We start from the raw sequence: 71,094 nt of genomic DNA, 5'->3' as shown, positions 1-71,094 counted from the left end.
CACCACCGTTGGCCTGACCCACAGCCCAGAGTGTGTGAACACCACCAGGGCGTGAGCCCTGGGAGCATCACAGCAAGCCCTGGGAGCAGCCAGTGAACTCAAACACAAACACCACATATACCTCAGCACATCGTAAGGTGTGACCCCAATGAGAACCGCAGCCAGCAGTGTGTGTAGCACCCCGACTCGTGGCAGCACCCACAACAATAGCCAGAAGGCAAAAAGGGAAGGGAATTCTTTTTCTGGCCTGTTCCGGGGCCAGGAGATAATACAGCAACTAGGGTGCATGAAACACACAATTCTAGTTCAATTCCTAGAATGACATGGACACCTCACTCCCAGCACTCCTGGGCTAGCCTAGGCATCCCTGGCACTGCAGTGTCTGAGCAGCATTGCATCCTCGGACCCTTGCACTGAATCATTGGCCCAGCTGGCTGAGAATTATTACTGGGGCCCTGAGGCCTCCTTAGCATCACTTGGGAGCCCCTCTACAAAAAATAAGTGTTTTCAAGAGAGAGAGAGAGATCTATCCCAAGTATGATCTGGAAAAGAGACAGAGTAAGGGAACAACAAATGGTGAGAGGCATCAGAAGTGGGGATTTGGTTTACAGAATTGAACTTACATTGGTGTGGGTGGGGGAGCAGGAAGGAGGGGTCCTTGGGACCCTGGTGGAGGGAGGAGGTGCTGATAGGTGTGGTGTTGGAATGATGAATGCATGAAAAGTACAATTAACAGTATTTTAAATCCCAGCATCTCAATAAAAATGGTTTAAAAATAAAAATAACATTTTTAAAAGTGTTCTGATGAGAATGTTACAAGTTCAGCCACACTGATAGATACCACTGACCCTGGGGCCACAAATATTTGAACAGTGGAGGCTCATATAACTACACATTTTCTCATAAACAGATGACAGACTCTACTATGCTATATTCACCCAGTAGAAGCAATTTCTCTTCTTGATGATTTTCTTAGTAACTTTCATGCGCATGTGAGACCATTTATTTCTCTAACAACAGGTGGGGGCTGGGGGGTGTTGAGGAAGATCCACTTCATCATCACAAAGATGAACTGGGTTGCAAGAGGGCAAGGCAGGCGGGGGAGGGGGGCCGGGGGGAGCCTGGCCCTCGCCCCCCTGTGGAGTACAATATGCCTGGGAAGGTGTTTTCTTGCCATTTTTCTTCTCTGACTTACTTGATTGTGAGAACACATAGTTCTAATGCTTAGAACAAACAACATTATGGCAAGCCTCTGTTTTTGTTCTCAGTGAGGCTGCTCGTCAACTACAGGCTCTTGGCAGTTAAGTTGGGGTCAGAAATCAAAAGTAATACATCAGTGTACAACAGTTCATTGCAGAAAGAGGGGAGGAGGAGAAAGTCACCTCTAACCCCATATAGTTTGAGGGTCAGCCACGCTTCCATAGCTGTTGGTCCCATAGCCACTCACCCAGGCCTTCCCACAGAAATCTTCCCTTGGCCACCCATCACCACAGCCTGAACTCTCAGCACCCTCCCTCAACACACACACACACACACACACACACACACACACACACACCTGTCCAGAGTCAGGAATCTGGTGCTGATGTGGACCAACTAGGAGGCCAGGACCTCTGCCACGCTGAGCCATGGCTACCATCTAGTTGAATGTGTGTGTGTGTGGGGGGGGGGGGGGGAGGGCCGGTGGGAGAGTTGTGTCAGGATGTGTCAAAGGAAAAGGAGAGAGAACAAGAAGGAAAGCGCCTCCCATAAAGGAAGGCTGGATGTGGGGGGTTGGTTGTTGGGGGGATGGTGGTTGGAAAATAGGGGATATTGGTGGTGGGAAATGTGCACTGGTGGAGGGATGGGTGCTGGATCGTTGTATGACTGAAACCCAATTATAAACAGCTTTGTAATGGTCTATCTCAAGGACATTCAATTAAAAACAATTTTTTAAAGTAATGTGGAGTTCATGCCCAATTCAATCAGCTTAATCAATGGCTGGATAAATAATAGCACTCTTATATTAAAAAGAAAAAATGAGGGGCTGGAGCAATAGCACAGCGGGTAGGGTGTTTGCCTTGCACACTGCCGACCTGGGTTCGATTCCCAGCATCCCATATGGTCCCCTGAGCACTGCCAGGGGTAATTCCTGAGTGCAAAACCAAGAGTAACCCCTGAGCATCACCAGGTGTGACCCAAAAAGCAAAAAAAAAAAAAAAAGAAGAGATTGTGGGCTGGAGCGATAGCACAGTGAGTGGGGCGTTTGCCTTGCATGAAGCCAACCTGGGTTCGATTCCCAGGATCCCATATGGTCCCCTGAGCACTGCCAGGAGTAACTTGTGAGTGCAGAGTCAGGAGTAACCCCTGAGCATGGCCTGGTGTGACCCAAAAAGCAAAAAAAAAGAAAAAAGAAAAAGAAGAAGAAAAAAAGAGGTTGTGTCAGGTGGTGCTCTGGGGACCCTCTTGGCCAACTAGGCTGGTGGTTCAGTGCTCAGGACTGAGGAGGTGGGCCGTGCAATGTTGGGGTCACCCCAGTGGTACTTCACGGGGATACCCAGTAATGCTTGGGGATCCCATAGTGGTGCTGGGGCTTCCAGCAGGCTCTGCACACCCATAGAGCGTGTGCCCGCATCCCTGGACCATCTCCTCAGCCCTCCACAAGTGGTTTAATAGCTGCCTTGGCCTCTGCTCTACCAAGTCGACGCTGTGGCAGCTTCTGCGGCTCCTGAGTTCTGTGGCCCCAGCTCCGCTCAGGCTGTGTCGGCAGAGGTGGCACCAGTGTGGGAATACGAGTCAGGTGGCGGCCACAGGCAATGGGGCAGACACAGAGCAGCCGGCCAGGCCCTTCTCCAACTGTGCGGGAGGAGTGGGAAAGCTCCCCTGGGACTAGCACTTAAAAATGGCCTCCTTCCCCTCGGCGGTGCCCCAAAGGCGCAGGTTGGGTGCCTCTTCAAAACCAGAAATAATAACACGTAACAGCCACATGGCAAGGTCCCAACCTGCCGTCTGCATCAATCTCCCTCAGTCCAATCCAATGCCGAGAGATAATGACCTATCTTTGGCTTAATTAACATCTGAGCCCCGCTGCTGGGAGATTCCCAAACCCACATCTCTCTGTAATTGCAAACCTTTCTTTACTTGGCCACTTTGATGACAGACACAAGTGGAAGCCACGGCCCCAACCTTGCCCACAGCCTCATACTCACCAACCACCACCCTCCCAGCCCACCCCCACCTCCCGCCCCACGCACTCCGTCTCCTTCCTGTCTTTCACCCTGCCTCCTCCCTAGGAGGCTGTGACCTTCATCCCTCTGCCCCAGCACAGGAATGCACAGACTGTCCCTGTGCATTCCTGTCCCAAGCTGACATTTTCTCTCCACCACCAGGGTCCACCTTCCCTTCGCCACCCAGCTCTTCGTCCTGCAAAAGGACCCGGGGTGCCTTTCTTTCCAGTTCACTTCACCCTTAAATCCTAGTGTCCCACCTGAAAATTAAGTGCTGAATGTTGCTGCCTGATTCCTTGGGAGGTTGTAAGCAGCAGGAGAGAACGTACAGCAGATAGGTGTTGCCTTGCATGCAGCCGACCTGGGTACCATCTCCCCCACATCCCATATGTTGCCCTGAGCATCACCAGAAGTAATTTCTGAGTGCAGAGCCAGGAGTAACCCCTGAGCACCACTGGTATGGCCCAAAAAGGCAAAAAAAAAAAATAGTTAATAGTTCTATAGGTCAGGGATGTAGATCAGCTTGTAGAATACTTGGTTTGCAGGTGTGAGGCCCTGAGATCAATTGCTAACATCCACGAGAGAAAAGTAAAAGAGAGGAGGGGAAGAGAGGGGAGGGGAGGATTGGGGAGGGGGAGGGAGAAGAGGGGGGAGGGGAGTGAGCCTCAGACACACAGGTCTCCTTCAGAAGAGACTCCACTTCTGTGCAGGTTGTGCCTCTAATGCATAAAGGGCTTTCCTCTCTCCTGCACTCCCCTCTCTTTCACACTCCCCTCTCTTCCCCTACTTTCTTCCCTCCCCTCCCCTGCCCCCCTCCCCACTTCTCTCCTCCTCCTTGAGGACATATCCTTCTTGGGGCCACTCCAATTCAGACTCAGGCCTTCAGTGTTGCAGATCCTAAGGACATATTGGGTCTCCATCCTCCAAGAATTGTTGAGGGAGGTACCATATAACCTGACATGCAACCATACTACAAAGCAACAGTAACTAAAACTGTTAGATATTGTAACAAAAACAGAAATTTGGATGAATGGAGTAGACAGAAATAAACCCATATTTTTACCAATATTTAGTGTATGACAGTGGATTGAAGTCCACATAGTGAAGATGTGCAAGTCAACAAATAGTGTTGGGAAAACTGAATAGCCACACAAAAGAATGAAGCCCAAGACTCAGGCGACTCAACAGGCTGAGTCCATGCTTTACATGTGGCAGGTTTGATTCCTCGCAGACATGGTCCCCCAAGTAGCCCCAGGAGCATCAACAAATATGACCCAAACATAACCCCCTGCTGGAAAAAAAAGAAAAAAAAAAGGAAGAAAGAAGGAAATGATGCTGGTCTACTCTCCATTGACAAAATGGATGAAAGACCTTGACGTAAAACTTGAAACCATAAAGTACATAGACGATAACATCGGCAAAAGGCTCCATGACATTAGCATTAGAGGTGCTTTTGGAAACGACCTCAACCGCAAAGGAAATGAAAGTAAAGATAAACAGCTGGGACTACATGAAATTAAAAAGAACATCAGAGGAAAACACAAACAAAGGAAAGGACAGCCAGCCGAATGGAAGAAAAGATTTGTGCATCAGACAGTGGATGAAGGGTTAATATCTGAAGTATGTAAAGATCTCCTCCAGGGCTAGGGACCTGACTGAATGGTAAAGCACATGCCACATGCCTCATTGCCATGAGACCTGGGCATGATCCCAGCACATAAGTAAATAAATAACCATTAAAGAGTTCATACAACTCAACAAGAAAAAGATCTCCCCAGGCTGGAGCATTAGTACAGCAGGTAGGGCACTCACCTTGCACACAGTCAACCCAGGTTCAATTCCTGCCATCCTGTATGGTCCCCAAAGCACTGCCAGGAGTAATTCCTGAATTCAGAGCCAGGAGTAACCCCCAAGCCTTGCCAGATGTGGCGAAAGAAAGAAAGAAAGAAAGAAAGAAAGAAAGAAAGAAAGAAAGAAAGAGATAAAGAAAGAGAGAGGAAGGAAGGAAGGAAGGAAGGAAGGAAGGAAGGAAGGAAGGAAGGAAGGAAGAAAGACCTCAACTTTTTTTTAAATGGGCAAGTATGATTTCTGAGAGTAGAGCGAGGAGTAACCCCTCAGCACCACTGGGTGTGGACCCAAAACCAAAAAAAGAAGAATCGGTTAGAGATAGAACTGCAAAGAGATGAACAGATGCCCAATTGGCGCATAAACAAGATTCACCATCACTGATCATGAGGGAAATGCAAATTAAAATCACAATAAAATACTACCTCAAAAACCAACAAAAACAATAGTTTGTGAGAGGCTGTGGAGGAAAAGGAGCACTCATACATTGTGGATGGGACTGTAAATCAGTGCCACCATTTGGGAAATGCTATGGAGCTTCCTGAAGATTCTAAAGACTGGGCCAGGAAGATGCTCAAAGGGAGGTCAATGTTTGATCCACAGCAACTCATGGCACTCTGAGGAACACGAGGTGCGACCCAAAAACAAAACAAAAGAAGTTCTTTTAAGAAGCAGTGAAGGGGCTGGATGGAGTGATAGTACAGCAGGTAAGGCACTTGTCTCGCACACAGCTGACCCAAGTTGGAGCCGCAGCATCCCATATGATCCCCTGAGACTGCCAAGAATGATTCCTGAGTGCAGAGCCAGGAGTAACCCCTCTGCACCACTAGGTGTGGTCCCAAAACCAAAAAAAGGGGGACAGTTATGATAGAACTTTCGGGCTGGAGAGCTGATACAGTGGGTAGGATGCTTACCTTGCCCATAGTCAACCAGGTTCAACCCCTGGCATCCCATATGCACCCTGTGCACTGCAGGGAGTAATTCCTGAGTACAGAGCCAGGAGTAATTACTGAGCATCACCAGGTGTGGTCCCAAAGCAAAACAAACCCAAAAAGATAGAGTTTTATTTCAAATATTCCTCAAATCCCATTTTTGTGTATTTCTCCAAAGTATATGGAAATATTAACACAGTTACATCCTCCTCAGTGTTTATTGCAGCATTATTTATAGTAGCTAAAATAAGGAAGCAGCTAAGTGCCTATCAAAAGTCGACTGAAAAAAGAGGGATGCAGTCCATTTATATGATAAAATACCACTCAGCTATTAGAAACAGACAAAAGTGTGTCATTCTCCACAAAATGAAAGGAAATTGAAGGAATTCTGCCACACAAAACAATTCAAAAGAAAAAATGAAGATTGGATGACTTTACATATGTGTGCAATATCAGGATATAAAATAGACGAGCAGACAAAATTAAATAAAAGACAAATTAAGGGATATGGATCGTAGAACTAAGATTACCTGAGGAGAAAAGTGAGTGGGGAAAGCAGCTAAGATAGAAGGGCAGGAAAAAAAAATTTTTTTTAATTTATCAAAGAGAAGCTGTAGTTGACTCCTAGAAAGAACTAGAGATGGACACAGCGGGTCCACGTGGTCAGAATGTGTTTCAGATCCACCCGAAACACTGCCCAAACCACCCCCTGCTTCCACCAGGAGAACAGCAACAAACATTTCCCCCTTAACATAAAAAAAAGTGCATGCTAGGGGAAAAGGGAGCTCAGATAGAGAAGGGAGCACCAAATAAAGGGTTTTAGGGGGATCGTCCCAGGATGGGAGAAGCATGCTGAAAGTAAACTATAGGCCGAACATGATTGCCACTCAATGCCACTTTTGCAAACCATAGCACCCAAAAGGAGAGAAGGAACAAAAGGGAATGCCCTGCCATAGAGGCAGGGTGGGAGGGGGGGATGGGGAGTGGGAGGGATACTGGGACCCGTGGTGGTGGAAAATGGGCACTGCTGGAAGGATGGGTACTTGATCATTGTATAACTGGAACCCAAGCACAAAAATTTGTAAGTCTACAACTGTGCCTCATGGTGTTTCACTAATAAAAATTAAAAAATAAAAAAAAAAGAAATAAAAAAAGAAAAGAAAAGTGCTTTCCCAGGCTAGAGTGATAGTGCAGTGTTTAGGGTGCTTGCCTTGCATGCAATCAAGCAGGGGTTAGTCCCCAGCATCTCATATGGTCCCCCACGCCCTTCCAGGAGTGATCCCTGAGCACAGAGCCAGGAATAAATCCTGAGCACTGCTGGCTGTAACCCAAAATCAAAACAGAACTAAGTGCCTTCCCTTGGAATTACAGGATGCCATGAGGTAGCATTAATATTCCTATTTACAAATAAGGAAATGAGATCTCAGAGAATTGTGACATTTAGGGCAATGTAGCATGGAAAGCAATGTCACAGTATATGCCGAACAATAGGATGCAAACCCAAGAATGAGGTGTGCACCCAGGGCACTGGGTCAAAATCCTGGCTTTCCTCCCAGGTAGCAGCTCTGTCTTCTTTCTTTTCTCTCTTCTTTTTTCATTTTCTTGATAATGATATTTTTTAATTGAATCATCACGAGATAAACAGTTACAAAGTGGTTCATGATTGGGTTTCAGTCATACAGTGTTCCAACACCCAACCTTTCACCAGTACACATTTCCCAACACTAATGTGTCCAGTTTCCCTCCTACCCCCATCCTGAACCCACAGCCTATCTCTATGGCAGACACTTCTCTCCTCTCTCTCTCTCTCTCTCTCTCTCTCTCTCTCTCTCTCTCTCTCTCTCCTCTCCTCTCCTCTCCTCTCCCTCTCTTGCTTGCTCACTCGCTCTCACTCTCTCTCTCTCTCTTCCTTTTTTCATTTTAGGCACTATGGTTTGTGTAATACTGTTACTGAAAGGGTGTCATGCATATCACTTTACCTCCTTTTAGAACTGAGTTCTTGTCCAGAGTGATATTTCCAAGGAGATAATATGTATTTCAACTATTTCCAGATTTATCTCTAAACTTATCAAAGCATAATAACTGATACAGTAATGCTATATTCCATTCACACCCAGACCAGTGAATTTCCCAGATAATTCTGTCAGGAACCACACCCTTTTGAAAAATACCACCAGGAACTGAAACAGTAATTCAATGGGCTGAGCATAAGCTTGGCAGGCCCAGGACCTGGGTTCAATCCCCACCTGGCTTCCAGAACTCTGCTGAAAGCGAACCATGCACAGATGTGGGAGCAGTTCCTAAGCTCTACTGCCTTAGGCCCCAAAATAAACATAGACACAATTAAATCCCATTCTGAAGAAACCTTTTCTATTCATTATATAGTTCCTGCTTTGGTTTTTTGTTGTTCTTTTAAATGGGATTCACTTACAGATGTAACCTGGTGGTAAAAGAATCCAACCAGCACCTTATAGTATAAAAAGTTCTCCCCGGGAGAGATCATTCGTCTTGCATGTTACTATTATTCAATCTCCAGAGCGCAGAATCAGGAGTAAGTCCTGAGCACCACCGGATGTGGTCCCAAACCGAAACAGAATAAGGCGAAAGTACTTCTGTCGTGCCTGTGCTCTGGGCCAGCACTCAGTATGAGTCAGTGAGCAGAGGTGTGATGGGGTTTCTGTCTGGGGACAAAGGGGCCACAGACAGACCTGTGGCTGTGTAGCATTCACTGCAGGCCTCCACAGAACATGCCAGAACAACTTTCACCTCTCTCCAGGTCTCTGGAAGGCAGAACTCTGTTTTCCAGGCATCTGGTAGCACTGCTGCGGGAGCTGAGGTGACTAACATTTTCACTATCTATTTCAGAGAAGTCACTGGGCTTCTGGATCCTATGCTGTTCAAAACAGCGCTGACAGGGGCTGGAGCCATTGCACAGCGGATAGGGCGTTTGTCTTGCCAACCTGGCCAACCCGGGTTCAATTCCCAGCATCCTATATGGTCCCTCAGCACCGCCAGGAGTAATTCCTGATCGCAGAACCAGAAGTAACCCCTGTGCATCGCTGGGTGTAACCCAAAAAGCAAAAAAAAAAAAAAAAAAAAAAAGAAAGAAAGAAAAGAAAACAGCTCTGAGAACCAAGCACAAAGCAAACAATGAATGCCTCAGAGATGCCTGTGAATGACTACTTCCCCACTGAACCTCCAGAAGACTGAGTTCACATAGACCTGGACCTGTGATACATAAAATACAGAGAAGACGAGAAGGTGTGTTCCACCATGTCATAGAATCTGCATATCTCTTCTCTAAGCTCCTTTTCCTTTCCTACTACAGGCATCATCACGGGACTACATTTCCCAGCTGCCCTTAGAGTTACAGGTAGCCATGAATGGTGTTGTGGCCAATGGAATTAAGTCAGAGGGTGTGTGTGTGTGTGTGTGTGTGTGTGTGTGTGTGTGTGTGTTTGTGTGTGTGTGTGCATGACTTATACAGACCTCAACAAAACCTCCAAGTGATCATGTACACTCTGCCTCTTCCACGGAAGACAACTGGCCAGATACAGACAACCCAGAGAAAATTTCCAAATAATAATGTAGGGAATCAGCAAATCTTTTCCTGCAGAAGTCCAGTTAGCAAATAGTTTAGTCTTGTGGATTATACAATCTTTATTACAACTACACAACTCTGCTGCTACAGCACAAAGAATCTATAGACAACATGTAAATAAATTAGCCTGATTGTGTTCCAATTGGGTTGGAGCCATAGCACAGTGGGTAGGGTGTTGGTCTTGCACATGGCCGACCTGGCCGACCCAGGTTCAATTCCTCCGCCCCTCTCGGAGAGCCCGGCAAGCTACCAAGAGTATCTCTCCCACACGGCAAAGCCTGGCAAGCTCCCCGTTACGTATTTGATATGCCAAAAACAGTAACAACAAGTCTCACAATGGAGACATTACTGGTGCCCGCTCAAGCAAATCAATGAACAACAGGAGGACAATGACAGTGACAGTGTTTCAATTAAAATCTTATGCCTGATAACTTGTTTATAGAACTCTATAGGACAGCTTAATGTGGTGGGAATGGGAAGGGGGGGAGGAGAGAGGGAGGAATGGGACACATTGGTGGAAGGTGTGCTGTTGGAACATTGTATGCATGAAATCATAGTGCTAAAGTATTGTAAAAACAAAATGCCTAAAATTGCTTAAACAAATTAAAAACAAAACATTATTTTCCAAAACAGTCTGCAGGCCACAACTTCTGCTCTAGAAGCTGATTGAGGCACAATATGGAAAGAGCCCGGCCACCAGGAGTATTCATCCTGGATACTGCACAAGGGAAATCAATCATGTTAAGCCAGTAAGAACCTGCTCGTTAAGCAGCCAGCATTCTTTGCCCAATTTTCCTTCAACTCACCATATTCTATTCCTTCTAACTGCCAAGGCCATGCATCAGGAAATGAGCCAAATGGGGAAGATAAACCAAATGTTCTCTAACACGGCCTCTAGAAGTACAATGATAGAGAGCAGTTTTAAGTAGGAAATGTTTTAAATGCCTTTCCCATACACCCCATATCCACAAAAATACTCCGGAAGTCTTTTTCTCTAGAACTTAGGTCAGGAAAGATTTCAAGACTCAATGAGCACCTTTGAGGAAACCACTTTGATAGTTAACAGAGATGACTATCCCTCTGCAAAGGTCTCTATAACTGCCCCCTCTGTCCTTCGGATAGGGCAGGTTAGCGTGGGTTGGCTTTTTCTCTCTGTGTTCCTTAATAAACTGGTATGACCTCCTTTGTGTTGGATAGATATTACTCAACTTGGACTTCTCTACGGATTATGAAATAAGACTGGGTCGTATTTTCCCAGGTTTATCACCATCTCCCTACCATACTCTTGCCCATCTCCCTCGTTCACAACCAATAGAGTACTTGGCATACAGAAGATACTTCAAAAAATTTTCTTCAGTGACAGAACAGAGATGGATGTATGCATGGCTGGATGAATGGATTGAGGGGTGAATAGATAGATGGATAAAGGAATCAAGTACAAGTTATGGTAAAAATTACTTGGGTTACTTTACTTACTTGGGTCATTTACAGGTAAATGATACCATTTATCATTCAGATCAGAGTGAAAGATAACGAACTACCCTATGTGAGGTTATCAGGCATAAAGAGCTCTGTGCTGAGAAAACCCAAATCTCGGGCTGTCCTAGCTGGTCTCCAACAATAGAGAACATTCCTAAAGAAAACTGATCATTTCTATTAACTTGAGGGTCTTTTATAATTATAAACAATCCAGAAAGAAAATTCAGAGCATAAGAGAAACGAGGGGGGTGGGTTGAGCTTCCCTCCCCGCCCCGAGCAGAGCCCTGGCAGCTGAAGACCTCCAGAACCAGCCACAGCCATGCTTAAGACCACTCTCCTCGCGTTCGGATGAGCCTTACGCATGAAGGAACCAGCAGAGGAGCCCAGGTGTGCAGAACCTGGAGCTGAGATCTCAAGCCTGCTCGGATCGGGACTGGATCTCCTCCAGCCAGATCCCCCATCTTCCAGTAGCTAGGTGTTATACCCACCAACTGCCCCTGGCACAGTGTTATCCCATCAATGGCCAAGACCCAGGGACTATAAAATCCAGCTCCCAGAAGCACACAGCTGCGAATTGTCTAGTCCTCACTTGGAGAACCTGACAGGCTACCGAATGTATCCTGCCTGCACGGCAGAGTCTGACAAGCTCCCTGTGGCATATTCGATATGCCAAAACCCAATAACAATGATGGGTTTCATTCCTCTGACCCTGAAGGAGCCTCCAATGTGGCACTTGCTAAAATCTCAGGGCTAGGATGAATGGAGACGTTACTGGTGACTGCTCAAGGAAATTGATGAACAACAGGATGACAGTGATATAGTGATAGTGAAGAGAAAGGAAGAGGTGATATGACTTAATGTTTTTCCTCAGAAATCTGAGAGGCTCGGCATAGCTCTTTCTTCACACTGTGAGTTTTCACTGATTATTTCACAGTGATGCCAACCAGAACAGCTTGGGTTTACAGCACAGCTCAGATGCACAGATGCATCCTCGAGCACAGGTCTAGACATATCCACAGAATCTCTCTCCCTCTCTCTCTCCCTCTCCCTCTCTCTTTCCTCTCTCCCTCTCCCTCTCTCTCCCTCTCACGCTCCCTCTCCCTCCCGCTCTCTCCTCTCTCCCTCTCCCTCTCTCACTTTCCCTCTCACCCTCTCCCTCTCTCCCTCTCCCTCTCTCTCTCTCCCTGTCCCTCTTGCTCTCTCTCTCTCTCTCTCTCTCTCTCTCACACACACACACACACACACACACAGAATGCTCCATTACATCCAGACAATAGCATCCTTAGTCTTTATATATATATATGTATATATACATATATATAAATATCTGATCTATATAGAAAGTCTACAAAGAAAATTTCAGCACCTACATAAAATAGACTTAAGAGCCTTACTCCATTTCAGGAATGTCTGTTTGAGAGGGAAAAGAAATCATGATTACAAATATATGTGGGAAGGTGTATGTATATGTGTGTGTGTGTGTGTGTGTGCGCGCGCGCGCGCACGCACACATGCAGAATATGTGTGTCTGAATACAGAATACTAATCACACTAGAAATATTGATCTGGACTGATCTGGACCGTAAAAATAAAAATTTCATGCTGATAAAATTAATTCCATTATACAGAACTAATCAGCTGGAGTGATAGCACAGCAGGTAGGGCATTTGACTTGTACACACTCAACCTGGGTTCGATTCCTCCGCTTCTCTTAGAGAGCCTGGTAAGCTACCAAGAGTATCCCGTCCAAACGGCAGAGCCTGGCAAGCTACCCGTGATGTATTTGATATGCCAAGAATAGTAACAACAAGTCTCACAATGGAGACGTTACTGGTGCCCACTCGAGCAAATCGATGAACAACAGGACAGTGCTACAGTGCTGCAGTGCTATACAGAACTAATGAAAACCCAGCCAGAGAGCATAGACAGCTCCATGATCTTCAGCCCCAGCTGATGGAGGAGGACGTACTCAGAGGGGTTATCTTTCTACGTAAAATGTTCATTTTAGTGCCCACCTACTGTTTCCTCTTCTTCTTTCCTCTGTTTTCTCTCCTTACTGTTTCCTTCTTCTCTTCTACTTGTTTCCTTTTTGCCTGTTTTTCTTTCTTGGGCCCTGAAATGTGTTTCATGGAAAATGTCCTTATTCGTGGACACATTGGTTCTGCAGGGGAGCCCCGACGAATCTCACTTTCCCAGCTGAGTTTTTTCAATCAGCATAAACCAGCAGGCAACCACCACTTCCCTGTACTGTACAAGTCACTCATTCCTATAATCTTTAGATTTTGAATCTCAAAGTAACCCACGAGATCACTTGGTTAGATGCTACTATCTCCATCTCAAAGACAGAACCAGCCCCAAAGGGAAACTGACCTAGGGTCAAAGGGCAGTAGTGCAGGAAAAATCAGAGCTAGAACCTCGCTAAAATCTCAAGTCCATTTCTCTTTCCTCTGTCCCTCAAAGCTTCACCCCCGCTCACCTCAGTTTCCCCATCTTCAATTCATCATTTCCCACTGGGCATTTGCTAAGACCCAGCCAGAGGAAGAGAATGGAGGAGATGCAGCTGAAGCACAAGCCTCCTTGGACTTCATCAATAGAAACACCCCCAGAGACTCCAAGCAGCCATCTACTCTACAAGCTTCCTGCATCAGCAACGCCCATGCAAGTCAAGGCCACATGCACATTGGCATGTCCGCACATTTTGTTCCAACAAGTGATTTGTTTCGACCAGGCACAGACAGGAACACCCACTCAGAGAACCTTTATTTTTTAAGAGACAGTTCATCATTTGGAAATAGGTGGTGAGCAGGTTTTCCCTGGAAACCAGGGACACTGTGGGCAAGACAGCATGCAAAGGGAAGACAAGGAGAGGAGGCCTGGTGAGAAGGAGATATATGGGCCGTGGGCAAAAATTGTTGGTGGGCTTGTAGATTTGACAATGGAGCCCCACAACCACTTGCAAGCCCTGAACAAGAACTGAGAGTGTATTCATGCAGGACCCTACCCACTTTCTTTGAACTCTCGTGACTTGAACCAGCACTTTCTCTTCCTTTGCACAGGAGTTTAGCAGCAAGAATGGAACCTTTAGGATTATGACTTCCGGTGCTAGAAGAACACCTGTACTTCTTCTATTAGAAAAGAAACCTTTCCTAATAGAAGAAGTACAGAAGTCCTGTACCAAAAGGTTTCTTCCTGTCTATTCTAGCCTCTTCCTATCACAGTGCCTGAAATGTCATTATTTAGTCTGTGATTTTTCAGAGGCTCTTAATATTCAATTGTTCCCTTTTAAAATGTCAACTCTTTGAAAAGGTCATTAGGTAAGAGTCCAGAATATCTACTGAAGCTTGAGAAAGAGGAAGTGGGGACTTTACTAGCACCGGGAAGGGGAAGAGCCCTGAGCATCACACACATTGAATTAGTTGGGAAAAAAGGCTCCTGGCATTGCTGTTTCTGAAAAGGTAGTGTGGCAGCTGGAAAGAGAATGGGAGGAATTAAAAGCTTGGTTTCCTGACTGCTCTAAACTTCTGCTAACACCAGTAAGTCCTTTCCCTTCTTGGGCCTCAGTTTCCCCATTTGTAAAACAGAATGAGACCAGAGGAATGCTGAGACTTTCTGCTCTCAAGCTCTTGGGCTGATGCGTAGAGTGAGCTGGGGACTTCTTGAATCACTGTTGGCTAATCCATGAGCAGAGGTGAAGAAGAATTACCAAGTGGCCACTAAGAACATATTTTCCTGAAGTGTCTGGGATCGGGGAGGGTATGGAAAAGGCAGGAACCAGCTACAAAGGGAAGGTAGAAAGCCAATCCCGGTTGTCAGCTCCCCACACCCAGTGGTACTCAGAAATCATTTCCAGCGGTGCTCAGGGAACCACGGAATTATGAGGATTGAGCCTAGGGGCCCTGCACACGCAAAGCATGTGCTTTAGTGTTTGAACTATCACCCTGGCCCTCTCCACTCCTTAATTTCACATTCGCCACCCAGGGCCTGGTCCCCTTGTAAGAACAAAACGTCCGGCTACTTGGTCCCCTGTGGCCTTTGGTCAAATATTTGGGGGTCTGCCAAGTTTCTCTGCTCAGCATCAGCTTCTAAACTAACTTATCCCTAGCCCAGAAAATAATGGGCAACGAGTGTAGGACTTGGAGTCAGGAAACTGAGTTCTGACCCAACTTACTGAGTGATATTAGACAAATCATGGAATGGGCCTAACCTGCCCCTAACTTGACCCTCAGATCCAACATCCGTCCCCAGCTCAGGGCCCAGAATGGCCCTTGAGTGTTGAGGTTGTAATGGTGACAGCTTACAGGCAACCCCTCTCCGGCTTGGTCAGGTGAATGTCGCCTCCCAGTGAGACTCCTGCACAGGTCCAGACCACAGGAGATCCTAGTGATGAGCAATGTCCCCAGATGCTCAGTGTCTCATCTGTAGTCAGTGGTTTCTTCAGTTCTGTCCCACAGGGAGATGGGGAGAGGCAGAAACACACTTGATCTGACCCTCTGCTCCTTCTATTTAGGATATCCATGCGGAAGTTCTTGCTGCTGTGTGAGGGATCCCATCCAAGGTACCTTATCAAGGAGGATGGGTAAAAGCCTGGGAAGCTTTTACCTGAGGCTTTTGGATGGAACTGAGTTGCCTAGACAGGTGCTGAGGGAGTCTGGCCACATCAGCCTTGATTCAGAGCTCCTGCCGCTTTCATTTGATACAAATGGTAGGATGCTTGCTTTGCATACAGTCAACCCAGGTTCAATCCCCAGTACCCCATAGGATCCCCAAGCCCTCCAGGAGTGGTCCCTGAACACAGATCAGAAAGTTAGCCCTGAACTCACCACTAGGTATAACCCCCGCCCCCAACACAAGAAAACCAGAAATGGATTGGAATGATAGTACAGCAGGTAGGGCTGACCCGGGTTTGATTCCTGCCATCTTATATGGTCCCCTGAGCACCAACAGGAGTAATTTCTCAGCACAGAGCCAGGCATTACACCTCAGCATTGCTGGGTATGGCAAAAAAAAAAAAAAAAGTCAGAGAAAGTCCAAGGAAAATCTTAGAAACTGGATCTGCCTCTTGGAGAGGTGAGAAATTAATCGTATCCCAATCTTCATCTTTTCCAAACTTATATCCTTAAAATCTGGGTTCCTCCATCTGAGGGAAGACCTTGAGCTCTACCAGTCTGATTCTTTTTGCAAAGTGACCAATCCCTTCTTCTTGAGCATTTCTTGAGCAACTACTAATACAGGTGTCAGGATCTGTATTATCACACTTCATTTATCACAGAAGTGTGATAAATATAACATGTCAAAAGACACAAACCTGTCCTTGAAGAACTCAGTCAACCAGGAAGCAACAGGTGACAAATAAGATGTCATGTGTAAAGCTCCCCTCTCTCTCCTTTGTCCTGCTCCTCAGGGAGAGACCCTGCCACTCTGGATCTCAGGGCCGAAGCAAGAGAAGGCCCAGCCACCGAGAAACTAGTCCCCAGGAATACGGGCAGCTGACTCTTCCTCCAGCCTTGTGCATCTCTGAAATATTTATGTACCCTTTATGGTGGGGACGTTGGATTTTTGTTGGTTTATTTTGGATAGTTATTGATTTTTTTAAGTGTTGAGAAATGGCATCACAAATATTTATCATTGTGTGTAATGTGGGAGAATATTTTTAAAATGAGAGAAAGAAAACTCAACTCCCAAGTAAACATTCAACTATCATTCTAAAATAAAAAATCAGGTTTGAAGCCATAAAAGCTGAAGACTGTTGAAGAGTTCGGGCCCTGGGGCTTGGGTTCTCCTTGTGAGACTCTGGGCATTTTTTTGCTCATCCCTGTGAAGGGCAGAACCAGTGCCTGCGATGTGTGTCTGGGTGACTGGGTGCTTGACCTGGTCTTCCCTTTAATTTAGGCCTTCTCTTCTTTTACATAGTCTAAGGGCTGAGTTAAGTTTGTAGGAAGGAGAAAAAATGAAACCAGGATGAGGTGGGGAGTTGGATTACAGGAAGAGCCATCGGGAAGTGATGTGTTAACAGGAGGAAGTGGGCTGGGAGAGAGGTGGAGAGGGGGTTGGGACAAGGGGCTGTTGAAATGCCATTCGCCTTAAAAACAAGGTGCTCTGGGCTGGAGAGATAGTATAGTAGGAAAGGCCTTGTGTGAAGGCAACCCCAGTTTGATGCCCATAAACGGCCGAATGCTGTTTATGGTCCCTCCCTTTCAGGACCAGGGGTCACTGCTGAGTACAGAGCCAGAAATAGTTCCTGAGCACTGCTGGCTGTGCCTCAGCCCAAACAGAAACAATAACAAAACAAAGGAGACAAAGCTATAGCATGACAGGTAAGGTGCTTGCCTTGTATGCAGCCCACCAGGTTCTAGCCCAAGCACAAATACGGTGCCCTGAGCACCAACAGGAGTGATCCCTGAGTACAGAGTCAGGAATAAGTTTCGAGCACAGTCAGGTACGGCCAAAGAGGGGTGGGGGAGAAGGAGCTTCGCTGGTAGGGGTGACAAGGGCAGCAGAGAGGTGAATGGAGATGCCAGCTTCTTTGAATCACAAAAAATGGCAGTCAGAGGGCTGGAACGATAGGACAACAGGTAGGGTGCTTGTCTTGTATGTGGCCAACCTGAGTTCAATCCTCTGCATCCCATATGGTCACCTGAGCCCTGCCAGGAGTGATCCCTGAAAGTAGAGCCAGGAGTCAGCCCTGAGCACCGCTAGGTATGACCAAAAAAAAGGCAGTCAAGGCTGTTCAAATGGGTCACTTCCACCACTGGGAGTGGGTCTTGATGACACGGTGACCTATGAACCCAGCAGGGTCAGGAAAGACCCTGGTTAATGGCAAATCAGACCAGACATTACAGAGTACAGAGACTCCCAAGGGCCCTGCCCCAAACCCCCCACCTCCAGCCCCTTGGAGCCCAGCTAGAATCATGTGGCTCCTCGCCCCAGCGGGTCCCACCATCTCCAGCTTAGTAGCACGTCACCTCCCAGCAAATGCCCAGGACACTGCTGCATATGGCACAGAGGAAAGGTTCTATCACGAAATGACCAAATCCTGCTAGAGAACAGTGGGACAGCTGGCTCCCAATTCGGTACTGATGTTTCTGGCAATGCCTTGTGACCCTCATGTGGCTTCTACATCTCTAGCTTGGGGTGTAGCGGGGGGGGGGGGGCGCCAGTCACATCTCTCCTCTGGCCCCAGCAGAATTCTTCCAAGCATCTCCGTCCTTTGCAGGGGATTGTGATTTCGCAGTCTAACTGAGTCTCTCTAATGCGTCCGTTGACAGTGGGGACGTCCCCAGGGGTGTGCTCTTTGGGGAGGGGTGGGCATGAGCGCTGGAGTTGGTCATCTCTGAAACCAAGCAGTGAAAAGGACGAAATACTACTGTGTTTTTTATGCCCAGTACATCGCTCCTTCTCCCACAATACACACAACTAACTGTACAAACAGACATGGGATGTCGGCTGTGTGCTTCCTAGGAGCACTGATGCACCAACCCCGGCCACTGCCCCTGGCCGGCCACTGGAAGTCACTCTTCACTGCGGTGTCCCACAGCAGTAAAAGCCAGCGGAGTGGCTGGACGGTGCTGAAGCGGGGAGGCTGGGAGAGAGCCTCTCGTTGCCTTTTGAACATCATCCCCTTACACAGAGGAGAGATGAGATTCTCCCTCTGCTGGAAGGAAGGGCCTGACTGGGTGAGGAACAGCCCTCAGATGCTTCAGGGACACAGATGTCTTCTACCTGTTTGGTTTTGTTTCAGATCGCTCCATATCTTCCCCTCTGAGGGTCAAGAGCAAGTGGTTCTTAGATTTGGGGTTTGGGGAGATTGGGTGTTTTGTCTTGTTGTTTGTTTCCGTGATATCATCCATGGCAGACACAACCATGGAAGGCAGAGGTGTAAGAGGTGAATAATGTGTCACCTTCTCATGTCTTCTAGAATTGTATCGGCCAGAGCCCTGGGGTGCAGTGGGGAGAAAGCCAAAAAGCAGAGGAGAGGAGAAAGGAGGAGAAAGGGAAAGGGTACCAACAGGAAGGAGTAAGGGGGCCGGTTCTTTTGCATTTTGTTGGCTTTCTTCTTCCTCCTTCCTGAACCCTTCACCCCCTACCCCTTCTCTATTTATGGGTCAGAGAGCAGGAAAAGTCAGACTTTAGAGTTCTATGGTTTTGAGTCTGGGCATTCTGGCCCATCACCATAGCACTATTGTCACAGAGGACAGCTGGCCCTGGCATTGTCACTGGACAGTACATAGGATGCAGTGCAGACCGGGGGGCTCTCCCCACCCCAGAGCCCAGGATCAGCAGCTTCTCTCCACTGTTGAATGTTCTCGTCCATTTCAAACTGCAGAGGAATCAGGTAGGTGGGGAATTTATTTGACCTTGGAAATCTAGCCATACAGGTCAGTGCCAGCCCACACAACGGCCTGGACCAGAAAAGAACCTTAGGGAAGTCACACCTTGACTTTTGTGACATCTCTATCTGGTGGTGGGTAAAATGCCATTCCAAGCTACACGTCTGAGGCATTCTGGGAGCAGGGAGAGGAAACATACAATCAAACCCAAATATAATCAACAATAAAGGCCTGAGCCTGGTCCTGATGCCCTTAAGTGACTTCGAATATTTTGTGATTTCCACCACCCACCTCTCTTGGCTTTTTCTGGAGACAGTCCTATGCCCAGCCATTCCCATTAACGAGGGAAAACAATTCTCTCACCCTTCTGCCCTGATGTTGCCTGTGAGTTCCAGACTCCTTAGGCTCTCTGGATCTAGCTGCTCAGAATATACTTGTGATGAAAACAAACAAAGTGACTTAAAGGCACCAGAGAAAGTCAGGCCTGCTATCCGTTTCTGAAACCTGGGTGAAACGGGGCAAACGGGCAGTGGGAACAATAACTCGCAGAAGGCAGAGTCTGGGCAGTATCTGATTACGACTTCCAGCTGACTGGTGTAGTCAAATTAGAGACAGCTGTTTGGAGTTTATAACAGAAACAAACAGAGAATGCATGAAAACCCTCACACACACACACATACACACACACGTCCCAATATAGCCCAATCTACATGTGCACTCACGCTCCCCAGACACAAACACAGAAAGCGTAACACACACATGCTCCAAACATGTGCACACACGCCTTCCCATATGCACACACACCAGCAACAGAGAAAGCAAAATCTCAAGCGCGCACAGACACACACACACAAACACTACAACAGCCCAGTCTTCTTGACCTCCACCCAGTGAGGTCACAGAGAATTGTAGAAGGGAAGAAAAAATGGGCTCTTCTATCTGCCCCCACCCACTCACCTGTGCCATGACTCACTGGTGTGTCTGATTGATTGAAACTTAGCAACTTCCCTCTCTCCTTGGTTGTCCTCCCGAGAAAAGTAAACACCACCTCATCCCTTAGAGAGCGCCATGGGCTGGGGGGGGGGGGGGGGGGGGGGAACACAACGACACTATTTTAGGTTTCTACTTCATCTTTCTCAGTGTACCACATTCTTATTATTTTTATTTATTTGCTTTTTGGGTCACACCTGACGTTAGTCCTGGCTCTGCACTCAGGAATTACCCCTGGCGGTGCTCAGGGGACCTTATGGGATGCTAGGAATCGAACCTGGGTTGGCCGCTTGCAAGGCAAACGCCCTACCTGCTGTGCTATGGCTCCAGCCCCTCTTACTCTTGATTTGTCCTGTAAATCACAGGAGCTGGTGAAACCTCAGAAGTCGAAAGTCACTCTCACTGCAATGACCTCACAGATCTGAGTGTGAGCAACTGAACTCACATCGCACCATTGAGAACTTAAAAAGAAAAAAGCTCACAGTCCTGCAACTTAGAGAAGGAAAAAGACAGTTTCTGCTTGAGTAGGCGGGTTTCCACCCCCATACCTAGTTCTGGGGGGCCACCAAGTCCCCACTCTCATCAAGTGCCTTCTAACACCTATGAACACGACTAAGGGACAGAGCCTCTTCCAGCCCCGCCCGCCACTTTCCACACCAGCTCCAGACGCTGCCCTGTTCGTCCAATTGTCCTCTTTATTCTCTCTCACACTGGCGTGCAGACAGAACCAGAGCGGTGCTTCTCTTAAAAAATAACAAAATGTTTTATACACATTTCTTTATATACAACTGAACAACATCTTACAGGTCCCTTTTGCACAGCAAAAGATATAAACATTCAGCTGAGAACACAGTTATGTACAAACAAACAAACAAAAAGATGTCAAAAATACTTCACAACGATGCAAAAATATTTTACACAGTATCATGGAGTGAGATCTTGGGGGCAGGAGGAAGGTGTGTGTTTCCAAAGGACAACTCCTCCGTGAAGAAGCTACTGGGTGTCTGGAACTGTAAACAAAACGCAATCTTTTCCTTCATTCCCCCACCACAAAGAGTTTTTTGAGGAATTTGGCAGAATGTCACGGGTCCCACTGTGAGGTAAACAACCCAAGTCCTTGCACCAAAAAAGCTGGGGGGACAAGGAGGTGGCATGACAGCCGCAAACCCTTGAATGCAGAACAGCTTTTTTAAATGACGGGTCAATGACAGTGTGAGGCCCTCCCAGTTGAGGGGGGGAGGGGGAGGAGCTAGTCCCTCCTCCTCGGGCCCCAGAGGCCCCACAAACAGGAAACTGGCCGGATGGCACCTCGGGCCTGCAGGACTAGCCAACGTCAGCCCAGGCGCTGGCCCTCCCCTCGCTGCCTGCCTGGGCCTCGCAGGGGGTTCCCCTGCGCCTATTCCCCCCTCCCCATCTCCCCGCAACCGGAGCCCCGCTTGAAACAACGCCCAAAGTGCCAGGGGGAGCTGGGAGCGGGTGGAGATGACCAACGGGGAGTCACAGTGGGACGCCGCGGGGGCGCGCGCCCGCGCGGGAAGGTGCTGCGCGCTCAGCCCGAGGGCGGCTCGGCCAGGCTGGCACCGGTGGCGGTGGCGGAGGAGGCGGCGGCGGGCGAGGTGGCGTCGGGGCCCCCGCCCTCGATGGAGCTCTCGCTGCCCGTGCTCTCGCCGGACAGCAGGCGCGTCACCCGCAGGTCGGCCTGCAGGCTGCGCACGTCGTTGCCGAAGCTGAGCTCGCCCAGGTCGCTAATCAGCTGCGCCAGCTCGGCCTTCACGTCGGAGGCGCTGCCCAGCAGGCACGGCGGGGGCCCAGCCCCGGGGCCCGGCGCCACCCCGCCGCCCTCCAGCGCCTCCTCATGGCCGCTCTCCAGCGTGTCCAGCAAGTCCCCGCATTCGAAGTGCATGGCCACCCCCAGCGCCCGCTGCTCCTCCGGCTCTTCGGCGGGCTCGCCCTCCCCGGCACGGCTCTCCTCCTCCTCCTCTTCCTCCTCCTCCTCCTCCAGGCAGTCCTCGATGTGCTCCTCTTCCTCCTCCTCCTCCTCCTGCAGCGCCTGCTCCTGCTGTTCGCCCAGCAGGTCCTCGGTGATGGAGCCCAGCTTGGGCGCGCTGCGGCTGCGCTCCACCGGCGGCTTGTAGCAGCAGGGGCCGTGCAGGAGCAGCTTGCGCAGCGGCACCAGCGGGATGGTGTGCGCGCCCACCAGCTCCTGCTGCTGGTGACGCGCGTCGTCCCGCCGCTTGAGCCGCTTAAATTCCGCCAGTGCGTTGGCCGACGTCTGGTAGAGCAGCAGGGCCATGGCCTGCGCCTTCTCGGGCTTGGACACCAGCACCGCGTGGCAGCGCAGCATGACCGCCTTGTGCTTCAGCTCGTGCCGGTACACCCAGGCGAAGACCTTGGGTAACCGCGCGTCGGCCACGCAGTAGGTAACGCGGTGCAGCAAGTAGAGGTGGCCCGGGCGGCGCAGCGCGCGCTCCTCGGCGTGCACCATGCGGATGCCCTGCGCACTCACGGTCAGCTTCATCTTGGTGCCCTGCCGGCCCGCCTCGCTCTTGCTCCAGATCTTGCCCACCGCGAGGTCGGTGCAGCCGTCGCCGCGCGCCTGGATGGTGGTGGCGTTGCCCAGGTAGAGCACGGTGTACGTCGGGTCCTCGCTGGTGATGTGCAGCTTCTTGCGCTTGGAGCGGAACATGCTGCCCACTCGGCTGAGCGCGCCTTCGGGGCAGGCCCGCGCCAGCGAGCTGAGCGCCGAGTAGTGCAGGCTCACGGCGTAGCCCTTGGGCTTGGACGCCTGGCGCGGCGGCGCCTCGGCCAGCAGCTCGAACTTGTGCTTCTTCCACGGCAGCATCTCCGGAGGGCGTCCCCCGCGCAACTGGGCGGCGGAGGTGGCGGCGGGGCGCGGGGGTGCGAGCCCCGCTGAGCCTCCCGCCCCGGCCGGGCTCGGCCCGGGCAAGACCGAAAAATAAAACTCTGCTGGGAGTGGCCCAGTCGGAGGCGACGTGGGGGTGGAGGAGTGGGAAGTCCGGTGCTCCGGAACCCCGGAGGGGGGGTAGCGGCGGATTGGGGGATATTTTTCAAAAGGGAAAATTAAATAATCAGCAGCGAAGGCGCAGGGTTGCGGGGCGCACACAGATTCGCCCCGGCCTGGGCAAGGACTCTCGAGAGCGGAGTCTCGGGCACGCCAAAACTGAGATCAAGACGGGACGAGGACGGTGCAAAAAGACTCTTGGGGGCGGGGGGGGTGGGGGGTGGTTAGGAGCGCGCGAGAGAGATGTGCGCGTGCCAAATAATAAATAGAAGCGCCCGGAAAAAGCGACCGGGATGATGCGCGCATAAGCAGGAACTCCTGCCCGCCCTCGCTCTAACACACACACTCACACACACACACTCACACGCGCATACAGTTCCTCGGGCCGAGCTTGCTCCAAACCGCGGCAACTCAGCAGCTAGCGTGTCCAGCGGCCAGTGCTCTCCCCCGCTCCAGCGGGGCGGCAAACAACAGAAGCCCCCTCGGCCAGGCAGGTCCCGGAGACGGCTGCTGCCCCCCCCCACCCCCAAGTGCGGCCGGAGGCGGGTCGGGCTGGCCGCGGCGGGCCCCGCGCCCCCGATCACTGCATCTTCGCTCCCGCCGGACGCCGGGGACTCGGGCTCGGCCGGGGCGGCGCGGGGCTCCGGGGGCGGCGCGCGCGCATGGTGAGCTCGGCCGCTACCTCCTGCGTGGGCTCCCGGGGTGGTGTCCAGCTGCGCGCCCCCTGCGGTGCTGCGAGAGCTGACCGGCGCGCCAGCCTCACATCCTTGCCGTCCGGGAGGAAGATCTCGGGTAAATATAGGCCGGCGCGAACCATTCGCCGCGCGGGGACAGGGGAGGAGCCCAGAAGTGGATCCGCTTCGGGCTCGGACGCCCGGTGGGTTTCTGGTCTCTTAAAGGGACCCGGTCGCAGCCGTGGGTCCGGGCGGTGGCACCCGGGCCCAATGGGGCCCCTCCGTCCTAAATGGGCCAGCATCCCTCGTTAGCGACAGAAAGCTCCCCGACTCGGCCCTACCCCCGCGGGAAAGGCCACTTGGGTTCTGACACTCCCCCCGCCGGGCTGAAAAGCAACTCGCTGAATAAAATGTGCCTCCATCGAAACTTCTGGAGGTGGTGGAAGTTGGGCTTTAATTTCCTATCGGAAAAAGATCGAGGAAAGCAGTGTTGTGGGTGCTGGTGGCGTGGCAGAGTGTGCGTTTGTGGCCGTTGCTGTTGTTGCTCCAGAATGGGTGCTGCTGATTTTTTTATAGGTTAAAGAAAACAGAGGCAAAGAAAACACCAGCTGGACGGTCACATTTTAATCCTCTAACCAGCTTTGACCCTTGGCTAGTTATTCATTCCTGGGCCCTTGAAACAACCTGTTTGCGTCCATGTTCATCAAAACACACCCCCCCACACACACAGTAATATGTGTGTGTGTGGGGGGGGGGGATATTCACATGTTCCTACTCCCAAGTGAGTCTGGAAATAAACAGTGGGTTCCCCTATCCTCACAAGAGGGACCCTGGATGTCCTCAACCTGAGTGCCCAGTCACTGGAACCCCTCTGGAAATTCCCTAGCCTGCTACCTTTGAGCACTTTTAACCTTTCTTTGAACTCTAACCCAATTTTCTCAGAGCCCTTGTCGCTGAAGTTTAACTTTTGTGAGTACCTTCTGAGGCCCAGCCCTGAACTCAGCAGATCTACGTCCTGTCTCCGAAAAGCTTCCGGTCCCCAACTCTAGGCTCCCATGGGGAAACAACCTCTGGGAGAACAGCCCCTCAGGCCTGGCACCCACAGGAAGTGCTACTTAATGGTTCGATGAATGAGATGGGCTTGAGCAAGAAGACAGAACCCTGAGAAAAACTGGACATGTTAGGAGAGGACAGAAAAAGAAACAACTCATTCACTGTGACCAAGAAAAGCAATAGAGAAGCAAGAAAGTATTTCTTCAAGTATTTCTTCAAGCAGAACAGAAGGGAAGCGTTTCTGGATATAAAGCCCCAAATCACGGGACACAACAATGCATGCACATGTGCAGATTAAGATGAAATTTCATTATCATAACAATGAAAGAAGAAAATGTCCTGATCAGAGAAGGAAGCTGAGGCAAGGCTGAGGGGAAGGCTTCTAACTACCTCTGAGAAAAGAAACACCTTTTCATGGCTGAGTGGCCCCCAAGATGGCATCAGAGGAGCGGGAATGTCTACTTCCACAGCTGTACTACTGGACTCAGGGAGGCATTAACAGGCCCAGCATTAGCACGCACTTGTCAGGATGCTGCTAAATCACTTAAACTCAGGTTAATTCTTCTTCCACCCAAATTTCCAGGTTCTCTTGGCTGTGGCCAGGAGGTGGACAGTGCAGAAACAACAGCAACAACAACAACAACAAAACAACTCTGGTGAAATCAGTAAATTAATCTGGACTAACTGACCTTTAGCAGGTCCAGGATCTCCAAGTCTAAACTCTACAAAAACAGACCTCATGTTGAAGCAGCTAACGTTTGCGAATTGCACACAGGTCCAGAGGTCAGAAAGGTGGAGGAGGGAGTCGTGAGGGGAGTTGAAACTGTACCCAGCTTCTTGCAAGGGTCACCCTCATGGGCCTGAGCACAGCCAGGGAAAGCCGTGGCCAAGTTACAGTCCCCAGGCAGGCCGGGCCAGCCTTCTCAGCCACAGCCAAGGCCCTGTCACACTGCTCACAGGCGCTCAGTGCCCTCCTCTCTGCCACACCTGTCTTCCCTTCTTAATGAGCTTGTTTTCAACCTCAGGAGGACAGAAAGGGTTGAGGCTCATGAAACCATAAGTGATTCATGCCCCTCACAGTGCTCAAAGCCAAGCTGTCTCCCAGGGGTCCGACCTGGCCTGCCTCTGAGCCTGAGCTGACTGACCCCTCAGGAAGCTCAGGAACCAGGCAGCTCCATGTCTGAGCCTTCCCATACCACAGACCCTCAACCCAGCGCAGTTTCAGAGCTGCCTAAGAGTTGGAAAGAGATGAGGGTCTGCACTGGGCAGCAGACTGTTCTTTAAGAAAAAAAAAAAAATTATGACACTGCCCCATCTACTGGTGCCAGGCAGAAATGCCACTTTGGGGCAAGGTTTCTCTTAGATCCCGATACGCCAGGGGTTGAAGCAACACACACCCCAGTCACAGCTAGAAAGAAGCCCTGCCTCTAAATTAGGATCTGAATGTCCCAGCCTTGGAGCTTGTGGAGCGGTTCCAGCCATCTCCCACCTCATCTCCTACCCAACGCTCCTCCCTGTCCACCTCCCTCCCCTCCCCGTGTCCCGCCAAATGGACACGGGCTTCTGAAATGACAGATGATAAATCTGGAATCTTCGGGTCATTCCAAAAATATTTGTTGAGCGACTACTGGGGAGGTGACATAGTTGCTGGGGATATTGCATTTGAGAAGACAGCCTGGTCTCTGCCCTCGTGGAATTTAGATCCTACAGGGCTACAGATAAACAGAAAGCTGATCCAGTATCAGACCGACCACCGTGAGGGTTAGAAGAAAGAGAAAACGACTCTGTTGGGAGTCGAAGGCGGCCGTTTGGACAGCCTGGCCAAGGAAGGATCTCTGGGCAGAGAGCTGAATGAGATGGAACTGGCCATGATGTTGGGGGAAGAATATTCTAGCTAGTGCTGGCCAGGACGAAAACCATGAAGTGGCTATGAGCACTTGAAATGTAGTTGGTCCAAACTCAAGTGTGATGCAAATGTCCTTCCCAGGTTCCAAAGACAAAGGAATGTAAGCCTGTGTTTCTCAAGCTTTTTACAGACTGTGGCCCCTTCCAACACTCTTTCTTCCTGTGGCCCCTTGTCCTAAGTGATTGGCCCCCTAGTCTCCTGGTAACTAACTATGTACCCCACCCTCGTAAAGCCGCCATTTACATGACTTTCATCTGTGGTTTCCATGGAATATCCTGGGAACCCACCGTGACCTTTTGGTTAATGGTTGAGAAATACGGATGTAAATAATGTTCATCCTTTTATATAATCATGTACTAAATGAGAGCAGTTAGGCTATGTTGAGTTTAATCAAAGATACCACTAAAATCAATCTTTCCTTTACTTCTTTCACGCAGGCACCGGAACAGGGACAGCCATGTAGACAGCGCTGTGTTCGCCTGGAGCAATGCTCACGGGAAGGCACTGGGCTGAGGGACTCACATCCACACTGTGGATGAGCACAAGCTTTGCCTGGTGGAGACAGGTTTCATCCCTGGGTACCACGTGGTCCCCTAAGCATCTCTAGGTGTGACCCCCAAACAAAACAAAATAAAAACACCCCAATTCCCTGTGATCACAGCCTCTGATTCGCTCAGACTCCTTCCTTCTTAACTCCAGTCACCTCAGCTCTTAGCGCTCCAGGATTGGAATCTGCCTTCCTCACACTGTGCACACCTGCTATTGTATCAGAGGTTCCTACGGCAGGTTATGATCAATGCCTTGCATGCAACTGACCCTGATTCAATCCCCGGCACCACACAGTCTCCCAAGCACTTCCAGGTATGAACCTGGAAGCCCTGAGAACTTCCAGGGTGTTCCCAGTAATCCCCCACACCACAATGTTCAAGCAGTACTTGAACTGAACCACTGGCTAAGCTGGCTGAGAGTTCCAGGCTGGGGTTCCCAAGCCTCCTGAGCACTGCCTGGAGTCCATCTCCTTCCTCCTAAAAATGATTAAAATGTAGGCCCGACACTGGAATCTTGGAGATTTTAAGCATGAGAGAGTATGCATGTTTAAGCTTCCCAGGACTGGTGCATACACAGTATGGGGTGCCCTCTCCCAGCCTCCGTCATTTCTCCGACTCTCAAATTCCTGCTAACTCCTCAGCCTTCTGAGTTTCCTCTCCATATCCAAGACCTTCCAGATAAGCATCCAGCTTACTCTTTCTGTGACTACATCTCTCAGCAGAGAGGATTCCCCCAGCCCCAGCTCCTCATTATCACATAAAAGAATTCTCAGATTTGGGGCTGGGATGCTGCTTGCCTTGCACACAACAGACCCAGGTTCAATCCCTGGCATCCCATGTGGTTCCTGGATCACTGCCAGGAGTGATCCCTGAGTGCAGAGCCAGAAGTAAGTTTAGAGCACAGCCGGGCATAGCTCAAAAGACAAAACGAAAGATCAAAAATGAAGAATTTTCAGAACTGGCTTCTATCGACCCCCGCTGCTTTCTTCATCACCTCTCCTGGCCTTGTCCTTTCTACACCAGTGATGCTTCAACCCAGGCCCATGAGACCCTCTGGACTTCCTGCCACCATTTATGGATTTCCATCCTATTGGAATGACCTCTCTCTGCCACTTCCCCTCGCTGATCCTGACTCATTTCCAAAGAACCCACACAGGTACCATCTTCTTCAGGAAAATGACCCAGGTCTCCCAAACTGCCCCTCCACCATCCTGTGCACCTGCCATGTTGTAATATTGACTTTAACTCTCTGCCTCCCCTACAAGATAAGGAGCGTCTTGGGGCCAGGGACTTTATTGCATTCGTCTTTTTGTCCCTGCCTCTAGCACAGTGCCTGCCACCAAGTAAGGATCTGGTCAAGACCTGTGGGGTGAATATTAACTCGATGTTGATTTTCAGAGTAATCAGACAACCGCAGACTATAGGATGTGGACAGAACCTTCAAGATGACCCCAATCCATGGTTTTACAGATGAGAAAGTGGGACCCCAAGAGCACATGGCCATATGGACCTTTAGTGGCAAGTCTAAATTAGGATTCAAGGATCTTTAGATTCTCAACAGGGCTTCTCAATCCCAGGTATTGTCCTCCAGTGAAACGTGAAGCACATAACTGTGTAGAATGTGTCTATACTCTCTCTTCTTCTGGGAAGGACTATGATTTGGGGGCTCATGGTGAACTGTCAACTCTCATTGGGAACAATCTTCATCAAATAGTCTTCTCCTTGTGACACAACTGAGCCGCCTCTTCCTGGTGAATCCCCTTGGTACCGCTCTTGCTTCTCCCTACAAGGTTAGGGTCATGCGTGACTACCTAGGGCTCTATACGACAAGAGTTGGTCCCCAGAGCAGTCAAGGTCGTCACAGTCCCATGACTCTGGGTACCTGCTGTCTCCCAGTTTCACCACTTGACTAACCTGGGGGTTTCGTTTCAAAATCTTGTGTTGTACTAGTTCTTATTTCTCAGGAGACAGTGTCAAAGAAGGCTGAATGAAATGAAACTTGTGTGGTAAATACTTGGAGATTTTCAAATATCTTCATAGGATATTATGCAATCTAGGCTTTAGCTTCTGTCTTGTTTTTGAACTTCTCTCCAGGCATGTGGCTCTGGCCCGTCTTCTAGCCTGGCTGTGCAAATACACTGGCAGACTCCTAGCTGTTCAGTCACAAATATTAACTGAACTGGCCTCTCACCTACTAGGTGCTGCAGAGAACTACATGGTCTTACTCTTAAAAGAGTTTATCACCTGGTGTTCATTGATTTGCAGGCAGGACTTCATGTGTGTGATAGGGGAGGATACATTGGTGAAAATAAGGTTTATTATCTCAGATGATAATGATTATGCATAAACAAAGCAGCCTGTAAGTTCAGGGGAGTGGGCTAGAGAAAGAAGTTCTGCCAAACGGGGAGGAAATTGAAGCTTTCTTGTGGTGCAGTGGGCTTCCTGCTAAGCACTGAAGCACGGGCAGGTTGCTGTAGATAGAGATGGAGCAGAGACGTCCAGAGGGAGAACATGATTCACAGAGGTAGTGGTTATCCAAAATGAGAGGGTCAAAGCAGAAAACTGAAGCTTATCAGAGGTCAAAGAAACAGTCCAGGGGTTTAAGATATTTGGTTTGCATTTGACTAACTCTGGTTCAATCCCTGGTACCACATATAGTGTCCCAAGCATTCCAGGTCTGGAGTAAGCCCTACTCACCACCAGCTGTGGCCCCCAAACAAAACAAAAGCTTAATGGGCACCAATCACACATCTTAAACTGGATTAAATAGCTTCAGGTCCATCCAGATCGCCCATCTTCAATAGAACAATTGCCAACACTATTTTACAGAAGGGAAGAACTGAGGTGGTATGGGAGGAGTTTAGAAACTTCTTCCGTCTCCAAAGTCTATGATCTTTGGGATTTGCATGAAGTCTGGGCAACTCCCAAGGGCCTTGAGAGGCAGGCAGAGGTGTGTACCCAGTTGTGGTGAGTCACTGGCAGCACTGATCAGGGCCATACCATGAGCAAAGGCAGAGCCTCAACACCCACATCCCAACCCTGATTCATGGAATGTCCCAGAGCAAGTAGTTGGCCCTCTTTGGGCCCTAAGCCCCCATGAAGGAGCTGAACAAAATCCCTTCCAGTTCTCTGATGTAGTAACTTTTAAGGGCTGCCATAACAAATCACCATTAATAAGGTTGGTTTAAAATCACAGATGTCTTGTTTGGTTCTTGCTCCCAGTTCTGAAGGCGAGAAGAAAGCAACATCTTGATTTGCCTTTTCTGAGAGTCTGGAGGCTGCCTGCAATCCTTGGCATTCCTTGACTTGAAAACTCCAGTCTCCACCTCTGTCCTCACATGCCATTGCCCTTATGTCTTTGGTGTGTCCCAGTGTGTGTCTTATTCCTTTTGCATCCTTGCAAAGATGCATCTCATATTTCCTTGATTACATCTGCAAAGACTCTATTTCCAAAGAAGGTCGCATTCACAGTTCAGAACATGAACACAGATGTTTGAGAGAGACCACTCCACTCAAGAGAGAGGCCAAAGAGGTATGGAAATTGGGTCTCCTGCGTGCAAAGTATGTGCTTTATCCTGTGAACCTATCACTGTGGTCCAGAAGAGGTCATACTTAAAGGTGTAAAGTAAAATCCCAGTGGTCTGAAGACCCTTCTGGGATAGTAGGGTCTAACCCAGGGTTTTGCTCCTGCTGCACTTATCTAACTTTTGGGTTTTGTCTTTATGATTTGCTTTTTAAATAATCAATTTATTGATAATTAATTCTGTACTATATTTTCAGAATGTGCTTTGTGATCCACATTATTTTACTTTTCAGGAAAAAATCTATTTTTTATGTAACTTCAGCTAAAATATCTGAAGCACCATGGTTTACAATACTGTTCACAACAGGGTTTCATGCAGACATTCCAACACCACACCTTCCACCAGAGTATCCACTACCCTCCATGATTTCTCAGTGTCCCCTCCAAACCATTTACCTTCGACATCAGTAAACCCATTTCTGTAAACCAATTCTCCAGTTTCATGATCTTCATATGTATTATTCACTTCCTATGTTTCTTTATAGCCCACATATGAGAGAGGTTATTCTGTATCTGGTCTCTCTTCTGGATTTCATTCAATATATTATCCAGAGCAATCCACATACTGGCAAATTGCATGATCTCATTTTTCTTATACCTGAATAGTATCTCAATGTGTATTTATACCAGTTTCCTTATCCAGTCATCTTTTCTTCACACTTGGTTATTCCAGACCTGGATTTTGTGGATAGTGCTACATTGAAAATAGGACTACAGATGTCTCCTCAAACTAATATTTTGGGGATTTGGGGGTAGATGTCAAAAAGTGGGATTGCTGGGTCACATGGAAGCTCAATTCTTAGTTTTTTTAGAAGTATCTATGCTGTTCCAATGAGTTTGAACAAATGGACATTCTTATCAGAAGTGAAGGAGAGTTTTCTTTTTCCCTGCATCCATGCCAACACTGGTTATTTTGATTTTTTTGTACCCTTCAGGCTGATCACCACTCAAATACAAGCTCGTGGGGACAGAGACTCTGTCAAATTATGAACCTCACCAAAACCTTTTCCCATTAGCCTGATGAATGACAATGAATACATGAGAAAAATATGGTGCTTTCTTTCTCCAGATTTCAGAGTTAGTGATTATGAAAGTCACTTCTAGCCTCCTTTTCTTTGTTTTACTTTGCTTAATTTTATTAGAACTCCATTCCAGCATTATAAGTTCAAAAATAAGTGCCCTTTTCTTCACTTGACTAGTGTAAAAATAAAAATCACTGCCGTCATCTGTAATTATACGTAAAGGTAGTCATTATATAGGGGCCGGAGAGCTAGTACAGTGTGGAAGGCACTTGCTTTGCACACAGCTGACCTGTGTTCCATCCCCAGTATCCCATATGTCCCTGAGCACCAACAGGAGTAAAATGTGAATGCAGAGCTAGAAGAAAACCCTAAGCATTCCCAGGTATGGTCCAAAAGCAGACAAACAAATAATATAAACCCTAGAAAACTCACGTATAATTAGGAGAGACAGGAGAAATTCATAGGCTCAAATACAGTACATGGGCGGGTTATAACTTCTATTTCAAAAGCAGAGGTCTTTTCTGCTTTCCACATACACACAGTGACTTCACATACAATGACTTGCACAAGAAGGCAATTGTGTTTGACAGAAGTGACTCAAATTAATCATTCATAATAACCACAAAAAATGGTTGCTGAATTATTAAAACACACTCAAGGGTGAGAATTCACCCATTTACTACAGGGATAAACTGAGAGTGACAGATATTGAAGGGTTTTTCCCTACTAATTCAGTCACATTGCAAGGCCAACCAGTTGTCTAATTTTCCCAACTCTCAGCTTTATGCAAGCTGCTCTATGTCCTGGCATCAGAATATGGTGTCAAGAATGCCATACAGTGGGGCTGGATAGGTAGTACAGCAGGCAAGACGCTTGCCTTACACACAGCCCACCTGGGTTCATTTCTTGGCATCCCATTTGGTTCTTCAAGCCCTGCCAGGAATAATTCCTGAGTGCACAGCCAGGAGTAACCCCTGAGCACTGTAAGGTGTGGCAAAAAAATCAAGAAAGAATGCCACAGAGAGGGAAGGGCTGTAAGCTTGCCTCGAACAATTTCTCGATCTATCATATTTTTAGCCAATCACATGAACCGAAGAAACAGAAACCCACCCACTCCCTGCTCTCCATCCCCAGGCAAATGCAGAGTCTGAAGGCACAGCAGAGTGGGGTTGAGACAGCTGCTCGGAGATGTGTTTGTGTGGGTGTGAGTTTCAGGGCTTGTAAGTACATTTGTTTAGCCACAGTAAGGCAAGAGTTAGGCAACATCTCGAATAGAGTAGAAACACTCTTCCTGTTGCTATTTAAAAATTGGCCTTGAGACTTCTCATTGCAGAGACAACCCTCACTAGGAGTGGGTTGCTGAAAGAATCTCAGCTTTGCAGACCAGCTCAGGTATGTGGGAACAAGAGGATCTCACCCATCTCCCAGACCCAGGCTGATAGATGAGCATTTCCACTGTTGCAACAAGGCCACGAAGGAAGTTTGACTGGCTGGGGTTGTTTGTGTAGTGGGTGGGTGGAATGACTTCTGCAGTTCAAGGGCAGGGACCTACCTGGCTGATTCATCTTGGTAACTCTCTCAGGCACAGGCAGCACCTTGCTCCACCCTGCACCGCCACCACCACTACCACCATCATCATCATCAACCCCCCCTCCATCTCCGTTCTTTTCTCTGACTATAACTATGTTTTGTCTCATGGGTACCCTCAGTTCCCCTCCTCCCAAGCCTTCTAGTTCCTCAATACAGATTAATTATATTTCTGACTCCTACCTGCAGCTGATAGTTTGGGGGAAAGTTTTGGTTGGCTCCGAAAATGGGTAAGCCCCAGAACTAGTAGGCACTAATCTTATAGTCATATATCATTTGCCAGATTATTTCCCCATGAACCAAATAAAGAAAATCCTGCAACTCAGTTCTTTTCCAGTGATAGATATGAGGAAGTTAAGGGACTATTAGAATTAAGTCTTACCTATTTGACAGCTAAGAATAGTTGCTGCTATTTTAACCTTATAATGACAGTCTTTTTTTTTTTTACTCCTCACTAGTCTTGATTAAATTGTCACTTTACTTGTTCAATATTTTTTGGAGCCCATGAGAATGAAAACAGAAACCCAAAGTGTTTGCTCTCTCTAAATCTCTGAAGGAGATAAAAATCTAGGAAAGTAAAAACAGGATGAAATCCCAAGTCTCTGGCTGAGCTTTAAGAGTAAGATGTGATGGCAGATTTCTTTATACCATCAAGCAGTGGCAGTAATGAAAGCGATAGAGGTGTTGGTGGTCTTAGCAGTGGTGCAGGGAGAATCATCAGAATGTAAAAGCCATTTACTTGTACTTGATAAGTTGATTTTTCTCTTTAGCCACTCAATTCGGAGAGAATGCCATGCACTGTTTCCTTTCCATAATCCTTTTGTGTGGGTCTTCTCCACCTCTGACGTTAGGAGATCACGTTCAGGTATTTTCAACATGGATCATCTGGGTACGTTGATGTGGGAAATGAGAGAACTCATATTCTGATTCATTCTTTCCCTGAGCAGAAGACTCCACAAATCTTTACCAAGTATGAAACATTTTATCCCGATCCCCTAGGTATTTCCAAAAGTTTCCTGCAATCTAGTAAGAATCAACAGTGAGGTGTAGCAAGCTTGGCAGAGATTCTAGAAACGGGTGGGAGACCGTTTTCCCAGCTCTGCCTGCCCCTAACTTGCTGGAGCTTTCAGTCAATTCAGGTCAGTACCTTCCCCCTCAGAAGGGCCTCGATGTCTTTCACCACTCAAGTGTGGCGAGTAGACCCTACCACAGCAGAGCCTGGGAGCCAGCTTAGCCCAGGCCTTACTCAGCAGCTGTATGTGAACAGAATCCCCAGCAGATCTGCATGCATCTTAAGGTTTGAAACACACTTGACTCTAGACACCAAGAACCCTTTTTCCTTATCCCAGGGTTGCACAGAGAGGAGCCTCCTGCTTAATTTCTGATCCTATACTTGCTTCCCTCTGACTTAAGCAAGCTGCTTCCTCTCTGAGCGGCCTCTTAACCTCGAGAGACTCCCACTAAGAAAAGTAGGTGAAAGGCCCCGGCACCTCAAGACTCGCGCCAAACTTCTTAGATTCCCACGGTAGGAAATCACAAGACAATGCGAGGAACACAAGCCGCACAGAGGGGAAGCCAGTTCAACGACGTTTTCGCTGTAATTACAGGAAATTTCTCCTGCAATGGTAAGGGAAATCTTTTAAACACTGACATATATTCACTTAAAAGATATGTAAACACAGGGCTGGAGCGACGGAATAGTGGGCAGGGTGCTTGCCTTGATCCTCGGCACCCCCTCGGGTCCCCGCAGCCCTCCAGGACCGACTGACCCCTGAAGAGTGCCCCGAGTTCCCAAAAACCAACAAAAGAAAACAAATAAATGCACATCGGCACACGCCAACATGTTATTTACACATATATGTCTACTGCTTATATCTAATGCACAGAGGCATTGTAAATGTTTATATACACATACACACAGGCAAACATTTGTCAGATCTGTTGCTTTCTTAGCAACCTTGCCCAGCCCTGGAAGCACTATGCATCCTCCCATTCCGAACTGCCGTCCAAACGGAAACTTTTTATGTCCCAATTCGCAGCGGGAGATGACTAAATTTAAAATAAACAAACAAACAAATAAATAAATAAATAGTTGCTCCGATTAGCCGCCAACACGACGCCAACACCTCCGGACGCGGACAAGGCGCCCGGGCCGCCGCCCGGAAGCGCGTGCGCCCCAGAATCCGGCCCGGCAGAGGCACCGCCTCTTCCTGACGACACCGCGAGAGGCGGCGCGGAGCCCCGCAGGGGAGCGGCCGCTTTTTCCGCGCCTCCTTGTTTCCCGCCGGACGCTAGCGACCTGCGCACCGGCCCGCCCCCGGAAGGTACCATTCTTTCGATTCCCCACTCCAACCCATCCAAACTTCATTTATCCCGACATACAGGTATAAAAAAAAATTAAGCGCGTATACAGTTATTGACAGTTGTGCCTCATAACCACGGGAAACGCACATCTCTCAAGGCGCGAGGAGGCGCGGAGGACGCCCACAGCGCTCGGACTCGCTGGGACGTCACTTCCGGTCGCGCTCGGGCTCCCGGAAACCGCGTGTTCCGGCCGCGAACCGTGGCGCTGCCGCCGTGCGACCATGGGCCGGAGGCGAGCGCCGGACACCGCGTCCCTCGGCCGGGCCCTCATCCGCCAGCAGGCGCAGCGGAGCCGTGGCCAGCGCCACCCCGACGCCTGGGTGAGGCAAAGCTTCCGTCGTCGGCCGCCCTGGCCGGGGAGGGGTCGAAGGTCGCCGGGACGACCTCCTGGATCGACGGGACGGTTCTGTCAGGCTCGTGCGCCGATTGTTCTAGAAAGGCTAGGGCGTGCAGGAGGCGGGAGCGCTCTTGGGAGTCGGGTCGTTACCCCCCCCACACACTCCCCCCTGCAGGCGTTGCGGTGCTGAGCATCCGTCAAGCCCCGCCCAGCCCCGTCGCGTCCCCAGATGGTTCCGACCCAAAGTGGAATTGGTGGTTTTGATCTCCCGAACCCGGCGTCCCACGACCCCCGGGTGCTGCGTCCGCCCCGGTGGGCTGCACGCTTCTTGGTGTGGCGACAGTCACCCCGCGGACCGTGCCCGTCGTTCCCGCGGAGCTCCCGGGAGGAGGGTGGCCTGCGGAGTCCCAGGCACGGAATTCCGACCCTCATCCCGATGTTTCTCTGCCCCTTTGTCCCGGTTTCCTGTGAGTTCCAGACATCCAGCTCAGGCATCAGGGCCCCGTGCGGTGGTTGGATGCCCAGGGACCCAGGTTCCATCCCTGACACTTCTATTTTTGGCTTTTTGGGTCACACCCGGAGGTGCACAGGGGTTCCTCTTGGCTCATGCACTCAGAAATTACTCCTCGAGGTACTCGGGGGAACATATGGGATGCTAGAAATCGAACCCCGGTCGGCCGCATGCAGGGCAAGTGCCCTACCTGCTGTGTTATTGCTCCAACATTTTTTTTTCTTTTGGGTCACACCTGGCAATGCACAGGGGTTCCTCCTGGCTCTGCGCTCAGGTATCACGCCTGGCGGTGCTCGGGGGACCATATGGGATGCCAGGGATCGAACCCGGGTCGGCTGCAGGCGAGGCTAACGCTCTACCCATTGTGCTATCGCTCCAGTCCCTCCCTGACACTTCATTGGTCTCACAGGCAGAGTCGGGTGTAGCCCTGGAGGACCCCCAGCACCACCAGGTGTGACTACTGGCCCCAGCTCCAAACCTCCCTTAATTCCTAGAGTGGCCCCTGAGTGCTCCTCTGGAGGCCCCTACTTCCCCGCCCCTCCCCCCAAAAAATGTTGGTATGCATTTCATGTAACGGACCTTCAGGATTCCTCTGCTTCGATTTTGCTACTACACTGAGGGCTACTCCGTTATATTACTCTCTGTACTACCATTGCATATTTTAAGTTTTTTTTTCTCATCAGAAAAATATAAGTACAATAGAATTTACTTCGAAGATTTTGAAAATGTTGCAAAGTGAATGAGGAGGGCCTGTGACAGCGAGAGAGCGCTCATTTCTCTGTTCACTCCTAGCGGTCTGACACCCTGGTCCAGACCACGATGCAGTTCCCCGGGAGTTGAAGCGAGCAGCTTATTCTTGCCATATGTTCCATTCATAGTTACACACCAGTGAGCTCAATGATGGCTACGACTGGGGCCGGCTCAACCTGCAGTCCATCACTGAGCAGAGCGCCCTGGATGATTTCCTTGCCACCGCGGAGCTTGCAGGAACGGAGTTTGTAGCTGGTAAGTGGGGTCTGGTTGGCAGGGGTGAGGCTGGGCACTCTTTGCTGACTAGACAGAAGCAAGTCTACTTGGGAGTATAAATCTACTTGTGGGCCCCACTGAATGCCGTGCTGGCGTGAACCCAAAGGCAGATGTCCCAGAAGCAGCGTGGAAGGTCCACCTTTGAGGTCTAGAATGTTCCACAGTTTATGGGGGGTAGGGGTGGTCTCAAGCAGTGCTCAGGGAGGCACTGTTAATTCTTGGCCAGCTGAACTGAGTTCAGTGTGAGTTCGATTCGAGGGTGCCAGGAGTGGTGCTGTTCCAGCCTTGTGTACCAGGGATTCCTACCCCATGCACACCCAGTGGTGCTCTGGACCCTCCGGGGTTGACCCATTCGGAGGCATGCAAGACGTGTGCACCTTAACCCCTGGGCCCTCTCTGGCCCTTCTATTTCTTCCTTTTTTTTTTTTTTTAACGTTTTTATTGAATCACTGTGAAATAAACCCTTACAAAGCTGTTCATGATTGGGTTTCGGTCATAGTGTTCCAACACCCATCCCTCTACCACTGTACATCTCCCAGCATCAGTGTCCCCCAGGTTCCCTCCCATCACCCCCCACCCCAACCCCCCGCCTGCCTCTATGGCAGGTGCTTTTCTTCTCTCTCTCTCTTCCCCCTTCCTTCCTCCACCCTCCTGCCTCCCCCATCATTTTTAAGGTAAGACAGTCAGAGGATTGTGTGGTGGTGGATTTCCTCTGCAAGTGTTTTCTGTAAGTCCAGAGTGACTTAAATTGAGATTTGGGATGTGCTTGGGTCACTAGAATTACCTCCATTTGGTCATTCCATAAAACCAGTTCTTGAAAAGCTGAATTTTTAAAGATTGATTTTTTTAATAGAAAATTTCATTTTGAAATTTAATTTTCACAAAATTTAAAGCTGACAGCTAAATTAGACTTAAATTCTGTTTTTGCATACTTTTTAGTTTCCTGTTTATAGTTATCTCCTAAAAGGTTATTTGTTCTTCTTTCCTAACACAGAGAAACTTAATATTAAGTTCGTACATCCCGGAACTAGAACTGGACTACCATCTTTTGAGGAGAGTGAGAGAATTAAGCAGCTCCATGAAGAAAACAGACAGTTCTTGTGTATACCACGGAGGTGAGTTGAACATTTTAAGGTGAGACAAAGTCTCTGAGAATAAAATCTTAAAGTGGATGTTCACTTACTTTCTTGACTGCCTTTTCTCAGGTGTCTTTGTTAAATTCAAATACCCTGTTTTATTTTGATAACTATTTGTGTGTTTCTTTTTTTTTTTTTCCTTTATGATGGTTTCAGACCAAAGTGGGACAAAAGTACTAGTCCAGAAGAACTCAAACAGGCAGAGAAAGATAACTTTCTAGAATGGAGACGTCAGCTTGTCCGGTGAGTGTTAGACAATATTTGCTTTGAAATTCTCGATTTGGGCATCTTTTGTGCTTCCATTGTTCTCTGCCTGATCCTTCTCAGAGAGAAATGGTAGAATTCTTCTACCAGTGGCATATACTTGGCCACGTTGCTGGGTGCACCTGCATCCTTCCTCAAGTGGTGTATTAATTACTCTGCTCCGTTCCCTCCTCTCCTTCTGATCCCTCTTCCATCAGTCCTCACCCTGGACTAGATAACTGTTCTCTTAAGCATTCATTTGTTTATTTGCTGTTTTGTTATTTGCTGTTGGGCTGTGCTTAGTCATTATTCCTGGCTCTGCGCTCAGAAATTACTCCTGGGGGATCATATCGGGTGCTGGGGATTGAACCCTTGTCTGCTAGATGCAAGGCATTTGCCTTTCCTTTCTGAACTTGGACTGACTTAAGCATTCTTCTGGAAAGGAAAAGGTGTGGGAGAAAAGTTACTTCATGTGTTAGATCAAGTCAGGGATTCATGTATTGAATTTGATTTTCTCAGACTCAGGAAAAAAGTGTATGGACAATAGTTTGACAGTATTTGTACTTTGTATTTAACATTTGAATTGCAATGCAACAAATTTGAGTACTTTTAATCTGGCAAACGTGTAAGCTTTTTATTCTAAAGCCAGGCTAGAAGAGGAACAAAAGCTGTTACTAACGCCATTCGAAAGAAATTTGGACTTTTGGCGCCAGCTGTGGAGGGTGATTGAGAGAAGGTAAGGAACGTTTATTGTGTCTAATGAAACCATGTTGTTGTGTTAGATTTGGGGGTAAATATGTTTGTTGTCTGAGTGGAGGGTGGTCTACACAGGAATTACTGCAGTGCTTGAAAGTCTGATAAATATTTTCTTTATGAAATGTGTATACTTTTGTTATGGCATATACACGTTGAGAAATATGTGAGAATGGGGAGCATTTCCCGACGGTGAGTTTGGAGACTGTAGAGATAGTATGGGGGTTAAGGTGCTTACCTAACACTCGGCCAGCTCCTAGTCCATCCCCGAGGACCTCTGAGCATTACCAGGTGTGGCCCCATGACCCCTTACCCCATCACTAACACGTGATGAGTTTAGAAGCACCTGTAGTTTTTCTCAACAAATCTATGCTGAATTCTTCTTGGTATGGCACAGCAAGGTGCTGTGCCACCCTTGCCCCCAGAGGACCTGGCACCAGAGGTGAGGGCTTCCTTCTCAGCTCCTGAGTCTTGGCAAGGGGAGAACCAAGAGGGTAGGGGGGTTGTTTAAGTAGCCTTTGGAAAAGAGCGACTAATCTTGATAAAATGAGAACAGGAAGTTGGGGTTGTTATTGTTTTTAATATTTTGAAGGTTCTGGATGTTTAAAAATTGATTTTCTGTATTCGCACCTTTAATATACCTCAGACTTTGTTTTCCTCAAAGAGCGAATTATTTTCGAAGACTCTGTAAATGAGTTTTACATTAGAAATGGTGCTTTTTACTTGGAACCTTCAGGCTCTTTTAAACCTTAAAATATACCAGGGGCCAGCAGTTGGGTCCATTGGTAAAACACATACCCCATGTGCTTGAGGTGCTGACTTTGACTCCTGGCACCATCTGACCGCCTATGACCACATAAAATTAATCCAGAGATCATTAGGGCAAAAGATGCAGTAACTAGGATCTTCAGAAGAGTTTCTTACATATACCGTGAAAGCTTTGTATTAAACTTGTAAAAGTTACTTGCATTTCTTTTATATGCTGATGAGATGTTCTGGAATTAGTGGAAACTATTGGGTAACTTTGTTAGTATACATAATAAAAATCCTGAATTTTTTCACTTTTTTTTTGCTTTTTGGGTCACACCCAGCGATGCTCAGGGGTTACTCCTGGCTCATGCACTCAGGAATTGCTCCTGGCGGTGCGCAGGGGACCATATGGGATGCTGGGAATCGAACCTGTGTCGGCCATGTTGGCTCCATGCAAGGCAAACGCCCTACCCGCTGTGCTATTGCTCCAGCCCCAATTTTTTCACTTTAGCAAGGATTATTTTTATAACATTGAAATAGACATTTGTCTTCAGTCATTTGCATGCCTCTACCACTCTGATCCCTTGTTGCAGAGAGAGAGAGAGAGAGAGAGAGAGAGAGAGAGAGAGAATTTGAAAGCCTGAAAAAGTAGCTCCAGGCTCCAATGCAGACCCTTTGATTCTGTTCAGATCTGTGTGAAAGACCCAGTCTGTTTCTCCTGCCCACCCCATTAGCAGACGGTGTTTACTGTGGAAAATGTCCTGTTCTCTTTTATCCAGAGAAATGGTAGCTCAACGTTCAGTTTGCACACTGAATTATGTATTGTTTCCCCCCCCCCATTTTCAAAGACTCTGTAAATGAGTTTTAAATTAGAAAGGGTTATTTCTAGTGATGTTTGTTGTGTGTGTTGATATTTAAACTGCCTTGTTACAAACCTAACTGGAAGGAGTGCTTGTTTGAGTGGAGTATGCTAACTGGTGAACTCTGCAAAGACTGGCTCCACCCAATCCCACGAGGCCCCGTGTGTCTCATCCCTGCAGGCCCAATCCTGACTGTCCACTGACCTCTGGAGGATGGTGGTCACCAAGCCGCCAGGGGGGATCAGGCGGAGGGACAGCACCCTTTCCCCCCTGTGGTAGCCTGGCGCCAGTAACCTACTTCAGGGACCGTACACATTTCTGCCTAAAGCCGCTGGGTTCCAAGATTTATTTCTGAGTCTCTTGGATCGTGGTTGTTAAGCAGCTTGATTAGGAGCCAGAGAGGCCTTTTTTGGGCGGCAACTCGGGGTTCTCAAGGCCCCTTGTATCTCGTCACTGCAGGCCCGAACCTGACCATCCAGTGGCCTCTGGAGGATGGCGGCCACCGAGCCAAGGCACGAAACCTATTCCCACCTGGGGTGGCTCGGCACTGATAACTTACTGCAGGGATCAGATACATTTCTGCCAAAAGCCGCTGGGTTCCAATATTTGTTTCTGAGTCTCTGGGATCATGGCCATTAAGCAGCTTGATCAGGAGCCAGGGAGGTCGTTCGTGGGCGGCGACTCGGGGGTCTCATTGGGGTGGGGAGGAAAGGGCCGGCTCCACCCCAATCCCGTGAGACCTCACGTGTCTTGTCACAGAGGACCCAAACCTGACTGTCCAATGGCCTCTGGAAGATGGTGGCCACTGAGCTGCCAAGGGGGAGCAGGCAGAGGGACAACACCCTTTCACCCCTGGGATGGTCCGGCGCCAGTAACCCATTGCAGGGACTGGACACATCTCTGCCAAAAGCCACTGGGTTCCGAGATTTGTCTCTGAGTCTCTGGGATCGTGGCTGTTAAGCAGTTCGATTAGGAACCAGAGAGGCCTTGCCTCCAATTATATAGCTGAGCCGGAGGTGGTTTGTGGGTGTGTCTCCCACATACCTAACTTTTGGCCATTTACTTTCTTGGTAAACTTTGCCCCATTTTTGGGGGGTGGTCTGGCCAAAGGCACAGCAGCAATTTTGGGTATCTGGAAGTCTGAAGACGCCATCAGGTTGCTGATGCACTCGCCTCACACGTACAGACTGACCTGCTGGCGGCACCATACCCCCATCCACTCCAGTTATTGACAGCCCATTTTGTAGCCCCTCAGATTCATTTTTCTCCATAGTGAGCCCTAGCCACTCTGCCATTTGGATAGGAAGGTTGAAGAACGGTGGTTTTAGTTCTCTGGCTGAGGGAATAGGAATGTACCCATGAGCCCCTGTTCAGTTCAATACCCTTACCTCATCCATGGCTTGACAGCTATACCTGATGCACCTGATTCTGACATTTCTCGGGGAGATGAACAGGCTTACTTGCTTGTTCTAAGTTACTGCTTTGCTTTTTTTTGTCCTAATAAGTTTCAGCCTTTCATTTTTGCTTTTAGAAAGGCATAAATTATCATTAAACACATTTTAATCATTTTTCCATGTTTTCACAGGAAGATTTTTTTTCTTTTTGGGTCACACCTGGCGATGCACAGGGGTTACTACTGGCTCATGCACTCAGGAATCACTCCTGATGGTGCTCAGGGGACCATATGGGATGCTGGGGATCGAACCCGGGTCGGCCTCATGCAAGGCAAACACCCTACCCGCTGTGCTATTGCTTCAGCCCCAGGAAGAACTTTTTTAAGCTTTTTATATAAGGGACCTTATTTTTAGCATAAGAAATATATGGCTTTTATCACATGGAAGTAGGTCTGAGTTCTCAGTAAAGGGTTTATTAGCTTAAAAAATTATTTCAGTTTTTTTTTTTTTTTGGTAATCCAGGGATTAAACCCAGGGCCTCACATGCTGCCATATTTTTAACAGGAAATATTGCTGTGTTGTCAACAGCAGATGTCTCCTGTTTGGTAACAGGCTAGCTAAGCCATCTGCCTCTTTAATTCTAAGAGTTGTTATCAAAAAAGATTTGGTGCATAACATAATTGAAAAGCAGGAAACTGCCAAGGTACTGAGGGCAGAACTCATTTCCAGTAAAATAAATCATTTCTATTGTGTTGCGTAAATTTTTCCTGGTACCTAGTTGGCACTTTGCTCTAATCCTCAGTCAGCCCATGAAGCACACTCTCACATTGTCTTCTTACTGGTGTTTCTACTCTGATTATTTTTTTCTCTATAGTTTGTAGGTGGACATGAATGAAGACCTTGTAGTTTTAGTTTGTTAGACTTGTCCATTTTTCTGCAGTCTTTCATGCACTTGCTGTCAAATGTTTGATTTGAAAATGGTAGATAATACCCTTAAGGAAGTACAGGGATTCAATTCAAGAACTTGAAGAAACTCATCATCAGTCATGTCTGGGAGTTTCTTTAAAAGATAAGATAAAGATAAAGGCCCTCCCGTTGATCGTCGATTTGCTCGAGCGGGCCCAGTAACGTCTCCATTGGAGACTTTGTTGTTACTGTGTCTGGCATATCGAATACTCTCGGTAGCTTGCCGGGCTCTCCGAGAGGGGCGGAGGAATCGAACTCGGGTCGGCCATGTTGGCCGCGTGTAAGGCGAACGCCCTACCCGCTGTGCTGTCGCGGGCTGGAGCGATAGCACAGCGGGTAGGGCGTCTGCCTTGCACACAGCCAACATGGCCGACCCGAGTTCAATTCCTCCACCCCTCTCGGAGAGCCCGGCAAGCTACCAAGAGTATTCGATATGCCAGACACAGTAACAACAAAGTCTCCAATGGAGACGTTACTGGGCCCGCTCGAGCAAATCGACGATCAACGGGAGGGGAGTTTCTTTAATCACCAGATTATCTTGGAAATTAACTTCTGACAGAAAATACACTTTCTTATGGCCTTGTCTGATGATCTTGATTTGATAATTAATGTTCAGCATAGTTGCTTAAGAGTTCAGGCCCTGAATGCAGACCCAGAAGGATGCCCTTCTGCTGGGTGTGCCCCTAAAAACAAAACAAAATGAGCTCAGACTAAGTAGATGTGGGTTTCTTTTATTGAGGGCCATACATAAGCAGTGACTTGATGGGAGTTTGTGGGGGAGGGCGTCATACAGTGCTGGGGATCAAACTCAGGGCCTCACACATGCTAGGCACTTGAACTGTTTCCCTGGCTCCCGCATGTGGATTTTGAGAGAGCTGCTATATGATGGCAGTCACAGCTGGTCTTGAAGGCATCTTAGCACATAGAATGAAGGAAGGGAGGTACCTCTCAAAGAAAAGAAGTAAAGTACGACTTCTTGCGAGTGGTGTGGACAGTAGTCTACATTACATTTATTGGGGATATGGGGGGCAGGCTGTTGCTATCAGCAGAAGAGTTTTCTTACTGTTCTGTCGCCTTAATGTGATGAAAGAAGTTGACTAATCATCTGGCAGCTTAACTTGGATATTTTGCTATTTTGCAATTTTTGCCTTTAGCCCTTGGAACTGATGGGTGATTATTTGCTAGATGTATGCTTTCTCTTGTTAATTCTGGGTTTAAATAAGATGGTATTCTTTGAAAGTGGCAGCTGTCACAAGCATGTTTTCTTTTCAGACCTTAACACAAGTGTAAATTTGGTACTGAATGTTCAGTGTCCCTGAGAATGCAGTTATTTCATCTCACACAGTTTGTGAGGAGATGTAGTTGAGGTTTTAGTAAGGAAACATTCATCGTTAGGCCATATTAGACCAGCATGGTATTAGGATTGTGAGTAACCTCTGTCCAGATAGCCTGAGTTCCTGTCCCGGCTCCATCTCTTGGTAACTAAGGGTCTTGGACAAATGGCTTTACTCTTCTAAGCTTCCAAAACACTAAATCTCTGCAGGGACATGACAGGTAAAGCACACAAGGCCCTGGGTTTCCCTGGGCTTGATCTTTGGTGATCCTCTTCACCCCTGCCCCCAAAGAAAAATCTGTCAGTATTTAAGAATGGAAAGTGTTTGCTGCTGTGATAATTTGACCAGGAGTTCCTTTGAGTTTGGGGAAGGAAGTGATTATTGTTTCTCACATTTGTTTTTCCAGTGATATTGTGGTCCAGATTGTAGATGCTCGGAACCCGCTCCTGTTCAGATGTGAAGATTTGGTAAGAAAGTATGACCAGAAAGGTTTGAAGGTTTTTGGAGCAGCTGTGGGAGGCCTGCGTAACTGAGAGCCCAAACGCCAGGCCTTCATTCTCTGCCCCTTCTGCTTTGTTTAGCTGGGGCTCCTCTCCTCCTGGGGTCAGGAGCTTGCATAATGCCACTGTTTAGACAGATGCTTTCCCTTTTCAAAGAATTGTTTCCATCTGCAGGAAAGCAGGGCACTAGCATGAACTAGCTAGCCTTGGATTCAGAAGCCACATGTCTGTTAGAGACAGTTACCAATGATGCTCATTTTTAAGTAACATTATTCAAAAGAGCATTTTACTTTCTTTACTACATTCCCAGTTGTGGTACTTGTATCCATCTGTGTTCTCTCTCATCTCTTAGTTTTTATTTCCTGTGATCTTCACAAGGGGACTAGTCCTGCAGAATACCATATGTGCATAAGGCAGGGGTCACAAGTGAGGATCACATGAAATAGTGGAACAGGCTTATGATGAACAGAACACTGTGCATGTGAGGTATTCCTATTTCTCTTTGCATATTAAAGCAGTAATAATGCAGATTATGTTTATAGTCACTGGTAAAGAACAAAACATAATGATGAAGCTTAATAACTTGGCTTTTATACCTTAGTATATTTTCTGTTGAAGAGTTTACCTGGGCCATCAATTTCGATTCTGGCTCTTGTTTTTCTATTACTTCCAGGTTTTGTTGTTTAAAAATACATTTTACGATTACCACTTGATTAAAAGTCATTACTACTAGCTGACAAATCTATTGTGTCACTTTTTAGTTTTGTTTAAAAGAAACAATTCAGCATTATTATAGAGGAACTTCAGTTGTTTAAAGAAAAAAAAAACCCTTATACTTCAGCAGAGCAGGAAATCATTACTCTGACTTTTCCCGCTTATGTTGAGTATTTATAAATATGTATGGCCTAGTTTCTTTCCAGCATTTGATGAGAGAATCAGCAGGATATAATAGGATTTAACATTTTTAAGACAGAAATAATTTAAAGCTAAGGGCAGTAAAGTACTCTTCATAGCTGGGGGTCCTCAATGTAATTAACCTAGCTTATTTGCTAGAAGAGTTCTAATTGCCTGTCTTTTGTCTTAGGAATGTTACGTAAAAGAAATCGATGAGAATAAGGAGAACGTCATCCTGATAAATAAGTCGGACTTGCTAACTCCTGGGCAGCGGAGTGCTTGGGCAACACATTTTGAAAAAGAAGGTGTGAAGGTTATTTTCTGGTCTGCTTTGGCTGAAACCATTCAACTGGCTGGTGACCATAAGGTAACCTCTGGGGCTTGGAGGAAGGAGAAGAATGTCAGGTTTCAACTGAGTGTGCTTTGATTTTTGTCCTTGGAGATGCGGGGATTCAGTTTTGTTTTGGGTTTGTGGTCTTGTTTTTTGGAGGTTTTCGGTTTTTTGGGAGTCATACCTAGCTGTGCTCAGGACTTACTCCTGGCTCTGTTCTGGTGAGCTCAGGGGGCCAGGTGGAGTGCTGGGAATTGAATCCACGCTGGCTGCTACAAGGCAAGCTCTCTACCCACTGTACTATCTCACCAGTCCCAGTTGCTGATTGGTTCTCTAGGCCATCTAGCCTGTAGGAAAATGCATCTCATGTTCCTTTCCCTGGCTGTCACATGGTCTGATGGCCAGTGTTCACTGTTAGGAACTGAGGCTCACTTTTGTAAAGTTTTAGGCAGGAAAATATAAGACATTTCATAATAGCCTTGTAAGAGAATAGAGTCAGTGCGGTAGTACATCAAGTAAGGGGTTTGCCTTGCACAGAGCTGACCTGGGATGGATCCCTGGCTTCTGTATCCCTGAACACTACCGTGAGTAATTCCTGTGCACAGAACCTGCGCAGTGCCAGGTGGGTGACCAAAAAACAAAACAATAACAAAAAACAGCTGGGCATGTGGCTTGGCAAGAGAGTATATCCTTGCATTTGTGAGTTCCTGGGTTGATTCCCCAGCACTGGAGCTGGTAATCTTTGAGTTGAGTACTTTGGGATTCTCTCGGTCATCTGTAAAAATGCTCCCAAGAGATTGACTTTCGGGGCTGGAGAGATAGCACAGCGGGTAGGGCGTTTGCCTTGCACGCAGCCGACCCGGGTTCGATTCCCAGCATCCCATATGATCCCCTGAGCACCGCCAGGAGTAACTCCTGAGTGCAGAGCCAGGAGTAACCCCTGTGCATCGCCAGGTGTGACCCAAAAAGCAAAAAAAAAGAGAGATTGACTTTCCCTTTCATTTTTAATAGATCGCTATAAAGTTCTTTTGTTGTTGCTATCAGCTTTCCCCAACTTCAGTTTTTCTATTATACACCCAGGTCTTATTGACATTCTTTATTTCTGGCTCATTTTTTTTTTTTTTCACTTTTTTTGCTATTAGCAATTACATTATTTCTTGCTACAAAAGTCACCAGATAAAGTAGTACAACTATCTAGTATAAAGCAAGTTTTAACCAAAAGACATGTTATAGACCTTAAAATATTCAAACTCTCTTACAATCACTGCAGGGAAATTTCAGGTTCTCTCAGAAATCTGCCTCAGTTTTTGAAAAATTCAGAAGCACATCTAGTGTACTAGCTTTACACATTCATTGCATATATTGCTAGAAATTCTTTTCTTTGCTAGTCCTTTTGTAAATCATCTTTAAAAAAAAAACATGTCTTTGTCTTTATTTGGAGGGTGGGGGAGCCCCTAGTAGTGCCCAGTGCTTATATCTTGCTTTGTGCTTAAGGACCACTCCTGGCAGAACTCAGAGATTTCAGAGACCAAACCCAGGGATCAGCTGTATACAGGGCAAGTACCTGACCCACTGTACTGCCTCTCTGGCCCAAGCCATGGTTATAGTTTTATTTTTGGTTTTACTCAGTTCCCAAGAGTGATCATGATTATACATATTTTCCTTGCCAATTAGAATCTAACTTGAGTTGATTATGTTCTCTTCTGTGAATTCTGTTCTACCTTCAGGAATTCAGAAAAATCTGCACGGTAGATTAATACATGATTTTTTTTAACTTTCTCCAGGGGAAACAATTGGTGAATATAGTCTGTCATATATGCTTAGCTGGCACTCTGGTTTTTATTTAAATAAGTAGTTATGAAAGAATAGTGGCTTCCTTATCCATGCAAGTTGCTCTTTAAAATATAAGGGCTGAGATGATAGCTCAAAGGACCGGAGCGCATGCTTTACATGTAGGGGCCCTGGATTTAATCCTGAACACCAAGCTTGGTTAGTCCCCGAGTACTACAAAAAAAACAAAAATACGGAAAATACTTTATGCAAAGAAGAAAGCGGTGATGGTCTGACATGTTGCTTATATGTAAAATTGTATACCTTGCATGCATGAGACCTGGGTTAAATTCCCCCCAGTACCACAGGGGTGGGGGGAAAAAGCTAAGGATTTCTTTAATGGGAAATGGTTTGTTCTTTGTTTACTTCAGAATAATAGAATAACATGAAAGAGCTCAACCTGTCACAACTTTTCTTAAATGTTTGACTTCATTAAAGATTTTTTTCATTATAGGGTCCACAGAGAACACACAGACCAAAGCACACACTTTGCAATGCAGGAGGCACTTCGAACTTCATTACAAAGTAGCACTGTCCTCCCGTTGTTCATTGATTTGCTTGAGTGGTCCCAGTAACATCTCCATTGTGAGACTTGTTGTTACCGTGTTTGGCATATCAAATACCTCAGGGGTAGCTTGCCAGGCTTTGCCGTGTGGGCGAGATACTCTCGGTAGCTTGCCGGGCTCTCCGAGAGGGGCGGAGGAATTGAACTCGGGTCGGCCATGTGGGCTGCATGCAAGGCAAACGCCCTACCCGCTGTGCTATCGCTCCAGCCCATTAGAAAGTAACACAGCTATTTGTACAGCTTTCATATGCTGTAAAAAGTATAAGATCCATCACTCCTCCCTTCTGCAGAGGACTGTCCCGTCCCTGAAGGGCAAGGTTCCTTGCCTGTATTTACCTTTTCAAGTCTTCTTCATAAATTTTTCTGTTTTCTGTTCATCTTACCCAGCGCTTCAGTATTTTTTTAACTAGTGGCAAACACAGCTGTTCACTTCTGAACTTGTGGCTTCTCGTTAATCAGGAGGGAGGAAACGAAGCTACTGGAGAGTCGTCTGAGTTGGAAGGTTCAAGCAGTGCCGCGAGTGAGGAAGATGACAGTGAGTACGAGGACTGTCAGGAGGAGGAGGAGGAAGGCTGGCAGACGTGTCTGGAAGAGGACAGTCCAGATGAGGAGAGCTGCAGCCAGGACCGGCAGGAAGCCACGCGTGTGGAATCCAGGCCTCAGGGGAGGGAGGCCCCAGCAACGAAGCCGATACGCAATTTCAGCCACCTGGTATCCAAGCAGGAATTATTGGAGATCCTGAAGGAGCTGCATACTGGGAAGAAGGCAAAAGATGGGCAACTTACTGTGGGACTGGTAAGATGAAGTGTCTCGGAAAATTGATGGCACATGGGCCCCTGTATTCCCCAACTCTTGGTAGCCTACACTGGAGCCTATGCAATTGCCCATTTGTTGCTCTATGATGTCATGGGAGCAGGTGGTGGGAAAGACAAACACCAACTGAAAATAATGAATTTCTCAAGGCATATATTGTGTATACCTTTTATTATGTTCATAATTTTTCTTTTCTCCAGTGAAAATTATGTTCATAATTTTTCTCTTCACCAGTGTCTTTTCAGTTTAGCTCTGCATAACAGAAGTGATATTAATTAGAAGGAGAGGCCAGAGAGATTGTATAGGGGTTAAAACACTTGCCTTTTCTGTAGCTTGTCCTGGTTTGATGCCCGTGCCAAGCGTAAGCTCTGATTAATGCCAGGTGTGGCCCAGAAACAAAAGAACTAGTAGGAGATTGCTTTAGATGATGTTTTAAATTTCTTTCCAGTTCTTTTAACCTTCTGTGGACTTGATATTGCCACCTTAAATTCTTTCTTTACAGATGCATTTTAGGAAGAGACCCAGCATCTTGGGGCCAGGTAGAATACATGAGATTGTTTAACTGCAGATAGAAAAAAGATCACATCTCTAACTAATTACATAAACCCTGATGTTAAGCTCCAGAAAGTCCCATATTGCGCTAAGGAAATTTAAGATGTAAGAGAAAGTATTTTAAAAAAAGAACAGAACAGAGATTGACAGGCTAAATTGCTTGCCAGGTATAGCTAATTTTAATTATTTACATCCCGAACATCATCTTCAAAGGAAAAAAACCTAGGAAATTGATGGTGTGTCGTCATCATCTTCTTTGTCATTATTACCCCACCCCACCCCACCCCACCCCCTAGTTAGCTACAGGAGCGTTAGTGGTTATGCTTTTGCATATTGGTGTTCTGTTGTAGCACACCAGCTTTGAGTTAGCTTGGAGCAGGCAGCCTAACATAATTCCCTGTTCTGCAGTACCACTGACAGGCTAGTAATTTGGGAGTTAATTCCTCGCATCTTTCAGGCTTTGTTTCTCAGTCTTACTGCTCACAGTTTATTTTCCACGTGCACCAGAAAGCTCAACTTCCTACAGTGCCACACAGCCTCCTCACTTTGTATACTTTTTACCGTGGGAATCCTGAAGGGAGGTATTCATTCTACAAATACTTATCAGTCATATGCCTGCCACATGGCGCGTGTCCTGCAAGGCATGCCACAGACCAGGCACACTGCTCACCCTCACAGCTTGCTGTAGTGCTGGAGGGACCACTCGAGCTTCAAAGCCATCCCGAGAATGAGGGAACCTGGTGAGGTGGAGGGAGAGCAACAAACAAAACCTTTGAACAGATCTCTCGGGAAAATGTGATGTAAATACCTTATGGTATGCGAGGATCAAAGTTCAGTAGCAGCTCATCAGAAATCTTCCATCAGTAGCTGCCCCTTGAATTAACCATGCAGCGCTTTATACCAGGGCTCCACTGGGAGAAGCTAGGTAGACGCTGTAGCTGTGGTCGTGGCCTGGCCTGTTGGCCACTGAGCTGTGCAGCCCAGTGTCAGTGGGCCAGCACCACTGAGGGATGCATAATGGTTTGTGTCCATGAAAAGATAGTCCAGACAGACAAAGGGGGAAGGTTTCACCCAAACTTCAAGAATGGAAAAGAGTTTACATGGGATGGAAGGGACTGAGTGTGGCTCCTTTGAAGTGTGGCTCCTTTACTACTGTAAGACTATAATGTCAAAGTCTGTTTCTGCTGAGTTTGGTAATAGAGAGGGAACGTGTGGGATTTCATAGCAAGGGGACAGGTATATTCATTTTTCCTGTCGTGTTGAAAGAATCTTGGAACCATGTAAGAGAGGAAACCTGGGAAAAACCATGGGACTTGAGCAAAACATTTACTTGTCCTTTTGAAAGATTTGTCCCTTATATGGTTTTGCTTGACCTAGACATTTGAAATTTCAGGTATACTAAGAAGTTGGGGAGAACCAGGGCTAACCCAAAGAGGTATTGAAGAGCTTTTGTAGCTAATTAATTAGACTTTTTTTTTTAATTAAACAAGAAATAAAATAGCACAGCAGTAGGGCATTCGCCTTACAAGCGGCCAACATGGCCGACCCGAGTTCGATTCCTCCGCCCCTCTCGGAGAGCCCGGCAAGCTACCGAGAGTATTCGATATGCCAGACACAGTAACAACAAAGTCTCCAATGGAGACGTTACTGGGCCCGCTCGAGCAAATCGACGATCAACGGGAGGGCCTTTACCTTTACCTTTTACCTTTTAAACAAGAAAAAAAAACATTGTGATACTGGGACAGAGAGATAGTAAAGGAGTTAAGGTGCTTTTCCTGCAAGAGTCTGGCCCCCGTTCAGTCTCCAGCACCACATACAGTCTGGTCTGTTCTGTTGAGTACCACTGAGCACAGCCAGGAGGAAGCCTTAAATATCTCTGCATAGGGGCTGGAGCAATAGCACAGCGGGTAGGGCGTTTGCCTTGCACGCGCCGACCCGGGTTCGATTCCCAGCATCCCATATGGCCCCCTGAGCACTGCTAGGGGTAATTCCTGAGCACAGAGCCAGGAGTAACCCCTGTGCATTGCTGGGTGTGACCCAAAAAGCAAAAAAAAAAAAAAAATCTGCATATTCCCCCTCCTCCATCCTCCAAAAGAAAAATATGCTGATGATCTTAAAAATCACAATTGTGTGTTGAATCATGAACATAGCTGTTTTGGGCCAAGGGTGTGGTTCATTGGTAGAGTTTGTCCTACCTGTCTGAAGCCCTCGGTTCAGTCCCTGGTACGGCCAGAAAAAATTGTCCCTCCCTCATGTGCAGAAGTTGCTGTGGGAAAAGTCTACTACCTGGATCAGAGGGTGAAGTTTACTGTATCAGAAACTGAAAGAATAGAATGTACTTAGATGATTGTTCATCACCAGGGATGAGTCTGAAGGATTCCCACCACTGGAGGGAAAACATCTGTACCAAACAGCATCAGTTTCTAGTCTCGTGAGACAGCCAGATACTCAGATTAATGTTGGTCACTGTCTGTCATATAGGCAGATCTTTTACATGCTCTTTGCTGGTTTCTAAATCTCTTAGGTGGGATACCCAAATGTTGGTAAGAGCTCAACAATCAACACCATCATGGGCAACAAGAAAGTGTCCGTGTCTGCCACGCCTGGTCACACCAAGCACTTCCAGGTATTTCTGTGGTATTCGCCTCTTTCCCTCCACAAGTTCTTTGCCATTCATATGCTTCCCTTACCTCCTTTCCTATTCTGGATGCCCAGAGGAAACCTCGTTTGTCTCTTCTCAGACGCTGTACGTGGAACCCGGCCTCTGCTTATGTGACTGTCCTGGCCTGGTGATGCCGTCCTTTGTCTCTACCAAGGCAGAAATGACTTGCAATGGAATCCTCCCTATTGACCAAATGCGAGACCATGTCCCACCCATATCACTAATATCCTTTGTGCTTAGCAGAGATTCTGGTAGCTGTGTTTATATTTGGGATTTAAGTTGGTTTTCATTTTGTCTTGTATTAAGGTTTCTAGGTCTGAAAAGTCTAATTTAGCTCATGATCTTTCCAACTTCACGTGTGAAAATAGCATAGACTTCAGACTTAGAGCCTCCTATTTAGATTGTAACCATGTAGCCTAGTACCAAGGGGAAAATCCAGGCTCTGCAACTCAGCCCCTGCTTGCAAGCCTTTTGGCCTCAGGCACTCCCATTTCACTATTTTAGTGGCCTTAGAAAACTTGCTTACCTTCCAGAAAATGTGTCTCTATAAAACAAGGTTAATAATATCCACCTTAGAGTTGATAACGAGAATGTAATCCTTATTGAATTTAATAATGCATACATACTCGCTGTGTGCAGTTTCCCAGACACTTGCCATGAAGTAACTTTATTTAATTCTCCCAACAACCCTTGATGTGTGCACCACTATTGTTCTCATTTCCTCAAGTCTGAGGGAACCGAGGCATGGAGACGAAAAAAGAATTTGCCTCAGATCTCACGGCTGGCAGGTAACAGACGAGCAGGTCTGCCTCTCTCCTCAGTCTAGTGAATTAGCTAAGGTGAAATATAGTCATCAGACATGTGTTGAATATTTACTGAAAGTCAGACTGGTTTGGGTTTGGGTTCTCTGGAACACAGGCATGAATCAAAGGTGCTTCCAGCTGCGGGATAAGGGGCATGTCCATGACAACCTGGCCTAAGCTAGAAGGGTGTAAATGCTTTAAGGAACTCGATGGGGGAGTGAAGCAAGGGGCAAGCTTTAATAATCAGAAACTGCTTATTCTCTGAATTCACATCTCATAGGTGTATTATTTAGAATATTGTTGTTTGGATAAAATGTGATCTCATTTTAGAGATATTTTAATGGTTATTTTGTAAAAGATTTATTTGGAAATGGTTGATGCCCAAGGCTTGAATAGTCTTCTGAGAGATGTGTGTCACAGAACTGTGAAGTCCTAAATTCTTTTTTTTTTTTTAAGATTTTAACTCTTTGGGCCATTGTCTTTCATTTTATTTAAACACCATGTGGTACAGTTGTAGACTTAAAATTTTTTGTACTTGGGTTTCAGTTATACAATGATTGAGTACCCATCCCTCCACCAGTGCCCATTCTCCACCTCCAGTGCTCCCAGTATCCCCATCCCACCCCACCCCTATGAAAGGGCATTCCCTTTTGTTCTCTCTCTCCTTTTGGGTGCTGTGGTTTGCTAAAGAGGCATTGAGTGGCAATCATGTTCGGTCTATAGTCTACTTTCAGCATGCATCTCCCATCCTGGGAGGATCCTCCCAGCACCCTTTATTTGGTGCTCCCTTCTCTATCTGAGCTGCCTTTTCCCCTAGCATGCGCGGCTGACCTCCAAGCCATGGAGTTATCCTCCTGGTGAAGTACCAAATTCTTAAAAGCATGAAATTGGGGGTCCCGCTGAAGGAATGGATTCCTTAACTAGCTTATGTTTGCCAGAATATTCCAAGACATGTTTTAGAAGCTACCTATGGCATTAGTATAGTAATGCCTACAGAGGATGAAGATCCCACTCGACCACCAACATCAGAAGAACTGTTAACAGCTTATGGGCGTGAGTTGTGATTCATTATTTTGTTTTGGGATTGAGGGCCATTTCTAACTGTACTCTGGGGTGCTCAGGGGTCACTTGCAATTATGCCGGTGTGGGGAGGGCATGGAGAATGTTCCTAGGCAGAGGTAAAACTTCAGAAGCTATCCATAAGCTTCTCAATGTCATGGTCCAGGATTGTTCTTATGTTGGCCTTGTCTACAGAATGGCCTCTAGGCTGCCTATTAGGTGGTGGTTCTAGGGTCGGTAGTAAGGATAGGAGGGATGAGTGGTACTTACTGTGGTGTATTAAGGACTCTTCTTTTTTTTTTTTTAACATTTTTATGTTTTTTGGCTCACGCACGGAAGTACTCAGGCGTTAATACTGGCTCTGTGCTCAGGACTCACTCCGGTTAGACTCGGGATCGTATGTTTTTCCGGGGATTGAACCCAGGTCAGCTTGCATGCAAAGCAACTGCCCTACCCACTGTGCTGTCTCTGTGGCCCTATTAAGTACATTTTAAAATTAGCAAATTTGTGTTCCTTTCTATTTCTCCAGGTCTATCCTTTCCCTAATCTTCCAGAATCACTCCCTGGCGAAAAATGTCTTTCCATCCTCTCCTGATGTCTACTTGTTTGAGACCAAGTCCTGGTGGTGGTACAAGCTCTCATAAGGGGGAGCAGAGCTGGTAGGCAACTACCACTTTGTTAAGGAAAGGTCCTTGGTGTGTTTGCCACTTTGATGGCATTCTGGTACAGGCACTGGGTCACTACTCTTTCTGGGCTCTTCAGCCAAAAGGGGACATTGGGGGCCAGGTGGATGAACATATTGATTAGAACAGGAGAGGAAGGTTACAAAGGGGTATGAGAAGGGCAAGCCTTCAGCTTGGGACAGATCCAAGCCCAGAAAGCACAGGGACTCAGAACCCCCTTTACTGTCATTAGGGCTGGAGATTATAATGAACCCACAGGGACTTGGGAGATTGTTCAGCAGGAAGGGCGGTTCGTTGCATGCAGCCATTCCCAGTTGGATCCTCAGCACCTCACATGGTTCCCTGAGCACCGCCAGGAGTTACCACTGGGCACAGAGCCAGGAGTAAACTCTGAGTACTACCAGATGTAAAAAAATAAAATGAGTCCACAATTCCCATCTCCATGTTTACCCTGGGGACTTAATTTTGCTTATTATTGCTTTGGTCAGCTGTGATATGTTGCCATTAAAGATGGCCGGGAGGACTTGCATCTGCCTGCAGAGGTAGCAACCTTTAAAATATTCCCTTGCTTCTGTTGCTGATTTTAAAGGGACTGTCAACTGGGAGGAAGTTGGGTTAAGAATCTACTGACAGAAAAGGGTGATTTTAGATGAACCATGCATAAGTCAGACCTTCAGTTACCTTAGTTGAGAAACTTGAAAGAGATAAATGCCAAGCTCTGTGCCACAAAATCATAGAAGATAACATGTTCCTTTTCTCATGAAGTTTTGCAAAATTCATTTCTTAGGTATGCGAGGTTTCATGACAGCACATGGGCAGCCAGATCAGCCTCGGTCTGCACGCTATATCCTAAAGGATTACGTCAGTGTAAGTGCAGCCTGCTGCTTGTGCGGGGCCCCTTCCACACTTCCTCATTGGGGTTGTCTTATAGTTGGAGTTGCAGTCTTCATCCAAAGGCTGTGAATCAAAGAAAGGGCTAGCAGCGTGCTTTGCAGATACACTTTACGTTGCTGCTGGCATGTGTACATTTCCCGGATCCCGTAGCAATAATGGCTAATTTTATTCATAGCTGCCTCTGCTCGAAATAGCTCCAAGTCTTTCATTGGTGTTTGAGGGGGGTCAGAGTAGATCGTTGGATTGACTGAGCACACGCTATGCATGTGGGAGGCCTGAGTTCACTCCTTGGCACCACTGGAAGAACAAAGCCTGGAATAGCTCCCAGCAGCACAAGGTGTGGCCCAAACGCCAAAAGAAATGAAACAAATGTTTTATGTGTATTATTGAAAGTACATAATAAGTCTGTACAGGTATCTCATATTACAAATGAGGACATGTTAAATTTTCGTGTTTTCCTCACCATTAAAATAGGATTCTTTGGAAAGCAACTAATAATACGTAGCTCGAGATTATGAAGGTAAATAAGAACCACAGATGAATGCACTAAGCTCAGTGCATGACACATAATATGTTTTAGGTTTTTATGTACTAAGCTTAGTTATTACCACCAATAAGCTTTTGTGGATGGTGTGATAGTGTGGTGGGTAGAGCCTTGCACGTGGCCAACATGGATTTTGTACTTGGCATCCCATATGGAATGCCAGGAGTAACCCCTGAGCATCAGCAGGTGGGGCCCCCAAAACTATATGTAATTGTAAAGAAGTTTATAGTCTATAATGAAGATTTGTCTGTTGCACCTCCTCAGTACTAGGAGAGTGGGGCTCTTGGAACATAAGGGTGAAAACAGTTGATCAGATTCATTTGCCTTTGCTTAAACGAAAGTAGTAGAATATTTATGTGGATTAACTATGTAGTCATTTCTTAAAATTGTGGTGGAAGTGATAAGTCAGTCAGCGTTTCACTGAGTTGGTGGTTGAAAGGAAAATTGGTACCTGGTGATTTTGCATACAGCCCACAGTATTACTGTGGTTGTTAGCTTGGTTTTTGTTTTGGAAAAAGAAGCTTCTCATAAATACAATCATGTAAGTGGAGTGAAGTGGAAATGCAAACAAGGTACAAAGAACAAGAATTCATTCTAATTTGGGAGACAATGGGAAAAAATCCAGGCCACTCGATGACTCTCCAGAAGCGTCATCATTGTGCTGGTTAGCTCAGTTGCAATTGATCAGAACTCGGCGAGCTTAATTAGAAAGCAGAAAGCACCAGCATGGTATTGGAGGATGCAGATCACGCTGGAGGTGGCCTTTGGGATGATCCAGGTGTGCTATGTGACCATTTTTCTTGTCTTTATAGGGTAAACTGCTATACTGCCACTCTCCTCCCGGAAGCGAGCCTGTGGCCTTTCAACATCAACACCAGCAACTCCTCGAGATGAAACTGAAGGGTGATGAAGTAAAAATACAGTCTGGAGGGAATAAGAAAGTCAAAAAGATTCAAAATGTTATTGATGAAACTTTTTTCCATCAAGTGAGTTGTAAGATTTCTCTTTAATATCTGACAAAGAGCTTTATTGAAGTAATCATATTCCATAAAATATACCTTAAGAGTTGTACAGCCATCACTGATAATTTTGTACATTTTTTTATTATTCAAAAAAATAACCCTGAACCCAGTACCTTCAAGATTCATCCATGTCTCATACTTAATTTCTTCTTATTGTCAGATTATTGTGCAGTGTTTGATATGCTACATTCTATTTATCAACTGATGAACTTTAGGTTCTTGTCGCTTTTTGTCTATTAATAATGCCACTGTGAATATTCACATGTGATCTTTTTCCTATCCAAATTTTCTGTGGTGTTTAGAGGCCGCCCTAAAAGCCTCTGTCCCTCTCGGAGATCCTGGCAAGCTACTGAGAATATCCTGCCCACACGGCCTGGCAAGCTATCCGTGGCATATTCAGTATGCCAAAACCAGTAAATACGACGGGTCTCATTCCCCTGACCCTGAAGGAGCGACCAATACAGCAGTGTTAAGGAGAGGCTGATAAAATCTCAAGGCTGAACTAGGCTGCCAAAACGAAGGACAAAAATGACTGTCTGTACTTTCGGTGCACATATGCTGGCATCAGATGTATCCGTCAAGGACCTGACGGTACAAGGGTGAAAGATCAAGTACGACATCATTGGTCTGACCAAGACGAGAAGGCATCAATCACATCACGCCATTTTCGACACTGGGGAAGAACTGTTCCTCGGAACATGCAACAAAAGAGGCATCGGTGGTATCGCTGTCCTTGTCAACACAGACTTGGCGATGAGCACTGATTCATTCAAATGCCTAACAACCCGAATCAGACCATTACACTTGAATAGATGGGACTCACTGCCAGCAGTTTCTGTCTTCGTTGTCTACACATCAACATCCAATCATGATGAAGGAGAAATTGAGAAGTTCTACATGGAGCTGGAGAAGTTCTATAAAGAAGACCACACCTTCTACAAGATCATTGTCGGTGCTTTTAATGCCAAGATAGGACCGAGAAGATCAGCCGAAGAACTCCACATTGGGACCCATGGCCTAGTATGGAACGAACAGGGTGAGAAACTGTCTGAGCTCATCATGTCAACCAAGACCTTCTATGGTAACTCACAGTTCCAGAAGGCCAAATCTAAACATTGGACATGAGAATCTCCCAGTGGATGGTTCCACAACGAAATTGACCACATCATATTCAATCAACAGTTTTGCCTGATTGGTGTCACTGTTGCCCCAAAATTCCAAACGGGATTGGACCACCGTCTCCTTCGTGCAAAATTCTACTTAATGGAGCAGGGAGAAAGGGCTGCAAAGTTTAAGAGAACTTCCAGAACGACCACCAACTGGGAGCTCTTTGGCACTATTACGGCAACATGGGAAGATGCCATCATTGACAACATTGACAAGGAATATGATCGACTGGTTCAGCAACTCCATGATTGTGCAAGGAACGCCAAGAGAGAGAGAATAGCCATAAAAAGACGCCTGTCTTCAAAAACTCTTAAGCTCAAATGCCAACGTGGCTTGGCGCAAGCCTCAGGCAACCACAAACAAATGTCCGAGCTCGCAAAGCAGTGCAGAGAAGCGATCAAGGAAGACCTCAAAGAGAGAAGAGCAGACGTGCTGGCAGATGAGGCAGAAGCTGGGAAAAGCATTTGCAACGCTCGCCTGTTCCTTCACCAACTGCAAGACCAAGATGACTGCCCTCCGACGTCCTGATGGATCTATCACATCTTCCAGAAGGTCAGTGGAGAAGATTATCCATGACTTCTACACGGATCTCTTCAATAGCCACATCCACCTGCCCACATACCAAATTCCACAAGATGGATATGTCATTCCCAACGTTCTCCCTTCCGAAATCCGACACGCCATTTCATCGATAAAGAAGCGAGCAGTACCCGGCCCAGACAAGGTCAGACCCAAACACCTGAAGAACCTGCCATCAGTACTCATCAGTACACTGGCTCAGCTTTTCACACGCTACTGTCTGAATGCAAGGTTCCGTCCCAGTGGAAAACCAGTAGGACTGTACTACTGTTCAAGAAGGGAGACATCCACATTGGCAACTATCGCCTGATCTGCCTATTGTCTGTTATCTACAAGCTGTTCACTCGAGTCATCCTGAATAGGATTGGCAGAACACTAGATGAAGGACAACCATGCGAGCAAAACGGATTTCGAAAAGGATCCAGCACAATTGACCATATCCACGTGGTAACAAAGCTCATTGAGGTTTTCCGGTAGTTCAAGATGCCACTCTGTCTAACTTTCATTGATTTAAAGAGGGCCTTTGATTCTGTTGAGACTGAAGCAATCATTGAAGCCCTAGCGAAACTGGTCGTTCAAACTCAATACATCAGGATCCTCCATGAGCTGTATTACAGATTCACTACCAGGATCTCACCATTCTACAAGGAAGTCATCATCGGTGTCAAGAGAGATTCGGCAAGGTGATACCATTTCACTGAAACTCTTCAGTGCCACCCTCCAGAACGTCTTGCAATGACTGGAATGGGAAGGAATGGTAGTGAAGATAGTTGGTCGGCAACTACACTACCTCCGCTTTGCTGATGACATCATTCTAATAACACCAAACATTAGCCAAGTGGCATAAATGCTGACCAACTTCGACTGCGAGTGTTGGACTACAGCTAAATCTACAGCTAAATCTCACGAAGACAATGTTTAGAGGAACGGTCTCTTCCCTGACGTTCCATTCACTCTCAATAAAACAAACATCTCCAAATGCAACAGTTATGTGTACCTAGCTCGAGAAGTCAGCATGATGAATGACCCAGCACCAGAGTTGCACAGGAGGAAGAGAGCGGTTTTGAACACCTTCAAGAGCATCAAAGAAATAGTTAAGAGAATGAAGAACCTCTGGCTCTGGGCACATCTCTTCCATTCCACTGTTCTTCCTGCATTAACATACGCCTCAGAGACCTGGGCCCTACAAAAACAGGATGAGAATGTTATTCAGGTCTCCCAAAGAGAAATCGAAAGAGCTATGCTTGGAGTATCACGCTTCACTCAAGTGAGAAAAAGAATTCAGAGTTCTGACCTCTTGACAATCAAGAATCAGGGACGTTGTCTCGTTTGCCAAGGTGTCGAAAGTCATATGAGCTGGACACATAATGAGATTTGGAGATGACTGCTGGACTAGAGCCATTACTGACTGGTCAGAAGATCATGTGGCCACTCACCTACAAGATAGTCATACTTCTTTATCAAGGCCCGAAACGATCGCTTTGAGGCTCTTCGTGTTCCTAGAACAAGCAGGCGCCATTGAGCTACACTAGCATGCGACAGGGACAAATGGAGATGTTACTGGCGCCCGCTCAAGCAGATTGATGAATAACAAGATGTCAAGTGATTCTGTGTGGCATATCTTTTCAGTTCCCTCACATAAATACTTGTGTGGGATTTTTATCGCCCTACATTGTATGAAGTGTATGTCTCCCCTTGTTGGTGCAGGTGAGGGGCTTGGGCCTTACCCAGTAGTACTCTGGGGTTACTCCTGACTTTCAGTAGTGACTCCTGGTAAGGTCAGGGGACTATATAGTACCAAAAGTCAGGGGCCAACTTCCTGCAAGGTCAGCTCCATATCTCCTGTACTCTTCTCAGCTCTATTCTCATTCACCCTTTTATTGAGAAGTAACTGACATACGCATCTGTAAGTTTCGGGGGAACAGTGCCTTTTTTGCAAGAAAAGAAAAGCAGTTTAATCCCTGGTACTGCCATATCACTAAGGACAGCTTCCCTCCGCCCCCCCCCCCCCCCCGGCCTCACTGCCACTGTGATCCCTAGTGCCAAGTGTGCAACCTTTTGAATACTGAAACAAAGGGAAGGGCAAGATAAGTGTTAAAAATAAGTAAGAGGGGAAACTAGAGTGATAACACAGCAGGTAGGGCGTTTGCCTTGCACGCGGCTGACCCAGGTTCGATTCCCAGCATCCCATATGGTCCCCTGAGCACTGCCAGGAGTAATTTCTGAGTGCAAAGCCAGGAGTAACCCCTGTGCATCGCCTGGTGTGACCCAAAAAGCCCCCCCAAAAAAAATTTAAAAAATAAGTAAGAGGGGACCAAAGTGATAGTACAGAAGGTGGGGCACTTGCCTTGCATGCACCAACCTGTGTTTAGTCCCTGGCATTCCATGTGAGTCCCTGAAGCATAGCCAGGAATAATTCCTGAGTGCCCCAAAAATTTAAAAAAGAAAATTCACTGTCCAAAGCCAGTTTTATTGCAGAGTTTCAATTGTATGCCTCTCAGTGAGCTTTTGCTAAGGCAACAAAGTACATCACTGTCCCCATTTTACTGCCAAGGGCATTGAGGTGCAGAAAGGCTATGACTTGTTCTAAATGGAAAAGCTGCATTAGAATTTATCATTGCTATTAGATTGAGCTATTCCCAAGTCTGTGCCAGTACTAGAACATTTATCAATAAACAGATTATAAGTTTTTTCCTGAGCTTACTACATCATACAAGGACAGAGTGTACAACTATTTTTAGATGCATTCCATGTGTCGGATATTTCATGTTTGTTCTTTCTTCCCAGGAAAATGTCAGAGCTTTAACCAAAGGAGTCCAGGCTGTGATGGGCTACAAACCTGGCAGTGGCCTGGTGACAGCAGCTTCTGTGAACTCTGAGAGCAGGGCTGGGAAGCCCTGGAAGAAGCATGGCAACAGGAATAAAAAAGAGAAGAGTCGCAGACTATACAAGCACTTGGATACATGAACACGAGCTGCAGCAGAAATGGCGTCTGCATTGTGCATCGGTGCAGAAGCGTAGCTGCTGCTTGTCCCTGTGGTGCTGTGCGACGGAGCCCCCAGAGTCAGAGTCCAGACTGAAGGCCCTGGCTGGGCCAGCTCCAGCCAACATACACCTCCTGGAATACCAGAAATCTAATTGAGAAGACTGAGTGTAAGAAGAGGGGGTGAGCAATGAGTATTTATTTGTGTCGACACATACACAAATGCAATCATTTGTAATTTGAAAGATATTAAAATCAGATCGCCTCTAAATGTGTTTTAGTGGTTTACATGAGCACACTGCCATTGGGATAGCCCACGTTCTTTTTTTCTTTTTTTTAAGTCCACGATTTTTAAACTCTGAAACATCAGTGAGCTTTTAAATGGATTTTTTGAATCCACTATTTAGTTTAGGGATTCTCAACTTCCCACTCATACAGAACACATCTTGGAAGAAGAGGCAGACATGCGTGATTTTTTTTTAAATCTATCTTTGCAAACCTTGATCCACAGGGCTGGAGAGAGTGCAGAGGTTAAGACACTTGGGTTGCGTGTTCTCACCGCCACCACAAGGCTCAACTCCAGTACCGCCTGGGGTGATCCCTGAGCAGTGCTGTGTGTGGACTCCCCCTGGCCCTTCACACACATACCATGACTACAGAGGAAAGCAGGTATTGGGGCTGGGCACACCTGGTAGTGCTCAGGAACCGTGGGGCTGGGAGTCCCCCCTGGCCTACTCCAGACCCCAAAGCCTGTGTTTCGTTGTTTTAGAGCAACCATTTGCAGAGGTGAGGAAAGAGGCCTCCAGTTGCATGGTTTGTATTTGAGACCTTGGGGGTCCCTGCTGTCCTTAGTTCAGTTTATCTCCTATCCACTCTACTACACACGGGCTATATCAGCCTCTGTGTGTATCTCCTTTTTCCTTTGAGCTTCATTAGCCCTTCAGCCACTCATATCCTTACTTTGTGGTATGTCATAGATATTTCTAGGTACCTAACAAGTTACAGATGTTTGCTCCAGTTAAAAAAGTGCATTTCCACAGAAAGCGATTTCCTGAGCTATATTATATTGATTGGCCTCCCCCTGCAAGTTCACCAATGAATACAGATAATCAGCCTTGCTTTAAAACTTGTCATACATTTAAATGTTATTTGAAGATATGTTAGCCTGAAAAATTTTTGCTTGACTCATTTCATTAAATACTTTCCAGTTCCCACATATCAGGAAGGACAGGGGCAGCAGCAGTAGAGCCATGACACAACAGCGAGGGACTGTGACAGTTAAGCCTGACCTTGGAAAGGAGTCTAAAAGCTTCCTCCAAAATCAGTGGGTAAAAGGAGCGATGAGATATGCTCTAATGCCTATTTAAGAGACAAGGTGGTTCATACATATTTGATGATATTAAGCTATACCCTTGAGATTCTATAATGAAAAGGAGAAGGAAAGTTTAAAATAACGTTACAGAGAAAGAATAGGACTCGAGAGTATAGTGGATAGGGCAGTTGCCTTGCACACAACCGACTTGGGTTTGATCCTCAGCATCCCATGTAGTCCCTTGAGCAACCCCAGGAACGAATCCTGAGTGTAGAGCTAGGAGTAAGGCAAGAGAATGTGACGGTCTAGATGAGGAAGAATCCAAATGAGTGCCAGAGACTAGAAATTTCAGTGATTTGTAGTTCTAGGCCAAAATGAACTTGAGTGGGTTTCTTTGTAGAGTGATGGAATATTCTGAAATTAGAGTGTGGTAATAATTGTTGTATAACCTTAGGTAAAGGTAAAGGTAAAGGCCCTCCCGTTGATCGTCGATTTGCTCGAGCGGGCCCAGTAACGTCTCCATTGGAGACTTTGTTGTTACTGTGTCTGGCATATCGAATACTCTCGGTAGCTTGCCGGGCTTTCCGAGAGGGGCGGAAGAATCGAACTCGGGTCGGCCATGTTGGCTGCTTGTAAGGCGAACACCCTACCCGCTGTGCTATCACTCCAGCCCCTAACCTTAAAGTCTCTAAATTGCAACAGCATTCGTGGCATGTGAATTGTTTTCAAGCTTTGTTTTATTTTTGGTTTGGGGGTGACAACTATGAGCTCTCAGGGCTGCTCCTCGTAGTTTAGGGGGACTGCACTGCTGGGGATTAAACCATGCGAAACATGCACTTAAGCCCTTAAGCTATCTCTGCAGTCCTGTGCATCAACTTTAAATGACCCTGGGGAAGTAGTAGCTGAACCCAGTCTGGCCTGGGGTAGGAATTCAAGATAAGGAAGTCACCTGCAAGGGCTGGAGATAAGCAGTAGTGAAATGTGTTAGGTGTAGGAGGAATCTGTCAAGTATCATAACTAGAGATAAGAATATTTAAAGTTTGGAATTGAAGGGCGCAGGGAGGCAGGGATTGGCCCTGGTAGATTTTTAATATCCCTATTCAACTGGACTTGAAGTAAACTTGGGAGTGGCTGGGAGGAGTTGGTTTGTGGCTTTACAAATAAAATTTAAGGCATCGGGTGAAAGGTTTATTCCAGTCAAGGCTGAGGTTGACTTAGGACTGAGTGCAAGCAGTTTTGAAAGTGTGAACCTCCGTCAGTGACTTCGTATTTCCAGTCATTTCTGTTTAGAGCGGGGAAACCTAAAAAGCAGTGATGGAAGAGTAACAGCCCTCCTGCGTGGGAAACGGCCTCTGCCCCTCACTGAAGCGCAGGCTCAGGCCTACGGCACAGTTGTCACACCAGACACAGTATATACTTAACTCAGTGGTGCAGTGGCCAGCACCTGAAACTGGAAAAACAGTCTGCTAGGTTCGCATGCTTTGTTTTCTACTAGTGTTAGTATTGAGATCGTTCATGTTCTGTGCAAATTCACTATTTAAATTATATAATTTAGTCTTTTTTTAATCTATTCAGGGTTGTGTGGACTTATCATCACAGACAATTTTACATTTTTATCACCCTAGAAAGAGACCCGTGACCAGAGAACTCCACGGGGTGAAATGCAGGCTTTGCCTGCAAAAGGGCCTCATTTGATCCCTGGTACATCCTAGTTCCCGAGCACTGCCAGGACTGACTCCTGAGCACTAAGCCAGAAGTGATTCCTGAGCACTCGAGGATGTGGCATAAAAACAAAATAAATGTAGTACCTTTAGTGATCAGCTCCCAATCCTTTCATTCTGGTGCCCGTTTCCTAAACTACCAGTAAAACATTTAGAGAGTTTCCTCTTCTGCTCTTTGACAGAGATAGCGTTACCTACTGTAGGATCTCTAGTTACTGGGCATGTGCCTCATGTCTTCAGGTTCATTAATTAGGGACCCCGATAGTCCAATGGTTAAGGCACTTGCCTTGCATGTGGCCAGTTCAGTTCAATCCCCTGTACCACATGTGGTCCCCCAAGCACTGCTAGGGATCACTCCTGCAAGCAGTCAAGAATAACCCCAGAGCACTGCTGAGGGCAGCCCTTCAAGAAAAGATTTGTCTGTTAATATCAAAACAATTGTAAACCAGTAACCTCAATAGAAATTACTAGGAAAAGATCAAATACTTTAAAAAATTATATTAATACTTCAGTCCCTTTTATTGCTGAATAATCCATTGACAGAATACATTTTGTTTCTTCGTTTGTTAATAGTTATTTTCTACTTGCTGGCTATTTTGAATAATGTTGCTGTGGATATTTCTGTATAAATTTTTGTGTGGACATAGGTCTTTCATTCTCTTGGGTCTATAGCCCTGAGTAACTGCACCATTTTACATTGCTCACCAGGATGTACCAGGGTTCCAATTTCTCCTTATCTTTGTCCACATTTATAGTCTCTTATTTCTTAATTTTAAAAAATGGGATGTGAGAGTTTGCAGGGCATGAACCAAGGTGTTTTTGCATAGTAACTGCCTTCCTGCGGAGCCCAGTCCAGCCCTGTCGCTTTAACCTTAGTAGTGTGTCTGTGCTTTGCAATCCTTGACCTGTGATGTTGAGCACCTTTTCGTGTGCTTTTTTGGAATAAATGTCCACTCGTCTTTTGCCCATCCTTTAATTGGGCTGTCAAAAATGTTTTTTGCCTTTCACTTGGGTGTCTTCTTTTTGTTGTGGCCCCTGCCAGTAGAGCTGAGCCTGAGCAAGACTGGTGGTGCTCAGGCCATGCCCCGATGCTAGCTCATGTGCTCAGGGCACCCCAGGGCTATGTCCAGCAGCTCTGGGGCCCAAGCTGTACTGAAGATTGCACTCAATGCCTCACGTATGCTGAGCATGTGCTGTCTACCATTTGCTCTGTTGCCCCAACGCCTTCATTTTCTGTATTGTCCTTGGAAGCACATTTAAAATTTTGGTGAAGCTCAAATATATCGACTTTTCCTTTAGTTGACCATGGATTTCAGTGTCATGTTTCAGAAAGGATTACCAAATTCAAGATTACTAAGATTTTTTTCAGTTTTCTTCAAAGTGAATTATAGCTTCAGCTATTATAATTCGCTCTCTGGTCTGTTTTGAATTGATTTTGTACATTTTGTGAAGTAGGGGGTGGTCTGACTTCATTCTTTTGCAGGTGACTATGCAGAAGGCCCAGCACCATTAGTTGACAGAATTATTTTATTTTTACCCACCTGCATTTTTTGGCCTCCACCTTTGCAAAAAGTTGAACACAAATTGAACTTAGTAGTTAAGAGATAGTACAGCAATTAAGGCACTTGCCTTGCACACAGCTGGCCCAGATTCAATCCCCAGCACCACCACATATGTTCTCCTGAGCACTACCAGGGGTGGTTTCTGAGCACAGAGACAGAAAGAAATAAGCCTTAAATGTAGCCAGGAGTGGGCCAGAAGCCAAAAGGGGGGGGGGGGGGGGGGACTTTTTTTTTCTTTTTGAATGGGTAACTTTGAGATTTAACATGAAACATGTTTCATTGAACATGAAACAAGTGTGAAGGTTATGATTCACATTTCTACAGAGTTAATGGTAAGAGATATATGTCTGTGTAGGTTCCTCCCGCTCACTTACTTTAAGCCAGCGGTTTCTAACCTCCAATCCACAGAAAGATCCTGTGGGCCACGAAAAATGGATTCCTGCTGGGCTAGGCTTGGAGCTCTGTGGCCGAGCCACTTGCCTTGCATGTGGAGAGCCCTGGTTCAATTTCTGACGTGAAAAAAGATCCAAAACAGGGCTGGAGCCATAGCACAACGGGTTCGATTCCCAGCATCCCATATGGTCCCCCAGCACCACCAGGAGTGATTCCTGAGTGCAGAGCCAGGAGTAACCTCAGTGCATTGCTGGGTGTGACCCAAAAAGGGGGAAAAAAAATCCAAAACAAAACCCTCAATATATTGCCATTTAGTACATGATACGACTGAATCTTGTAGCAGTACTGCATAAATATTGATATAAACTTCGGGGAGGTGGGATGGGCCACACCTGACTGCTCAGAAATCACTCCAGGTGGACCTCAGGGAACCATATGGGGTGCCAGGGATCTAACCAGGTCAGTCACATGCAAGACAAGCACCTCCCCACAAAACTGTCTCCAGCCCCTTGATTTTTAGTTCTTCTTTAGCAATCTGTGTAACATTTTGCCTAATTCATGTAGGCTCCCGCTTTCCTGCCTGAGACCTCTAACCCCAGTCTAGAAGGGCCAGAGGGAGCACCCCAAGAGGAACCAAACCGTGTGAGGACGGGATGCGGACACCAGACTAGCAAGCACCACTGCACTCCTGTTTGCTCAGGGCAAACGTTCTCCGTGTTCCTCTCCAGACCTCTAGAACTGAGCCCATCGGCCCACAGCCAGGCCATCATTAACTCCTTCTGTGGCTTCTCTCCTATCCCTGTCTCACCTCCCCCACTTGCTCACCTCAGCTTCAAGGCAGACTCTCCCATGTAAACCAAACCATCAATTCTAAGCGTGGTCAGAGGAAGCTGACAGATTTTCTGCCCAGAACGGCTCTTCAACACCCCACCGTGTTCTGTGTGTGCCAACCTTGTTGAGAGACGTCAGGCCTGTGAGCTGTGGTTGTTACGAACACTTGGCTCTGTGGAAATTTCTTCCAGCCTTTTATGACAAGGACTGCGGCCCCTCTTGAGAGAGCCCGCTGCACGCCTGTCATCTGCTTGCCCCTCAGGAAATCAGAAGGAAGCTGAGGATGCCATCAGGGAGCCAAGAGCAGCTTGTGTTGTTCTTGGTGAGGAAAGTGGAATGTTTGGTGGCACGTCAGGAATCTACTTAGTGCCACCTTGTTGTCAGAGCTTTCTCCTCACAGCAGGCTCTTTGAAGATGTGAGAAAAACCATTTCAGGTTTCTACCCTGCAGAACTGCTTTCTGGACTCAGAGATAGTATAAGGGTTAAGGTTAAGGTTCCCTCAACATCAGTAGATGTGGCCCGAATATTCCCAAGCCCCACATCCTCAGACCCAGTTGGCCAAGAATCACTGGGAAGGACGCTTGGGCCTCTTGAGCACCGGTTGGTAATCCTGTACCCTCCGAAAGAACCACTCACTGCGGGGGAATAAGACATACAGAGAGGAAAGGTCTTGCGTTCAGAGGCTCCAGAATAAAGGGGAAATCGTAACAGCAATGTGGACGCGAAGGCCATCGTGGAAGTGAAATGTGCTCAGCCCACAGGAGAATCGGAATAAGATGGCCAGTAGTGTCCTCACAATCCTGGGGGCTCACACATGTCGGGGCAGAGCGTATACTCTGCCACCTGAGCCACACCTCCAGTCCCCTGTTGTGTCTTCCTGAAGTGTGACAAATGTGAAAGTGCACCTGGCCCAGAGAGCTGAAGGCTTACAAGTGTGAGGGCCCTGCAGCACCTTGGGCCAGGCACAGCCCGTGCCCAGTGAGGACTCCTGTGCTCCCTGTCATCCTGGACACCCCCTGGACCACCCTTCCGACCCTTCTACCAGACGCTCACCAACAAGTGAAGCTCAGAATCCTGAAAATGTCAGATGGTACTGGACAGAGAGTTGATTATTTTTATAATTAATACAACTTGTCTCCTAAAACAAAACTGAGCGGTATTAAAATGCTAATAGGAAAAGTACTAAAAAAAGAAATGCTAATAGTGTTGTTTCATTTATTTATTTATTTATTTTTTTTTTGTTTTCAAGACATTTTTTTTTTCCCTTTATTTTATTTTATTTTTTTTAAAGTTGTAGATTTACAATTTTTTGTGCTTTGGTTTCAATTATACAATGATCAGATACCCATCCCTCCACCAGTGCCCATTTTCCACCACCATGGATAATATCCCTCCCACCCCCATCCCCCCATCCCCCCCGTCTCTGTGGCAGGGCAATCCCCTGTGTTCTCTCTCTCCTTTTGGGTGTTGTGGTCTGCAAAAGAGGCATTGAGTGGCAAACATGTTCAGTCCAAAAAATATGGAACGCTTCACGAATTTGCGTGTCATCCTTGCGCAGGGGCCATGCTAATCTTCTCTGTATCGTTCCAATTTTAGTATATGTGCTGCCGAAGCGAGCACTCATTTATTTATTTTTTACTCTAGGCACTGTAATTGACAGCACTGCTCATGGTAGGTTCCAAGCTACAGCCTTCCACCACCATACCTCCACCAGGGCTCCCCGTTCAACTTCTCTCCCTGCGCCCCACTCCATGGTCAAGTCCGGTCTGTGGGTCAGGTCTTCGGTTCTGTTGCCTTTGGCCATTTGTTACTCCCTTGCTCGGTTTCTTTATATCCCGCATAAAAGAGAAATCATTCAGTCTGTCCCTCTCCTTCTGACTAACTTCGCTCAGCATGATATTTATTCTCCAGATACATTCACGTAGCCGCAAGTTGCATGCTTTT

At 47.0% G+C, this 71,094-nt stretch overlaps 2 protein-coding genes and 1 non-coding gene across 4 annotated transcripts; 1 reads left to right on the top strand and 2 right to left on the bottom strand.

Moving 5' to 3' along the window:
* Nucleotides 1-21,574: 21,574 nt before the first annotated feature.
* FAM43A (family with sequence similarity 43 member A) lies at nt 21,575-23,634 on the bottom strand. The gene has a single exon (XM_056121280.1). The coding sequence runs from the start codon at nt 23,220-23,222 to the stop codon at nt 21,930-21,932; it is 1,293 nt and encodes a 430-aa protein (XP_055977255.1). The 5' UTR covers nt 23,223-23,634; the 3' UTR covers nt 21,575-21,929.
* A 12,675-nt stretch (nt 23,635-36,309) lies between these two features.
* On the top strand, nt 36,310-63,624 carry LSG1 (large 60S subunit nuclear export GTPase 1). 2 transcript variants are annotated; one of them, XM_056121590.1, is made up of 14 exons: nt 36,310-36,459; nt 37,866-37,992; nt 39,008-39,128; nt 39,306-39,392; nt 40,042-40,128; nt 45,856-45,916; nt 47,034-47,210; nt 50,029-50,364; nt 53,459-53,560; nt 53,676-53,819; nt 55,329-55,452; nt 56,929-57,008; nt 58,392-58,565; nt 63,135-63,624. In XM_056121590.1, the coding sequence occupies exons 1-14, from the start codon at nt 36,361-36,363 to the stop codon at nt 63,312-63,314; spliced, it is 1,899 nt and encodes a 632-aa protein (XP_055977565.1). In that variant the 5' UTR covers nt 36,310-36,360; the 3' UTR covers nt 63,315-63,624. The 2 variants fall into 2 exon arrangements, with proteins under 2 accessions (XP_055977565.1, XP_055977564.1); XM_056121589.1 differs by having other exon boundaries at nt 53,676-53,828; nt 55,338-55,452; nt 63,135-63,623.
* Nucleotides 63,625-70,663: 7,039 nt separating this feature from the next.
* On the bottom strand, nt 70,664-70,770 carry LOC130030939 (U6 spliceosomal RNA). The gene has a single exon (XR_008793583.1). It is a non-coding gene; the product is annotated as a U6 spliceosomal RNA (small nuclear RNA).
* Between the last annotated feature and the right edge of the window lie 324 nt (nt 70,771-71,094).

This window comes from Sorex fumeus, unplaced genomic scaffold, assembly GCF_029834395.1.
Source record: "Sorex fumeus unplaced genomic scaffold, SorFum_2.1 ptg000044l, whole genome shotgun sequence".
In the NCBI taxonomy this organism is placed as follows: domain Eukaryota; kingdom Metazoa; phylum Chordata; class Mammalia; order Eulipotyphla; family Soricidae; genus Sorex; species Sorex fumeus.
This window is presented reverse-complemented; position numbering and strand designations above follow the sequence as displayed.

Excerpts from the sequence above, each read along its gene's own strand:
- FAM43A (XM_056121280.1), bottom strand. The coding sequence starts at position 23,222 with ATGCTGCCGTGGAAGAAGCACAAGTTCGAGCTGCTGGCCGAGGCGCCG.
- LSG1 (XM_056121590.1), top strand. The coding sequence starts at position 36,361 with ATGGGCCGGAGGCGAGCGCCGGACACCGCGTCCCTCGGCCGGGCCCTC. Across the intron at positions 53,561-53,675 it reads GTCACACCAAGCACTTCCAG|ACGCTGTACGTGGAACCCGG; the intron begins GTATTTCTGTGG and ends GTCTCTTCTCAG. Across the intron at positions 53,820-55,328 it reads ATGTCCCACCCATATCACTA|GTTTGCCAGAATATTCCAAG; the intron begins ATATCCTTTGTG and ends TAACTAGCTTAT.